Raw genomic sequence first — 67,935 nt, 5'->3', positions numbered from 1 at the left:
TCAAAGGAATTGTCTGCTGCTTTGAAGGTCCCAATGAGCACAGTGGCCTCCATTAACCGTAAGTGAAAGAAGTTCGAAACCACCAGGACCCTTCCTAGAGCTGGCCGGTCATCTAAACTGAACGATCGGGGGAGAAGGGCCTTAGTCAGGGAGGTGACCAAGAACCCGATGGTCACTCTGTCAGAGCTCCAGAGGTCCTCTGTGGACAGAGGAGAACCTTCCAGAAGGACAACCATCTCTGCAGCAATCCACCAATCAGGCCTGTATGGTAGAGTGGCCAGACGGAAGCCACTCTTTAGTAAAAGGCACATGGCAGCCCGCCTGGAATTTGCCAAAAGGCACCTGAAGGACTCTCAGACCATGAGAAAGAAAATTCTCTGGTCTGATGAGACAAAGAGTGAACTCTTTGGTGTGAATGCCAGGCATCACATTTGGAGGAAACCTGGCACCATCCCTACAGTGAAGCATGATGGTGGCAGCATCATGCTCTCGGGATGTTTTTCATCGGCAGGAACTGGGAGACTAGTCAGGATAAAGTGAAAGATGACCGCAGCAATGTACAGAGACATCCTGGATGAAAACCTGCTCCAGAGCGCTCTTGACCTCAGACTGGGGCGACGGTTCATCTTTCAGCAGGACAACAACCCTAAGCACACAGCCAAGATATGAAAGGAGTGGCTTCAGGACAACTCTGTGAATGTCCTTGAGTGGCCCAGCCAGAGCCCAGACTTGAATCTGATTGAACATCTCTGGAGAGATCTTAAAATGGCTTCCCATCCAACCTGATGGAGCTTGAGAGGTGCTGCAAAGAGGAATGGGCGAAATTGGCCAAGGATAGGTGTGCCAAGCTTGTGGCATCATATTCAAAAAGACTTGAAGCTGTAATTGCTGCCAAAGGTGCATCGACAAAGTATTGAGCAAAGGCTGTGAATACTTATGTACATGGGATTTCTCAATTTTTTTATTTTTAACAAATTTGCAAAAACCTCAAGTAAACTTTTTTCACGTTGTCATTATGGGGTGTTGTGTGTAGAATTCTGAGAAAAAAAATGAATTTAATCCATTTTGGAATAAGGCTGTAACATAACAAAAGGTGGAAAAAGTGATGCACTTTGAATACTTTCCGGATGCACTGTACAGTATGTTGTTGTTAATGTCTAGTTATGCATGATGTTTAGGCTTTTTAGGGTTTCTTCTCTATTTCTGGTCCTATAGACCCAAAAAAAACCTTCATTTATAGGCCATTTTTGGATCACATTTTGCACAGGAAATGACGTTTTGCTGATAAAGTGTAAATCAATAGGTGTCTTCAGCAAAAATGATAAGACAGACTTTGAAGTTTTTAATGCCACATCAACCGACCTCAAAGTTATAACTTTTCACACTGTAAAAATGGGGATTGGTAATATAGGCATGTGGAAAATCATTTTATGTTATTTTGAGGTTTCTGATCACAAATGTGATAATGTTTTGATTTTTAACCTGAGATCGTTGTCATGTTTCAGCTAGCGTTTCTCCCTCCCCTGGCTGGGTTTAAAAGTTGTGTGTTTTGTCTAATTTTGTATCATTTATTTGTATTTATGCTCTTTTTGTTCATTATATACATTATTCTTTGTGTTTATTTGATTACATCCCATGTGTTTTGTAGGTGGTTCCCCAAAGGGCGGGGCCACCTGCCAATCACCACCATGAACTGCCGTCCATCCTGTTTATTGGAAGGACTTTCTAGGAAGTGGAGTGTCATTTGTGTTTTGCTGTGCCTTATTGCTTTTAGCAATTTCTGGATTTTTGAACCTGTGCTCTGTTTTTGACTTTGCCTTTGGATTCTGTATTGAGACTTTGTTTGTAGTGATTGCTTTACCTTCTCATGAAATTTTTTGTGCTCTTAGGAGCTTCATGGATATCCACACTTTGTTCAAAATAAATCATTTATGTTATTAAGATTATTCAAAGCCCTTTTTTATTTCTATCCACTTGTCCAAGTCACTCCTAGAAGGCTAAAATTGACAAATTTCACAACCTAAGCATATGGGTATCATTTTAGACTATTTCCAGGTCACTGATTAGAAATATGATGTTATTTTTGATAGTTGATCCTTTACTAGGGATCTGTCATCATGCCAGAAAGACAAGACGTTCCATGTGCCTACCCGGATAGGCTGCCTCAAACTGGGACCTGAGTGCTGCCATGCTGCGCACGACACCTCAGCACCACACCAGTTCTGATCCCCATCAGGCCTGAGCCCATTGGCTCTCCAATGGTTTTGACTCTTCTGGGGATGGGGCTCCTGAGGGCTTTCCCTCATCCCCTTCATAATGCGGGCAACCTTCTTGTGGGCGGCAGCAGCAGAGAGCAGAAAGGAGTCTTGTCTGTTGTTTCGGAGCTATGTGAAGTTTTTTTTATGGTGGCTGGAGTCCCAATCTTGCCACCAATCCCCAAGTTTTCCCTGCAAGTTGGAGGACCTGTTTGCAGGGCAGATGCAATTTAATGTCATACCCAGAGTCAATGGAGCCTCTCAAGAGTGAGGAGTGTCTGGGCTTTCAAGTTTCCTGATAAAAACCAAGATCCAGACCTTTAGTGACCTCTTAGGCACAGCCATCAGCAGTGTGTCTGTCTGCAGGGAGAGTGTTGACCTCGTCAAGAGGTTTACTTACCTCAGCAGTGACATTCATGTCTCTTGTGGCTCTTCCTATGAAGTCAGTAGACGGATTGGATAAGCATGAGAGAGTCATGAGGTCGCTGGAAAGGGGTGTGTGGTGCATAAACTCTGTGAAAGGGAGCTTCTCGGACACAGGCAGGCAGACACGTTCACAGCCATCACCACACGTTTATTTTACAATTACTATTATTTACAAAGTCCTTAGTGCACCTCACCAAACCCTCCCGCAGTCTCCCAAAGTCTTGGCTCCTTCAGCCTTCTCACTCTTCTTCACACAACACACTCGGGCCTCTCCTCGCCCCCTCTGCATCGGCCTTGTCCTCCTCCTACCCGACTCCAGCCTTGATTGCAGGGCGGTGGCTCCTTAAGTAGGTGGCTGATTGCAGGCCGTACCCAGCCACCTGCGACAACTGTATGGACAAAAGTATTGGGATAAACGCCTTAATCAATGAATTCAGGAGTTTCAATCAGATCCATTGCCACAGGTGTATTTAAATCAAGCACCTGGCCATGCAGCCTACATTTACAAGAGTGTTACTGTGATAGGATGCCATGTTTGTAATAACATGGTTTGTGAAATTTCATCTCTGTTGGATATTACACAGTCAACTGTAAGTGATATTATTGGAAAGTGGAAGTATTTAGGAAACACAGCAATGAAGCAATCATGGAGTGGCGTTAATGACTGCTAAAGTGCATGGTGTGTAAAAGCTGATTCCATAGCTGAAGAGTTCCAAACTTCCACTGGCGTTAATGTAAGTACAAAAACTTCATGGAATGGGTTTCCATAGCCGAGCAGCTGCATGCAAGCCTCACATCACCAAGTCCAATGCCAAGAGTCGGATGAAGTGGTGTAAAGCACACCAGCACTGGACTATGGAGCAGTGGAAACGTGTTCTATGGAGTGACAAATCACACTTCTCTGTTTGGTAGTCAGATGGGCGAGTCTGGGTTAGGTGGATGCTGTGAGAACCAACTATGAAGTTTGGTGGAGGAGGGATAATGGAGTGAGGCTGCTTTTCAGTTTGGTTTAGGCCAGGCCCGTTACTTTCAGTGAAGGGCAATCTTAATGCTTAAGCATACAACGACATTTTGGACAACACTATGCTTCCAAATTTGTGGAAACAGTTTGGAGAAGACCCTTTTCTATTCCAGCATGTCTGTACTCCAGTGCACAAGGCAAGGTCCATAAGGTGACGGAGAGTTGATCTGAGATTTATAAAGAAACTTGGACAGGCATGTGCCATGTGTACAGCTTTACAAATGCAATTTGTAGGTGTGTTCCCATACAATGTGTGGAGCACCTACTGCGATAGCCCATGTCTGTCTGTTTGTCTGTCTGTCCACATGAAACAACTCATCTATCAGTGGATTCATTTTGTTGAAATGTGGCACACTTGCTCTTCAAGGAAATTTGTCGAGACGTTTCAAATAGATTATATTCCATGAAGGTTTCAAATTTCAAAATCTTTCACTGAAAAGCATTGGTGAATCTATAATGTACAACAGTTAATGGCATTACTGAAACAAAGATTGACGTGAATTTTCTTGAATAGTGTATTGTGATGGTCCTCCTAATGAGAAGTGCTGCATATAATAAAGGCTGATGACAAAATATTAGGAAAATATTTGATGACAGTGGTTACCGCCTAGAAAACAGACTCTGTATAACATGGATAGAGGTCATTTGCCTTGTATGGTCATTTGTGTTGCCAAAATAAAAGGGCAGGATGGCACAGTAGATGGTGCTGCTGCTTCATGGATCTGTCATTATGGGTTCAAATTCTCATTCTGGGTTTACATTTACAGTACATTTATTTGCTTGGGAGACACTTTTATCCAAAGTGACTTACAAAAGAGGTAAACATGATTGAGTAAGATTAGGCTAGGGCCTGTTTGTTCAGAAAGTGTAGTAGGACAGTGTATTATCGTAGTATCTCCCTCTACTTACCCTTTATCTGTTTTCTTCAAGGGTAAGTGTACTTGTCAAGTTCATTACCGGATTGGACTACTGTGGCACTTAAAGATTAACACACACATACATACAGTAGCTATATGCATACACACAGACCCTAATCACAACAGCACCCCATGAATGACACACACAGCTGGTTAACCTCTGGCACTTTAAACCACATGAGTGTCTTAGGAATAACACAGCCTGTCACTCTCTCAGCACTTCAAGAGACTTACTTATTATCGGCACGAACAACATACAATATTTTAATGATATCATATTACTTTTGGTCTAATAGAATACATTTAAACATACAAAGGCTCAGCACTCTTGACTATTGGCCATTTATCAGCCAAGAATGCCTTACTTTATGTACTGTTCCCTACTATTGGGTGGAGCTCTCACCCTCAGCCCTTAATAAACCTCACAGCACAGAGCGATTGGCAAACCTATAGCTGCACCAGGTGCTCAAGGAAATCTACCTTATTACTTCAATCACTCTAGAACAGTATTTCCCAACTTTGGTCCTGTGCCCCCCCTGTCGCTGAAGGTTTTTGTTCCAATCAGCTTCTGTTTTTAATTGGACTCCTGGGCTAATTAAGTGATGTGTTGTTTCCCAAGTTCTGTGTTTTGGGAACAATATAGAAATTAGAAAACTAAGTTTGGTAAATATATATATATATATAAATATACCAAGCAGTTATTTGGGAATAATGTATTTTTTTCTTTTTAACAATATTTTCATTTTGATTTTCATTCTACTTTTCTAGGTGTTCTAATTGTTTAATTATTTACTAATTTGTGGGTCTGATGCTAAAGTATTTGCAGCCTTTGATTATTCAGTGTTGTTTGCCAGTGTGTCCGCTCTGCATGTTTTTAATTGTCATTAATAAGATACAACGAAAGGGAAAAACTGCACAGAGAAAGGGCAAGATATAATGAAACTAGACAAAGAGCCCGTTTCGACAACGTAAGATGAAACGGACAGGAGTGGAATGGTAATAAGTATAAGCACCACAAACCTGATATAGGTGTATTGAATGAATGCGTAATTAGGCCTTGAGCTGTAGTCGAAATCGCCTTTCAGGCCTCTAGAGCTTTAATCGAAGTCGCCTTTCTCTTTGAATTTTCATGCCCGTAAATCTGCCGCCTGCCGCGATGTCGGTCTCGTAAGGTTTTTCGGGCAGCTGCGCAGAAGGCGACTGCGCATTCGGCTTCGGACGGACGTGAGTGAGTGAGTGAGTGAGTGAGTGAGTGAGGAGACTGGCGAATTATGTATTAAGATTAGCAAAAGAGAGTTAAGCATTTAAATCTACAGCAAAAGCAGAAATATTTCTAAATGTCTTATAAATGTAAAAATCATGCTGCTGTGCTTTTTTCAATGTAGAATAAAAGAAAAATAATACCAGCTAATTAAATGAGATCAGTGTTATCAGGTGTTGTCACTGATTAGGAATCTGCTTGGAACAAAAACCTGCAGCCACAGTGGGCCACAGGACCGAGGTTGGGAAACACTGCTCTAGACATTAAGTCAAAGCATAGAAAGTTTAAAGCAGCATGGTATTTATTGCAGGAATAATAATACACTGCGGTGGGTTGGCACCCTGCCCAGGATTGGTTCCCTGCCTTGTGCCCTGTGTTGGCTGGGATTGGCTCCAGCAGACCCCCGTGACCCTGTGTTCGGATTCAGCGGGTTGGAAAATGGATGGATGGATGGATAATAATACAAGTAGAACAAAGAATAATAGAAAATAGAACTGATAGTAAAGTCTGGATATATATATATAGTCTCTAGAAAAGCTTATGAAAAAGTAAAGATGACAAGGATGAATGTCGCAGGCGGCTTGTGATCGAGCACTCATAGCTGTTCATGATGCTTTTCGCTTGTTCTCTTCTGACGTCTTCGTTTCTCCTTCTTCCTCCCTCCTTCCTCACTTCCTTACAATATTTCTCCTCAGACGAGGCATAGTTTTTCTAAAATTCTACCTTTTTTGCAAGATGTGATTGTTAGATATTCTGATTGGCTGGCTGTCAATATGATGAATGAATTCACTGTCCATTTTCCCAAACAATAAAACTTTTTTATGTTCTCTGAGGTGTCGCTCTGTCTTCCTTTCCCAGGCTGTAAAATAATTAGATGTCCATCCTTTCTCAGGTTATAAAGTAATTGATAGCCTGGGCCACCAGCATGTCTTCCTTTCTTTGTTGGAACAGCTGTTTTAAAAGAGTAGATATAACTGGGAAGAAGATATGCTTTGATTTGTCCTGAATGTAGTTCATCTGTTGTCTTGTCTTAAACAAAATATAATGGAAATATAAACCAAAATGTACAGATTTGTACCCCACAACAGACAGATAACAAAAAGTTGATTGATTTCCATCCTCATCCCTTAAAGACATTCATGTTAGGGCAACTGCTGATGGAGTGGCCACTTGGATGTCCAGGACTGTTTCTTGCCTTGGGTCTGCTCCATCCCATGTATGCTGTAATGTTAAGAAAAACAGTAATATGAAACGCTGAGTAATGTTGATATCACAAAAATCTAGGCTGAAATGATTTATTTTTAAAGTGTGCGACATGTATGGTGCTATGTAAAATAAAATTGAACTTAAAGTCTTTTGTTAAGCATTTAATGGCTATTGTGAAAGGTGCAATAAAAAGAGAATTTTGCACATTTTTGTAATATGTGCTTTGTGCAAAATATGAAAGCAGATTTTAGAATGGCAGAAAATGAATGAAAAAATGAATGGATGAAAAAAATCCACAGCTGAATTTCATCTACTGGAAAAATATAATTTTTGGCACAGTGCAGGAAGGGAACTTGGCATGAGGATTGGCTTCAAGAAGTGAAATCCTTTTTTTCTCTTTCGTCATAACGTACTGACAAATGTCTGTGAGCAGAGCTTTAGAAGCCAAATTGAGTTATGTGGGAGTTGATGATCTGTTTTCTGGGGAGATTTAAGATGTGTGAACCTAACCCACACAACACATGATTGTTGTCACTCTTCTTGGAGACGTGTTTAAAGGTTCAATAAGGTTTCCCTTCACCCAGTAAACAAACACTGGCACAAGCAGACATAACCTGGGTTTTTACTGAAATGACATTCTACTGAGATGGCTTCTCTGGGTAATGATTGACCAGCAATGCCATGGCTGGATTGTTTCCCAATATGCCTTCACATCCATCTGCAATAAAAAGACAGATTGTAGTTGGTTTGTGCTTCAGGAAAGCTACAGAACATAGAATGTATAGCTTTTTCTGTTGTATTGTTATGGAGTATTTGTCATTAAACAGTAGTTAATTTTTCGAAAGGTGTTATATTCACATATGACTGATCAATTCGACTATTTCATTTATTTTCTTCTTGGAAAAGTTTCAAGTTTCTATACTGTGCTACTGGAATGAGTTAAAAATCATCAGTGATGGTACCTCAAGCCCGTCCATCCACCACTGTAGCCCACTAAATGCCATTTAGGTGGATGGAAGCTACCTTGGAAACTGTGGACACAAGACAGGAGCAAATAATGGAGAGTTTGGTAGTCCATCACAGGACCCTCTCACGTACACAATCTGATGTATTCACTTATAGCACCAGAGTCCTGGGATTTCAGCTAATAAGTTGTGAGGATCAACACCATGGAACAGGCATTCCAGCTGGAATTGATTTATAATAATAATAATAGTAATACATTTTATTTATATAGTGCCTTTCCCAGGTTCAAGGCACTTGGGATCCTTACCTGGCTGGGATGCCAATATCATGGAAGGACAGGGCAAGGTAACATATTAAGGTTATTGTCTCCTCTCATACGCTAGGTAGCAGCGTCCTGGAACTATGTTACCCTTGTAGATACCCACGGGGCATCATGGCAATTGTAGTTCTTTGGGTCAGCCCTGTTGGCTCCCATAGGTGCCACAGGGAGGTGCTGAAGGGACTTAGAGCCCAACTTTATGGGACTTCAAATGTACCCGGAAGTGCTTGTGAGTATTGGGACACTGGAACTACTTCAGGGTCTGCAATAAAAGGAGACCATACTTCCTCGTCCAGGCGAGTCAGAGCTGCGAGAGGAGACGGACAACACAGTGCAGAGGAGTAACAGTGCAGTGCGGGGCAGAGAAGAATGGAGAATATTTATAATTGTCTTCAGAAAGTATTGCTTTGTAATAAATATCTTTGTTTTGAACTCAGGACTTGTTTGTATATTCATGTTTTGGGTTTGGGGCTCTGTGGTTCACCCTGTCGATCACAATGTCCAATTAATGTCATACTGTGGATACAGAAAGTATTGAGACCCTTTCACTTTCTGCACACTTTATTGTGCTGAAGATTTCATTTTAAATGGATAAATTTTCTATTTCTACCCCTCAGATACACTTAATAATCCAGAAAAGTTTGCAAATTTATTACAAATCAAAAACTGAAATCTCTCATTCTTGTAAATAGTCAAAAACTTAATTCAGTACTTAGTAGGAGCCCCATTGTCAGCAATTACAGCTTTGTGTCTACATTTGGGCAGTTTATCTCATCCCTCCTAGAAGATCCTCTCAAGCTTTGTTGAATTAGATAGAAAGTATCTGTAAACTGCCATCTTCAGGTCTCTCCACAGATGTTCTATGATGTTTAGGTCTGGGCTTTGGCTGGGCCACTCAAGGACACTCAGAGTCTTGTCCTGAAGCCACTCTAGCGCTGCCTTGGCTGTATGCTTCGGTTCACCATCATGCTGAGAAGTGAACTGTCGCTCAAATCTGAGGTCACTTACACTCCAAAGTAGGTACACTTCATTCATCCGTCCTTCAATTCTGACCAGTCTCCATGTCCCTGCCACTGAGAAGCACCCCCAGACCATGATGCCGCCACCACCATACTTTACTATATGGATGGTATCAGGCAGGTGATGAGCAGTGCCTGTTCTCTGCCAGACAAAGCACTTGAAATTCTCACCATTTCAGTTTTTGTGTCATCCGACCAGAGACTCTTTCACCTCATACACCCAGTGTCCTTTAAACTGCCATATTTGTTTTACTGAAGAGTGGCTTCCATCCAGCCACTCTACCATAAACACCTAATGGATGGAGAGCTGCTGAGATGATTGTCCTTCTAACAGGTCCTTCCATCTCAGCATAGGACGTCTGAAGCTCTGTTACAATTACCATTGGGTTCTTGGACACCTCCCTGACCAAGGTCCATGCCCAGTTGCTCAGCTTAGCTGTATCAGCCAACTCTAGGAAGAGTCCTGATGGCTCCAAACTTCTTCCATTTCACACTGAGGCCACTGTGCTCTTGGGAACACTCAAAAGCTTTAGAAATGGTTTTATCTCCTTGTCCTGGCCTATGCCTCACAACAATATTATCATAAAAGTCTGCAGAGAATTCCTTGGATTTCATGACTTGGTTTTTGTCCTGATATGCAATGTGAATTGTGGGATCCTAAATACACAGGTGTGTGCCTTCCTAAATGACGCCCATTCAATTCGGTTTGTCACAGGTGGACTCCAGTCAAGTTCTAGAAACATCTCAAGGAGAATTAAAGCAAATAGGATACACCTGACCACAATTTAGAGTGCCACAGAAAAGGGTTTGAATACTTTTATGAAAGAGAGATTGCAATTTTATATTTTTAAGAAATTTGGAAACTTTTCTGTAAACATGTTGTCACTTTGTCATTATGGGTTATTGAGTGTAGATTGATGGGCAAAAATGGCAAATGTATCCAATTAAAATGAAATGTACAACACAAAAAAGTGCGCGGAAAGTGAAAGGGTCTTCATCCACAGTATGTTCTGCTCCACAAGCAACAGGACAAGTTATATTAAAATTAAAGATGACAACTATTATTTGTTTAGCATAGCGTCCTCTAGTTTAATCTTCTGTTAGGTGCGATGATGCGGGTTCTTCTCTATGCTCCCATCTTCCTTGTGGGAGCTCTTGAACCCGACACTGTCGGTAATGTCACCGGATGAGCTGGACAGTGAAGACATCACAAGGAAGCAAGGGGAAGGTGCAAAAAGGTGCAAAAGTGCTTTTATTAAAAAACAGCAAAACCAAAAACAGTGTTCAAAATAAATAGTGCAATGCTTCTAAAAGTCATTAAATAAATAATCCAATAAAAAAAAAACAGTGAAAAGGTGGAGGTTAAAATCCAAATTAGATCCTTTAAAATGAGGTTAAAATACTATGGCTGGAAGCAGTCCTTTAAAACAAAGCCCGGTGCCTCCTTCTACTGGCGGCTCCCCTGATTGTCCCATCCAGGCTATGCACCAGGGGAGTCACCCTACCTGCAGCTGGCCTTTTGTTCCTGCTGGTCTGTTTGCCTTTCCGGACGCTGGCTCTAGTGGGCTCCACCAGACCGGGACTTGGGCTCCCCAGTGACCAGGGCTCTCATGCTGGGGCTTTCACCTCCCAAGTCCTAGACTCTCACGACCTTATGCGGCAAGTCAACCACCTTCTGGTCACTCCTGCTCCTCCACTCTTGTGAATTTCCCCTTGGGATTAATAAAGCATCTATCTATCTATCTATCTATCTATCTATCTATCTATCTATCTATCTATCTATCTATCTATCTATCTATCTATCTATCTATCTATCTATCTATCTATCTATCTATCTATCTATCTATCTATCTATCTATCTATCTATCTATCTATCTATCTATCTAAGCGCTCAGCAGGAGCGACCACTTCTAGCTGCCCCTGAGTGTCGGCCTAACACTCCTGAGGGGCTCTCCTTCCAGCTGCCTGATCTCTCTAGTGAGCCTGCCTTCACCCGCCTCAGGGTTGCGCACAATGGCTGTCATCTTCCTGCCGCCTTCTCCTCCCATAACCTCCATTCACTTTCTTTTTTTTTCTCTTCCCTTTCGCGCTCCTACTATACAGTATGTAATGGGGACGTGGATCAGGTGTGGCGATTAGCAACTCCTGGCATCAATTACAGATGCGGACAATTCCTCACCTGTGCACTTAAGGAAACGTCCGCCTCTTGAAGCGCCCGAGAATCGCTCCGGCCACACTACCACACCCCTTCTATAAACCGCGATTATCTGTTTAAAAACTGGCCTTTTACATCTGAGCCATGGACCCGCTATACCACAGCAGGTCACTTTATATTGCCATTTAATTATTTCTGACAACTATTGTAAACAGTTGATTCTGATTTTTCCCTATCTTGTCTCAGTGTGGAGTGTCCTGAGGGGGCCCTGAGCATTAAAGACAACCTTTGGGACTGGACCTCAGTATGGACAAGCCATCTTTCACCAATGACAGCTCTACTGTCAGTCCTTTCTTGTGTTCCACCAAATGTGTTTATTTAGAATAGCACAACAAGTGCTCTCTGGATTTTTATTTTCCTCTTTACAATTGGCATCAGATTTTAGTTAACATATTTTTCCCTTTCATTAAATACATTTAGGATGTTTAAGAACTTAACTAATAAAATATATATAATATATAATAAAATATATAATATATAGAGGAAGCAGAGCTGGAAGACTCCGGGGTGGGGGGGCCCGTCCATAACAGGGGCTGAGGTCGCCAAGGTAGTTAAAAAGCTCCGAGGTGGCAGGGCCCCTGGAGTGGATGAGGTTCACCCTGGGTTTCTCAAGGCTCTGGATGTTGTGGGGCTGTCCTGGATGACACGTCTCTGCAACATCGCATGGACATCAGGGGCAGTGCCTCTGGATTGGCAAACTGGAGTGTTGGTTCCCCTTTTTAAGAAGGGTGACCGGAGGATGTGCTCCAACTATAGGGGGATCACACTCCTCAGCCTCCCCAGTAAGTTCTATTCAGGGGTGCTGGAAAAGAGAGTTCAGTTGATGGTCGAATCTCGGATTCAAGAGGAACAATGCGGATTCCGTCCTGGCCGTGGAACACTGGACCAGCTCTACACCCTGGCCAGGATCCTGGAGGGGGCATTGCCCAACCAGTCCACATGTGTTTTGTGGATTTGGAGAAGGCATTCGACCGTGTCCCTTGAAGCATCCTGTGGGGTGTGCTCCAAGAGTACGGGGTACAAGGCTCGTTGTTACAAGCCATCCAGTCCCTGTACAGGAGGAACAGGAGCTTGGTCCGCATTGCGGTTAATAAGTCGAACTCGTTTCCTGTTGAGGTTGGACTACACCAGGGCTGCCCTTTGTCACCGATTCTGTTCATAAGTTATATGGACAGAATTTCTAGGTGCAACCAAGGATGGGGAGCGGGTCTTGTTTGGTGACCTCAGAATCTCATCTCTGCTATTTGCGGATGACGTGCTTCCTTTGGCTTCATCGGACAGTGACCTCCAGCTCTCACTGGAGCGGTTCGCAGCCGAGTGCGAAGCAGCGGGGATGAGAGTCAGCACCTCTAAATCCGAGGCCATGATTCTCAGCCGGAAAAGGGTGGAATGCTCTCTCCGGGTTGGGAACACATTACTGCCTCAAGTGGAGGATTTCAAGTATCTCGGGGTCTTGCTCACGATTGAGGGAAGAATGGAGCGGGTGGTTGACAGACGGATCGGTGCGGCATCCGCAGTAATGCGAGCTCTGCAACGGTCCGTCGTGGTGAAAAGAGAGCTGAGCCAAAAGGCGAGGCTGTCAATTTACCAGTCGACCTACGTTCCTACCCTCACCTATGGCCACGAACTTTGGGTAGTGACCGAAAGAGCAAGATCGCGGATACAAGCGGCCGAAATGTGTTTTCTCCACAGGGTGGCTGGACTTTCCCTTAGAGATAGGGTAAGGAGTTCAGTTATCTGGGAGAGAGACTCGGAGTAGAGTCGCTGATCCTCCGCATTGAGAGGAGTCAGTTGAGGTGGTTCGGGCATCTGGTTAGGATGCCCCCTGGACACCTCCCTGGGGGGCATGCCCCACTGAGAGAAGGCCACGCGGCAGACCCAGGATACGCTGGAGGGATTATATCTCCCGGCTGGCCCTGGAATGCCTCGGGGTCCTCCCAGAGGAGCTGGAGGAGGTGGCCGGGGAGAGGGAGGTCTGGGCTTCCCTGCTTAGACTGCTGCCCCCGCGACCCGACCTCAGATAAGCGGTGGATAATGGATGGATGGATGGATATATTTGTAAAAATTAAAATGTTTTATATGTGTGTTTTGGTCTAGCTAACTTTTAATTACTATGAACATTTTGTTTTCTACTTATTTTAAATAATTTTTAACCTCCTTGGTGTTTACTTGGAGTGTGACTTAGAATTCTATATAAATACAGTTAACCTGACTCAGACTTGGGGTGACATGCATCGATATGCTTTACAGTGCTAGGCCTTACTAATTCTCGGGACAGTATTCTGCTGTCATCTAGTGGATAAAATAACATCATGCTGCAACAATCATGACTATTTCTATGTGTTTTGCCACTTTACAATAATCATAAAAATTGCTTGTTTTCAGGAAGATATGCAAATTTACTAAAAATCAAAAGCTGGAATCTCTCATTTCTATAAGTATTCAGACCCTTTGCAGTGGTACTCCAAATTGTGATCAGGTGCATCCTGTTGCGCTTTACTTCTGCTTGAAATGTTTCTAGAACTTGATTGAAGTCCACCTGTGACAAATTGAATTGATTGAACATCATTCAGTACGGCACACACCTGTGTATAGAAGGTCCACAATTCACACAGCATGTCAGGACAAAATCCAAACCGTGAAGGACAAGGAACTCTCTGTAGACCTCCTCAATCAAATTATGGTGTGGCATAGACCAGGGCAAGGGGCATAAAACCATGTCTAAAGTATTGAGTGTTCCCAGGCGCTCAGTGGCCTTAATAACTGTGGAATGGAAGAAGTTTGCAACATCCATTACTCGTCCTAGACTTGGACGTCCAGCCAATCTGACCCTGGTCATGCAGGTAACTAAGAACCCAATGGCCACTCTAACAGACCTTCTTCAGAAATTATCTGCTGAGATGGGAGAACCTGTGAGAAGGACAACCATTTTAGCAGCGTTCCATCAATCAGGTGTCTGCAACACGTCACTAAGTAGCTTTCCAAAGGGTTAATGAATCCTACATAAATTTGAAAACTTGAGAAATCATACCACGATCCTTTTAACACAAAATCACGATCCACAATCTGAATTGCAATCTATCTTTTCAATGTGGCATACACTTAAGAGAATATCTGGATTCAAACTCATCAAGACCTAAGTAACACTTTATTTTAAATATCAAACAAAGTTGTATTCAATTGTTCTCTCGTTTGCTAGCTAAGCGGAGTTAAGGAACACGCCCTGAAGCTGGTGAGTGAGTGAGGAAGGCAACTGTTCCTCTTGGCCTGCTGCGTGTTTCTTGGATTCATGCAAATAAATCGGTATCACAAATGAACTATGCTACATAGCGAAATGAGAGAAGTCGCAAAATTAACTGGAATCCATCCATCCTCTTCCGCTTATCCGAGGTCGGGTCGCAGGGGCAGCAGCTTGAGCAGAGATGCCCAGACTTCCCTCTCCCCAGCCACTTCTTCTAGCTCTTCCCGGAGAATCCCGAGGCGTTCCCAGGCCAGCCGGGAGACATAGTCCCTCCAGCGTGTCCTGGGTCTTCCCCGGGGCCTCCTCCCGGTTGGACGTGCCCGGAACACCTCACCAGGGAGGCGTCCAGGAGGCATCCTGATCAGATGCCCGAGCCACCTCATCTGACTCCTCTCGATGCGGAGGAGCAGCGGCTCTACTCTGAGCCCCTCCCGGATGACTGAGCTTCTCACCCTATCTTTAAGGGAGAGCCCAGACACCCTGCGGAGGAAACTTATTTCAGCCGCTTGTATTCGCGATCTCGTTCTTTCGGTCACTACCCATAGCTCATGACCATAGGTGAGGGTAGGAACATAGATCGACTGGTAAATTGAGAGCTTCGCCTTACGGCTCAGCTCCTTTTTCACCATGACAGACCGATGTAGACGCCGCACCGATCCGCCTGTTGATCTCACGCTCCATTCTTCCCTCACTCATGAACAAGACCCTGAGATACTTGAACTCCTTCACTTGGGGCAGGATCTCGCTCCCAACCCTGAAAGGGCACTCCACCTTTTTCCGGCTGAGGACCATGGCCTCGGATTTAGAGGTGCTGATTCTCATCCCAGCTGCTTCACACTCAGCTGCGAACCGATCCAGAGAGAGCTGAAGATCACAGCCTGATGAAGCAAACAGGACAACATCTCTGCAAAAAGCAGTGACCCAATCCTGAGTCCACCAAACTGGACCCCCTCAACACCCTGGCTGCGCCTAGAAATTCTGTCCATAAAAGTTATGAACAGAATTGGTGACAAAGGGCAGCCCTGGCGGAGTCCAACTTTCACTGGAAACGGGTTCGACTTACTGCCGGCAATGCGGACCAAGCTTTGGCACCGATCGTACAGGGACCGAACAGCCCTTATCAGGGGGTCCGGTACCCCGTACTCTCAGAGTACTCCCCACAGGATTCCCAGAGGGACACGGTCAAATTCCTTTTCCAAGTCACAAACCAGGACAAAAAACACACTGTTCCTCCTGAATCCGAGGTTCGACTATCTGATGGACCCTCCTCTCTAGGACCCCCAAATACACGTTTCCAGGGAGGCTGAGGAGTGTGATCCCTCTGTAGTTGGAACACACCCTCCGGTCAACTGGAATGTTCAAGCAAATTATAGAAAAAAGCCCGATCTAAATCCGTGAAGTACTTCTCTTGTGAAAAGCGGACAGACATAGAGACATTGGATATTATATATTAGTAATATTTCAAAATAATGTGCAGTTAAAGTCTCAACAGCATTCTCCACTTTTCTGGAGCTTAGTAGAACCAGATAACTATAAGAATCTTCACCAAGCAGCTCTGAAAATATCTGCTTTGTTTGGGTCTCCATACCTCTGTGAGTCTGACATGAATGTCATGAAGTCAAAGTTCAGAACAAGACTGACAGACGAACATTTAAATGACTCCATAAGAGTGAACCTGAGTGGCTCCACTCCACCATACACCTGCCTCTCTTGTCGACTCCATGCAGTGCCAGTCATCTGACTAACTGAAAAACACATCACACATGCAACTGGACCTGTGAATAAAGTGAAACAGTGACATGTGACAAAATGACAAATGAATAAGTCATATCTGTGTATTTGGAATTGCATTGCTTTGTGTTGACAGCATTCATGTTTTAATTCAATAGTGTGAGGTACGCTAGAAAATGTATCCAGACGTACAAAATGCACCTGCAGGTGAACTAAATATTTTTTGTGATGTTTTAATGCAAAATGTGTGTTGTGGACACTAAGATTTTGTAAATGTTCAGCCAAAACAAGCTTATTCAGTTTGTTTGGGTTGAAATAAGCTATGTAAATTAGAAAAAAGGGGTAGCTATCAGCAGTTTTCATTCTGTAACAGTAGCTCTCAGGGAAAAAAAGGATGGAGACCCCTGCTCTAGATGGATATTGTAAGAGAATAATTTAGAGTTAACAATGGTTAAGTATTTTGGTTTGCAGCACACATTGAAATATATAAACATTTGTTTTAGAAATGTCATGAAAAGAACAACTGAAATGGTTAAGTAAATAAAAGACAAGAATGTACCAGGAGAATGGTTGATGTGATACACAAAATGTACTAGGAGATGATGAAGAGGTCAGCAGATGTCCTGTAAACAACAAGACTGGACAGTTGTCACATACACAGATATTTCAAGGGTAATAACTGAATCTAAGAGGTATGAGAAGAACAAGAGAGTAGTAGAACCAACATTTATTTGGACAAGTTAGTTGCGTGTAAACCAACGAACCAATTAGAGTAATTGTACGCATTAATCACCACTGTTAAGTAAATTCAGTTGTTTATAAAATGGACCTCTGCCCTTGTTTCTTTGACCATTCTGACTATTCTATAACAGACTGATGCGATGAATGCTCCCTCTTCAGCATTTGCTGGAGATTTAATTAAAGATGCAATGGATAAGCTTCCTCCTGCCTGGTTCCTGTTTCAACAAGGTTTGATAGAGGACATAATATATTTCCAATTTTAAATTCTTCCACAAAATCAGCCCTCAGTAAATTTAATTTGACAGTCTAAAGGGAGCATGAGGAGAAAGATTCTCTGGTCTGAAAGGACAGAAATTAGGAAGAACTCCAAGCACAATGTCTTTTGAAGACCAGACACTGCTCATCACCTACCTAATACCATCTTTACAGTGAAGCATGGTGGTGGCAGCATCGTGCTATGAAGATGCCTGTCAGCAGCAGAGACAGACAGACTGGTCAGAATTGATGGTGGTCGGGGGGGTGTATTTAGCCAAATACAGAGAGACTGAGGAAGAAAACCTCCGCCGGAGTGCTTACAACCTCAGATAGGAGCAACAGTTCACCTTTCAGCATAACAATGACCCAAATCATACAGTCAAGACACTATTTGAGTAGTGTCCCAGATGGATGGGTACCCTACCCAGCCGGGACGCCTGGATGGTCCCCGTGATGGACAATACCTCCCCTGGGAGACGAGGCGGCAGCCACCCGGGTCTGCTTATGGGCCACTGGACCTGAGCTGGGACGCTTATCCATTCGTGGCCACCGCCAGGGGGCGCCCAGACAGCTGTGAGGTCCTGGATGGTAGCACTTCCGCCACACCAGGAAGTGCTGCCGGAGGAATTCCCAGGGGCACCCGGAGTACTTCCAAGGGCTCTCTTGACACTTCCGCCACACCAGGAAGTGTCGTCAGGGGGAGCACCTGAAGCTCATCCGGGTCTGTATATAAGGGTCTGCCTCCCTCCAGAAGCTGAGCCAGAGTTGGGAGGCAGGAGACGAAGCTTGTGAGGAGGGCAGTGGAGGTCAAAGGAAAAGAGAAAGAGAAAGAAGAGAGTGTTGGAGGAAGGCATTGTGGTGCGCAAAGAAAATAAAAAGTGTGTTTTGGACAGTCTGGTGTCTGTCTGGCTGTGTCCGGGGAGTATGCTTTCCACAGTGGCTTCATGACATGTCTCTGAGTGTCCTTGAGTGGTCCAACCAAAGACCAGACATAAGCCCCATAAAATCCCTGTGGAGAGACCTGAAGGTGGCAGTTTATAGATGCTTCACGTCCAATCTAATGAAGCTTGAGAGGATCTGCCAGAAAGAATGTGGATAAACTGCCCAAATCTAGGCATGCATATCTTGTAGAGACCTACTCAAGAAATGGCTTCTACAAAGTACTACAATAAAGGGTGTGATTACTTCTATGAATGAGAGATTTCAGTTTTTGATTTCCTGTAAATCTACAAACTTTCACTTTGTCATTATGGGTTACTAGCTGAACCCTGTGGCTTCACCCACATAGTAATAAAACAGGACAAACTTTAAAAATCAATAGACATTGGCACTGTATCTGATCGTGTTCAACTCTGACGGGAAAGTGTTACCCACGTGGAGAGAAAAGCACATGGCTGTGATATCTCTGGCAATCAGCAGCTATCCTGTAAAACACACGTAGCTCTGATCTCTCTGTCAAAAACGTCAAACTTTACTCCTTAACAATCTGTAGATGATAATGTCTGCTGAACAAACGGGTATCGCTACGCTAGCTAAGCAGAGGCAAGGTGCACTCCAACATGTGGCGAGACGTAGACTAACTCAAACAGTGGCTGGCGAGTGAATGAGGAAGGACCCACCCCCCTGCTCTCGGGCCACAGCCACTCTGTTGGATTTGCATAAATACATCGGTACCGCAAGCAAACTACGGTACTCAGCATGATGAGAGAAGTTGCGAAATCAATGGAATGTTCAAACAAATTATTGAAAAGAACCAGATCTAAATCCGTTAAGTAATTCTCTCGTGAAAAGCGGACAGATATAAAGTGGACAGACATACAGAAAGAACGTGCTTGGACCAGAAAATTTTTTAAAACCGTTTCTTTACGAACACCTAAGGGCCAAGGGTAACCTACATTCTAAATGTCAAGTCCCAAGTCCTCATGGTTTGGGAGATTTCATGATGAGTGTGTCAGTGGTATGTGGCTTTTATACTGTATATATAGATAGGTTATTGAGTATAGATTGATGGGAAAAAATAGCAAACTTATTGAGGTAAAATCAAATCTACAAAACAATAAAGTGGTGTGAAAGTGAAGGGGTCTGAACACGTTCTGAATCCACTCTCTTATATATATATATATATATACAGTGCATCCGGAAAGTATTCACAGCGCATCACTTTTTCCACATTTTGTTATGTTGCAGCCTTATTCCAAAATGGATTAAATTCATTTTTTTCCTCAGAATTCTACACACAACACCCCATAATGACAACGTGAAAAAAGTTTACTTGAGGTTTTTGCAAATTTATTAAAAATAAAAAAACTGAGAAATCCCATGTACATAAGTATTCACAGCCTTTGCTCAATACTTTGTCGATGCACCTTTGGCAGCAATTACAGCCTCAAGTCTTGTTGAATATGATGCCACAAGCTTGGCACACCTATCCTTGGCCAGTTTCGCCCATTCCTCTTGGCAGCACCTCTCAAGCTCCATCAGGTTGGATGGGAAGCGTCGGTGCACAGCCATTTTAAGATCTCTCCAGAGATGTTCAATCGGATTCAAGTCTGGGCTCTGGCTGGGCCACTCAAGGACATTCACAGAGTTGTCCTGAAGCCACTCCTTTGATATCTTGGCTGTGTGCTTAGGGTCGTTGTCCTGCTGAAAGATGAACCGTCACCTCAGTCTGAGGTCAAGAGCGATCTAGAGCAGGTTTTCATCCAGGATGTCTCTGTACATTGCTGCAGTCATCTTTCCCTTTATCCTGACTAGTCTCCCAGTTCCTGCCGCTGAAAAACATCCCCACAGCATGATGCTGCCACCACCATGCTTCACTGTAGGGATGGTATTGGCCTGGTGATGAGCGGTGCCTGGTTTCCTCCAAACGTGACGCCTGGCATTCACACCAAAGAATTCAATCTTTGTCTCATCAGACCAGAGAATTTTCTTTCTCATGGTCTGAGAGTCCTTCAGGTGCCTTTTGGCAAACTCCAGGCGGGCTACCATGTGCCTTTTACTAAGGAGTGGCTTCCGTCTGGTCACTCTACCATACAGGCCTGATTGGTCGATTGCTGCAGAGATGGTTGTCCTTCTGGAAGGTTCTCCTCTCTCCACAGAGGACCTCTGGAGCTCTGACAGAGTGACCATCGGGTTCTTGGTCACCTCCCTGACTAAGGCCCTTCTCCCCCGATCGCTCAGTTTAGATGGCTGGTCAGCTCTAGGTAGAGTCCTGGTGGTTTTGAACTTCTCCCACTTACAGATAATGGAGGCCACTGTGTTCATTGGGACCTTTAAAGCAGCAGTAATTTTTCTGTAACCTTCCCCAGATTTGTGCCTCGAGACAATCCTGTCTCAGAGGTCTACAGACAATTCCTTTGACTTCATTCTTGGTTTGTGCTCTGACATGAACTGTCAACTGTGGGACCTTATATAGACAGGTGTGTGCCTTTCCAAATCATGTCCAACCAACTGAATTTACCACCGGTGGACTCCAATTAAGCTGCAGAAACATCTCAAGGATGATCAGGGGAAACAGGATGCACCTGAGCTCAATTTCGAGATTCACGGCAAACGCTGTGAATGCTTATGCACGTGTGATTTCTCAATTTTTTTATTTTTAATAAATTTGCAAAAACCTCAAGTAAACATTTTTCATGTTGTCATTATGGGGTGTTGTGTGTAGAATTCTGAGGTAAAAAATGAATTTAATCCATTTTGGAATAAGGCTGTAACATAACAAAATGTGGAAAAAGTGATGCGCTGTGAATACTTTCTGGATGCACTGTATATACAGTATACAGTATATACTGTATATTGTGGTGGACACCCCTTTGTCACTGGATCCGGGGGAGCAGCCATGGGAGCCACACTATGTCCCTCGGAACCTTTGTTGGCAGCCACACTGGGTTGCATCAAGGCCACTTTTGTGGAACACCGCAGCTCATCCTGATTGGGCTCCGTGGCCTCTGCCAGGGGAGCTGCGTAGAGCTGCACGGCTTAACAAGCCCGTTTGGGCGGGAGCGCAGCCACAGCCTGAAGTGCAGCCGGGAGTATGTCAATGAGCACCTGCAGCACTTCCGGGTGGGCTATAAGAGGAGCCTGCAGCCACTACTCAGGGCGCCAGAGTCGGGAGGAGAGGGACGAAGCTGCCTGAGAGGAGTAGTGGAGGAAGACAATGAGTCTGATTTGGGGTGATTTTTCCTTGTGTGTTTTGGGGACTGTGTAGGGCCTGTGGGACACAGGGAAGACATGCCCCACGGCTGAAGAAAAAATAGTTTGTTTATTTTACCCGTGCCTCTGGTGTCAGTCTGTGTCAGAGCGGTGCCAATAAAGCACCTTTGCCACAATATATATATATATGTTTTATTTACCTGATGCACAACTGTCATAAATACAGTTTAGCACATTAGCTATGTTTTGTCAAACAGGCTGAATTCTTGCTGAGTCAGTGTCCTTTACACCTCCATTCCTGAATAGCCCCTCTTTCATGGTCCTCATCAATTGTGTACTGTAAACAGCTTTGCAGCTTCACAGTCCCACATTGTGCTGCTGCCTCAATAGACAGCTGAGCCCTTTGTGACGGGGCCCGCACTGCACCCATGAAGGCATAATGGCACTCCTTAAGAGCTTCCTTTTGTGGAGCATCAAATTACTCTGTATTCACCGCCTCACAATCCTAAAATGGTTATCTGTCAGAGGCTTTGAAACTTAGTGGAGAGCCATCTGCTCCTCTGGCTTGACTCTTCTTTTTACTTTATGGAAATGGAAGCTTTAGAGAGAGGGAGAGATATTAAGTATCCCAAGAGATGAGAGACGGGTGAAATGAAAAGCTTGATGGGGCTGAGGGCACTTTGACCCCAAGGCTGCTCTCACACTGAAGTAACACAGACTGATGCAGAAGCTGACTCTAATTCTAGGAGGTGATGAATAGGAAGGCCATGCTATTCAGTTATCCACCCGTTTTTGAATTCATTTACTCCTGTTTTATATTCATGAGGACCAGAGCCTATCCTGGTAGCCTAAAGTATGGTCAGGAACCAAGCCCAAAGGCCACACTGATGAACACACCTACACTCAGTCCAAGACAATTCAGAAACTTCAATCACACTACTCACGGAGATGGAAAGAACTTGAGAACTCCACACTCACTTAGTCAAAACTGTATGGCTATAACATTGCATCAGTATGCCGCAGTTTTATCAATCTGTATTTTATAACACAACATGACATTTTGTTTCAGGTTTTAAGGGGCCAGACCCAGGCCTGGTCATTGGAACAACCTCATGACAATTGAAAGTTACACCATTTAGTGAAAACCAAAAAAGACATGAGAAGAACATGCAGACTCCTTACAGATAGTAAAAGAGCTGGTATACAACCCCATAACTCTAGAAAGGTGTGTGGCGATAACACTAAACACTGCTGCATATTATTTATTTAATCACTTTTTACTGTACTAGGAAACATGCAACCCTACAGTCCAGAAGAAAGGTGGTTCATATAGAGCAAGATGAACTTTTCCATTCTGGCCTCAGTAAGCACCATGAACAGATGGGTATGCCAGCTTGATGAGACAAGGACTTCTTTCATGGAAGGAGGTACAGTTCGGTCCATAAATATTTGGACAGAGACAACTTTTTTCTAATTTTGGTTCTGTACATTACCACAATGAATTTTAAATGAAACAACTCCGATGCAGTTGAAGTGCAGACTTTCAGCTTTAATTCAGTGGGGTGAACAAAACGATTGCATAAAAATGTGAGGCAATTAAAGCATTTTTTTAACACACTCTCTTCATTTCAGGGGCTCAAAAGTAATTGGACAAATTAAATAACTGGAAATCAAATGTTCATTTCTAATACTTCGTTGAAAACCCTTTGCTGGCAATGACAGCCTGAAGTCTTGAACTCCTGGACGTCACCAGATGTTGGGTTTCCTCCTTTTTAATGCTCTGCCAGGCCTTTACTGCAGTGGCTTTCAGTTGCTGTTTGTTTGTGGGCCTTTCTGTCTGAAGTTTAGTCTTCAACAAGTGAAATGCATGCTCAGTTGGGTTAAGATCAGGTGACTGACTTGGCCATTCAAGAATTTTCCATTTCTTTGGTTTAATAAACTCCTGGGTTGGTTTGGCTGTATGTTTTGGGTCATTGTCCATCTGTATCATGAAACGCCACCCAATCAATTTGACTGCAATTAGCTGGATTTGAGCAGACAGTATGTCTCTGAACACCTCAGAATTCATTCGGCTGCTTCTGTCCTGTGTCACATCATCAATAAACACTAGTGTCCCAGTGCCACTGGCAGCCATGCACGCCTAAGCCATCACACTGCCTCCACCGTGTTTTACAGATGATGTGGTATGCTTTGGATAATGAGCTGTTCCACGCCTTCTCCATACTTTTTTCTTGCCATCATTCTGGTAGAGGTTGATCTTGGTTTCATCTGTCCAAAAAATGTTTTTCCAGAACTGTGCTGGCTTTTTTAGATGTTCTTTAGCAAAGTCCAATCTAGCCTTTCTATTCTTGAGGCTTATGAGTGGCTTACACCTTGTAGTGCACCCTCTGTATTTACTTTCATGCAGTCTTCTCTTTATAGTAGACTTGGATATCGATACGCCTACCCCCTGGAGAGTGTTATTCACTTGGTTGGCTGTTGTGAAGGGGTTTCTCTTCACCATGGAAATGATTCTGAGATCATCCACCACTGTTGTCTTCCGTGGACATCCATGTCTTTTTGCGTTGCTGAGTTCACCAGTGCTTGCTTTCTTTCTCAGGATGTACCAAACTGTAGATTTTGCCACTCGTAATATTGTAGCAATTTCTCGGATGGGTTTTTTCTGTTTTCGCAGCTTAAAGATGGCTTCTTTCACCTGCATGGAGAGCTCCTTTGACCACATGTTGTCTGTTCACAGCAAAATCTTCCACATGCAAACACCACACCTCAAATCAACTCCAGGCCTTTTATCTGCTTAATTGATAATGACATAACGACGGACCTGCCCACACCTGCCCATGAAATAGCCTTTGAGTCAATTGTCCAATTACTTTTGAGCCCCTGAAATGAAGGGATTGTGTTAAAAAAAACACTTTAGTTGCCTCACATTTTTATGCAATCGTTTTGTTCACCCCACTGAATTAAAGCTGAAAGTCTGCACTTCAACTGCAACTGAGTTGTTTCATTTAAAATTCATTGTGGTAATGTACAGAACCAAAATCAGAAAAAGTTGTCTCTTTCCAAATATTTATGGACCTAACTGTATATAAAGAGAGGACCAGCGAAAGCTGGAAGCCAGGAGCAGTTCCATCCACCATTGGCGTAGTCGGCAGGAATTCCTGGCAGTCTGGTAGGGTCCTGAAAAAATAATGTGACAACAAGGAGGGGTGGACCTCAGACACAATAGTACCCAACACAGTCCTGGGTTCAAATAAAGGATGTTATTTCACAAAAATATGAATCACTAAACATGCAGAAACAACCAACCACAAATACAATCAAGTGTGTCTTCTCTCTCTCTCTCTCTCTCTGCTCCTCTTGTTGAGTATTTCCGGATCTGTCCCAACTCTGACTCCTCCAGGTGAGGTGGCGGGCTGTTTTAAAGATGGACCCAAGAATGCTTCCAGCTTCATAGTGTGCCTTCTTGGAAACACTTCCTGATCATGTGGAAACCAGGGAAGTCCTCCCACTACAGCACCCTCTAATGGCACCCAAGGGCCCTGATAGGGCAGCACTTCTGGACTCCAACTGCCATGCACCCCTGTAGGTGTCAAAACTGGGTCACCTTCGGGAGGACCACTGCCACCTGTCATATGGAACTACACATAGTGGGAACATTGAGGAAGTTGTTGACTGCACTACTGACTACATCAACTTCTGTATGGACATTGTAGTTCCAGTAAGAACTGTACGCTGCTATAATGACAACAAGCCATGGATTACAAGTGACATCAAGGGCCTTTTGAACCAGAAGAAAAGGGCTTTTAAAGGCGGTGATCAGCATGAGCTCAAGCGCGTGCAGAAGGAACTCCGAGTCCAGCTCAGGGCGGCGAAGGAGCAGTACAGGAGAAAGCTGGAGCAGAAGTTGCAGAATAACAGCATGAAGGAAGTGCGGGATGGGATGAAAATCATTACTGGCTGCAGCTCGAAGCGGGGTACCACCATCGAGAGAGACGTGAAGAGAGCAAACCAAATAAACAACTTCTTTAACAGGTTTGACCATCCTAACCCACTCTCACTCTCATCTCGGAGTACTGCACCCTCCACAAATCCTTCTGCTCATACCAGCATAGGAGAGACATCACCACCCATAATTACAACAGCGCAAGTGAGCAGAGAGCTGAGGAGACTTCATGCCAGCAAAGCAGCGGGTCCAGATGGAGTATCGCCACGACTGCTGAAGGTCTGTGCATCGGTGCTGGGGGGTCCTCTACAGCGCATCTTCAACCTGAGCCTGGAACAGGGGAGAGTCCCGAGGCTTTGGAAAACATCTTACATCACCCCAGTCCCAAAGGTATCACATCCTAGTGAGCTGAATGACTACTGGCCTGTCGCTCTGACGTCACATATGATGAAGACCATGGAGAGGCTGCTGCTTCACCACCTGAGACCACAGGTTCAACACGCCCTCGACCCTCTGCAGTTTGCATATCAGGAGAAGGTGGGAGCGGAGGATGCCATCATCTATATGCTACATCGATCCCTCTCCCACTTGAACAGAGGCAGTGGCGCTGTAAGAATTATGTTTCTGGACTTCTCTAGCGCCTTCAACACAATCCAATCTCTGTTCCTTAGGGACAAGCTGACAGAGATGGAAGTAGATTCATACCTGGTGGCATGGATCGTGGACTATCTTAAAGACAGACCTCAGTATGTGCATCTTGGGAACTGCAGGTCTGACATTGTGGTCAGCAACACAGGAGCGCCACAAGGGACTGTACTTTCTCCGATCCTGTTCAGCTTATATACATCGGACTTCCAATACAACTCGGAGTCCTGCCACGTGCAAAAGTTCGCTGATGACACTGCTATCGTGGGCTGCATCAAGAGTGGGCAGGAGGAGGAGTACAGGGACCTAATCAATGACTTTGTTAAATGGTGCGACTCAAACCACCTACACCTGAACACCAGCAAAACCAAGGAGCTGGTGGTGGATTTTAGGAGGCCCAGACCCCTCATGGACCCCGTGATCATCAGAGGTGACTGTGTGCAGAGGGTACAGACCTATAAATACCTGGGAGTGCAGCTGGATGATAAATTAGACTGGACTGCCAATACTGATGCTCTGTGCAAGAAAGGACAGAGCCGACTATACTTCCTTAGAAGGCTGGCGTCCTTTAACATCTGCAATAAGATGCTGCAGATGTTCTGTCAGATGGTTGTGGCGAGCGCCCTCTTCTACGTGGTGGTGTGCTGGGGAGGCAGCATTAAGAAGAAAGACACCTCATGCCTGGACAAACTGGTGAGGAAGGCAGGCTCTATTGTAGGCATGGAGCTGGACAGTTTGACATCTGTGGTAGAGCGACGGGCGCTGAGCAGGCTCCTGTCAATCATGGAGAATCCACTGCATCCACTGAACAGGATCATCTCTAGACAGAGGAGCAACTTCAGCAACAGACTGCTGTCACTGTCCTGCTCCACTGACAGACTGAGAAGATCGTTCCTCCCCCAAACTATGCGACTCTTCAATTCCACCTGGGAGGGTAAACGTTAACATTATACAAAGTTATTGTCTGTTTTTACCTGCATTGCTATCAATCTTTAATTTAATATTGTTTTTTGTATCAGTAAGGTGCTGCTGGAGTATGTGAATTTCCCCTTGGGATTAATAAAGTATCTATCTATCTATCTATCTATCTATCTATCTATCTATCTATCTATCTATCTATCTATCTATCTATCTATCTATCTATCTATCTATCTATCTATCTATCTATCTATCTATCTATCTATCTATCTATCTATCTATCTATCTATTCCTGGCATTCAGCTTCTGCTGGTCCACCCTATATACAGTATACCATATATACTCAAGTATAAGTCCGGTCTTGACACCCAAAAAATCGATCATAAAATTAGACCCCGACTTATACGCCCGTTCAAAAATGTGACACTTAATTTTTTTTTTTATATCTTCTTGCTTCCTCCAATATCATATCAGTTTCTCAGACACATCGAATTTTGTTGCAGCAGCTCAGTTACCAATTTCTTTTGCCACTTCAAAGACTTTTATTTTAAAAGCAGCTTCATATTTTCTTCTGATTGAACGCTCCATCGTAGATAAGGGAAGCTCTTACCATAAAGGTGTATGAAGGTGTGAGATACAAAAAATACACAAAACAGTGCAAACATCGCTTTGGAATAGTTTGGGTATTACCGTGTGGTCACGTAGGCATAACACATAGAAAAAAAAAGCCCATGTGCTCCGTGGTTACTCTCAGGTGGGCGTTAGCATATCATAATCTCTTGGACCAATAGAGTGAGTTTCCGCATTCGACTTATATGACCGACATTCTAAAATACCGGAAATTATACGATAAAATCAAGCCCTGACTTATCTGCGGGAGAACGTAAACACGAGCATATGCATTACCTCTAGCCAGGCAAGAAGCCATTTTCCTGTCTGTCCTTCATGGTACTGACACCACACAATCTTTTGTTTTCAATGTGAATACCACCCCACAGTGAGCACATCTCTGATCTAACATTCTAAAGGTAGTGTTCCTCAGTCAAACATTAATATAAGGATATAAAGGCAAGGGCATGGGCAAACGTTATGAGAATTTGATGGCCTCCTTGATTGTCTTCACTTCCCTGTCATTGTCGTTCTTGCATTCTGTGTGGTGGAGTATGTGTGGCATGTTGATGAGCCATAGTATTAGTTAGCTGCCAAGTGGCTCCATATTCAGGCTTTCCACTCATCGTTCTTTGCCACCGAAGCACCTACTGTGTTTGGCTTGACGCTCAGGAGATGTTGCAGCTGAAGTGCCTTTTCACATCATTACAGTGTGTAGCATTGTATTTTACGATCATAAGGATCACTTTGGTGGGAAGATAGGAGTGCAAGTCAGTTTTTGCTGGCATTTGTCTGTCACTGTTGTGCGTGTGCAGTCTGCTTCCCATACCTGACATACAGCAGATGGCGCTGCTCATCTTCTTCATATGAGTGGCCTCAGCAATGCGCCTCATGCTCAGCAGCTGTTCATTTCCTTGCTGTCATGTCAATAAGGAAGATGCTGTAAATGAAATAAAGAACAAAGGTTTTAGGCACCCTTAGGTAAAACTCGTATATTAAGTAAGAAAATAATAAACACAAATTAACCTGTAGTGTGAGAAATGCCTTCAAAGAGTCTATCAATAGACTGGATAAAGATGGCTTTGGTGCAGGTTATGAAATTGGTGAAGCGAAATGGGTGAGTCCAGGAGTCCTGGAACGGGATGTGCCCACAAGATTTTTTGGTTTCTGGATCTGCAGAGCGAAGGTGAGGAGAAGTGTTACAAGATAGCGCCAACCCTTGGCTCGGGGTGGAATTACAAGTGAACTAGCCCTGAAGTTGCCCCCCAGACGTGTGTGTGACAATGCAGAGGTTGCCTCTACTCAAAGGTTTTGCTTCATCAGAACGTATCCCATCATAAATGTTTGATTAAGACTAAGATCAAGGTTCTAGTTGCAGTGATTCACAAGTAACTGTGTGACAGACAAACACGGCTCTTGGCATCTTATATAGCTAGAATATTTAGATCCAGTAACACCATGCACCATCACAAGGTACTTCACACAGCAAACAAATTACACTTAGGGATTTCACTTCAAAAATCAATTAAGTTTAATTGGGTTAACTGTGAAGTTAGTGCATCATAATACATGGGTGGAAGGAGAAATGTAATAAGATTCAGTCAGGGCTGGCTGTACCATTCAGGCAAACTAGGCAGTCGCACAGAGCAGCAAATTTTGAGAAGAATTTTTTTAAAAATTGCAGTGAACACTTGTATTCAATAAACTGTCTGTTATATCAGGTGTAGTGGGAAAGTGGCCAGAACCATTTGATAGATCATGAGCAGAAAGAGGTCACAGGAGAGAAGAGACATAGACCAAAACTGAAGGGTGAAAGGTGCAAGTTTATTTACAAGAGTGCTGTACACCGCAGTGTCAGGCAGGCATTGTTTCACAGTCCTTCAGCGCTGACTCTCCATCAAAAGAAAACAGAAACAAAAAGGAAAAAAAAAAAAAGACAAAATCTTGTGTATTTACAATTGCACTTATACAGTCCTCTGTATATAAAAACCACACACACACAAATAATGTAAGGCTTTCTTTTTTGAACCTGACTCAGGAAGCTCTTCAAAAGGAAAAAAGGGAAAAATATTTACAACATATACAGTACTGTGCAAAAGTTTTAGGCAGGTGTGAAAAAATACTGTAAACAAAGAATGCTTTCAGAAATATAAATAATGATTGTTTATTGTTATCAATTTACAAAATGCAAAGTGAGCGAACAAAAGAAAAATCTAAATCAAATCAATATTTGGTGTTACTACCTTTTGCCTTCAAACCAGCATCAATTCTTATAGGTACAGTTGCACAAAGTCAGGGATTTTGTAGGATTCTAGTCAGGTGTCTGATCAACCAATTCTACCAAACAGGTGCTAATGATCATCAATGTCACACATAGGTTGAAACACAGTCATTAACTGAAACAGAAACAGCTGTGTAGGAGGCTTAAAACTGGGTGAGGAACAGCCAAACTCTGTTACCAAGGTGAGGTTGTGGAAGACAGTTTCATGTCATGGCAAGATTGAGCACAGCAACAAGACACAAGGTAGTTCTACTGCATCAGCAAGGTCTCTCCCAGACAAAGATTTCAAAGCAGACTGGGGTTTCAAGATGTGCTGTTCAAGCTGTTTTGAAGAAGCACAAAGAAACGGGCAACATTGAGGATCGTAGACGCAGTGGTCGGCCAAGGAAACTTAGTGCAGCAGATGAAAGACACATCAAGCTTATTACCCTTCGAAATCGGAAGATGTCCAGTAGTGCCATCAGCTCAGAACTGGCAGAAACCAGTGGGACCCAGGTAACCCCATCTACTGTCCGGAGAAGTCTGGCCAGAAGTGATCGTCATGGAAGAGTTGCAGCCAAAAAGCCATACCTCCAACGTGGAAACAAGGCCAAGTGTCTCAAGTATGCATGAAAACATAGGAACTGGGGTGCAGAAAAATGGCAGCAGGTGCTCTGGACTGATGAGTCAAAATTTGAAATATTTGGCTGTAGCAGAAGGCAGTTTGTTCATCGAAGGGCTGGAGAGCGGTACAATAATGAGTGTCTGCAGGCAACAGTGAAGCATGGTGGAGGTTCCTTGAACGTTTGGGGCTGCATTTCTACAAATGGAGTTGGAGATTTGGTCAGGATTAATGGTGTCCTCAATGCTGAGAGATACAGGCAGATACTTATCCATCATGCAATACCATCAGGGAGGCGTATGATTGGCCCCAAATTTATTCTGCAGCAGGACAACAACCCCAAACATACAGCAAAAGTCATTAAGAACTATCTTCAGCGTAAAGAAGAACAAGAAGTCCTGGAAGTGATGGTATGGCCCCCACAGAGCCCTGATCTCAACATCATCGAGTGTGTCTGGGATTACATGAAGAGACAGAAGGATGTGAGGAAGCCTACATCCACAGAAGATCTGTGGTTAGTTCTCCAAGATGTTTGGAACAACCTACCAGCCGAGTTCCTTCAAAAACTGTGTGCAAGTGTACCTAGAAGAACTGATGCTGTTTTGAAGGCAAAGGGTGGTCACACCAAATATTGATTTGATTTAGAGTTCTCTTTTGTTCATTCACTGCATTTTGTTGATTGATGAAAATAAATGATTAACACTTCCATTTTTGAAATCATTCTTTGTTTACAGCATTTTTTCACACCTGCCTAAAACTTTTGCACAGTACTGTATATATATATATACAACGTTAGGGGCATCGCCTCTGGAGCTGATGTCCGAGGTTCGATTCCCGAGAGGGAGTGCAGTGGAGTGTGTACGCCTGATGAGCCCAGAATGAGGGCGAAACACGTGTCGCGTACTCTTTGCATTTATTTGACAGTAAACTATTTCAACCATTCTATGATCTGCTCCTCACAAAACTGAGGGCACCGTGGCGGATGTTAGCAGATTGCTGGCCAACCACAAGCGTTACCTGGTAGGTAACCACCCATACAATCAGATTGTGACACAGACTTCGAATGCCGTGAATATACATACATATATATATATATATATATATATATATATATATATATATATATATATATATATATATATATATATATATATATATATGTATATATATATATATATATATGTATATATATATATATATATATATATATATATATATATATATATATATATATATATGTATATATATATATACATAATATATGAATATTTATATATTCAAAAAGAAAAACTATTGCATCAATACGAGAAGAAAAAAAAATCCCAAAACCAAATATGTCTACTCACATCCTCCAAAACTATCGCTCGGAGATACATACTGAATGTACGGAAATATTTACAAAACCTTCAAGAATCAAAGACCACAGCTCCTTCAATAGCTCGGCAGTACTTAACCCTACCTCACCTAAGTCCACTGGCGACCTCTGTTGGCCGACAGCTCCTTAAATACAGTACAACCGGCAAGATTAGTCAGCCAATCCGCCACTCGCGTCTCCTCCACTCACCTGTCCAGGTAGATGGTGGCGCGATCACAAGCCCCGGTTGACTTTTTGTTTCAGGGGTTCTCAAACTCAGTCCAGGTTGCCATCTGTGGCTGCAGGCTTTTGTTCAAACCAGATTCAGAATCAGTGATAATAACTGATGTCATGTAATTATCCAACCAATCCATCTATATCCTAACACAGGCTCACGGGGGTCTGCTGGTGCCAATCCCACCCAGCACAGGGCACAAGGCAGGAACAAATCCCGGGGGAGGGCGCCATCCCACTGCAGGATCTCATGTTAATTAACTGGTCTTTTTTCTCTTTCCTTATTCTACATTCAGAAAAATAGTATGCTTTATACTTTTATACATTTTTAGAAGTATTTCTATATTTTCAATACCTTTAAATCTTATTTGTTTTCTATTATTTTATGTGTAGTTTGTTTCTTTCGTTATTCGTAATAATAACAATTAAGAAGAAGCAGAACATTCTAAATTGGCCCAAGTGTGTGCCTGGTGTGTGGGTGTGTTTGTGTGTGTCCTGCGGTGAGTTGGCACCCTGCCCGGGATTGGTTCCTGCCTTGTGCCCTGTGTTGGCTGGGATTGGCTCCAGCAGATCCCCGTGACCCTGTGTTCGGATTCAGCGGGTTGGACGATGGATGGATGGATGGAAGAAGCAGAGCAGACACCCTGATGAACAACACTGAATGAAAGGCTACTTTAGCATCAAACCTACTAATTAGTAAATAATTGATTAAATAACCAGAAACCTGGAAAAGAACAATGAAAATCAGAATGAAAATATTAAAAGGTAAAAACTACATTTCCCATATAACTGCTTAGTACTTTTTAATAAAAAATGTACCAAACTTACTTTCGTAATTTTTACATTGACTCCAAAACACAGAAAATGGGTAATAACAGATCACTTCATTAGACTAGCAGTATAATTAAAAACAGAAGTTGGTTGGATCGAAAACCTGCAGCCACAGTGGGTCCTAAAAACCGAGATTGAGAACCCCTGCAACGTCCGTGCTGAGCCCACGCACGCAGTTGCCGTCGCTCCAGTAAGTAAACCTTATTTACTTAAAATGCGGGATCCCCTTCTCTTACACAAACTATCTTATAAATGCAAATGCCGGTATTTTCTTCTAGTCTGCGAGAACACCGGCGTGTGCAGCTGAACACCTGCAAGTGGACTCATACTGGCCATTACAGTATACTGGCGCCCCGTGTGATCAGTTGTGCTGCACCTCTCAGCGCGCTCCCGCCTAGACGGCAGCGCGTTCCCGCGGCAGTGCCTTCAATTCGAAACGGGAAGTGCCATTCTTTTATGCTGTCTTACCTTTACCTTTAAAAGCAGGAATATTCCGGTTTAGCGCAACTTTAACTTAAACTGGTAATGATCGAGATGGCGCATTACTACACTGTCCAATTCCCATTAACCCAATTATATTATGAAATTTGGCCTTGATGTCTGACGACCCACACAAGGCTACTACAGGCTGTCTCCCAAACCCCAGGCTCTCTTTACATGGAAAGCCTTCTGAGAAGAGTGGAGGCTGTTGTAACCACAGTTGTGATGGGGGTGGGTGGGCAACTTCATATTAATGCCCATGGTTCTGGAATGAGACATCCAAAAAGCTCACAAAGGTGTGATGGTCAGGTGTCCACAAAGTTTCAGCTGTATATTGTAGCTTAAGCATAACCTCCCTTGATTTCTACACATCATGATATACAGTGGTGTGCAAAAAAATTTCTTCTTCAGTTAAATATCTATAAAAAATGGTTTATTTTGACTTTGGAAATGTATTGTTACAGCATAAGAGTTCACATTAAAAATTCTAAAAGGATGGATAAATATGTGTACAAATCCTTGGTCATGCAGAAAATTATGATAACTTTGAAGGGGACTGAATACATTTTCACGCCACTGTGTGTAGGAAGTAAAAAATGTGAGGTCTGAATACACCATGGGAGGTCTGAAAATCAAAAGTACATCTGGTGAAGGATTTAGGATGTGAAGGATTTAGGAGTCATAGTGGACTCGATGCTATCAGCAGCCAGACAATGTTCAGAAGCCATTAAGGAGGCTAGCAGAATGTCAGGTTATATAGCGCCTTGGTGTGTGGAGTACAAGTCACAGGAGGTTCTGCTCAAGCTTTATAACACACTGGTGAGGCCTCATCTGGAGTACTGGGTGCAGTTTTGGTCTCCAGGCTACAAAAAGGACATAACAGCACTAGAAAATGTCCAGAGAAGAGCAACTAGGCTGATTCAGGGGCTACAGGAGATGAGCTATGAGGAAAGATGAAAAGAGCTGAACCTTTACAGTTCAAGAAAAAGAAGATTAAGAGGAGACTTGACTGAAGTGTTTAAAATTATGAAGGGAGTTAGTCCAGTGGATTGAGACTGTGAATGTAAAATGAGTTCAACAAGAACACGGGGACACAGTTGGATACTTGTTAAGGGTAAATTTCGCTCAAACATTAGAAGTTTTTCTTCACATGTTGAACCACAGACACATAGAATAAGTGACCAAGTAGTGTGGTAGACAGTAGGACTTTAGGGACTTTCAAAACTCTGATGTTATTTTGGAAGAATTAAGCTTGTAAGACTGGCAGGATTTGTTGGCCCAAATGGCCTCTTCTCATCTCATCTCATAAAATTTACAAATCACTCTGTACCTCCTTAGTAGACCCTGTTGCTTTTTCGGGGCTATCAACTTCTTCACATTTATAAACTTCAAACTCAATGCATTTGCTGTTTCGCTGTCTGTATACTTTAGCTTGCTTTGCCTTTCCTGTTCCTAATAATCTTCACCTCCTCCTTAACCTTTCTTTTTCTTATTTACTTTATTTCTAAAATACTGAAAGAATCTCTTTTCATGATGCTTTGCCTTTTCTGCAATCTACATATAAAATGCTGTGGCCTGTCTGTCTGCCACATGTTACCTGCATACTACTGGGGCTAGAACCTTAATCCTGGTGATAATCAGAAACTGATAACTTAATACATTCTGGAAATTTTAAAAAACTGAGGTAGCGGCAACCATGTAAAAGTGGTCTGTGCTCATGTGTCTCTCAAGTAATTGAGAAAGTGACATGGCAGTAAGAAATGGAAGAGCACCAACATCTACTAAGCATCAAGCATATTGCAGAAGATGACTATGTGAAAAAGATCACTGTAATAGGACGAACAAGAATAAGAGCAATGACTTCTGCAGAGCATCATGCATATAACAGAAGGCAATTAAGTGACAAAAGATGAGAATGAATAAGAGGATAAAATGCTGAACCACACAGACAAGCAAGAAGTAATCCTGAATATAGCCTGATGAGTTTGGGAAATTCAAAAAAGTCTAGGTTGCAGCATCCTGGTGACAACCATGTGACAATGGGCATGGTCCCCACAAACACATTTATTTGTAATCCCCTAGGACAGGGATGTCGAACTCCGGTTCTGGAGGGCCGCAGTGGCTGCAGGTTTTCATTCTAACCATCTTCTTAATTAGTGACTAGTTTTTTCTGCTAATTAATGTATTTTGTCTTAGTTTTAATTAACTTGACTCAGGCCCCTTATTTGTTTGTTCTTCCTTAATTAGCAGTAATGAGACAATAATGAGACACAAAACAAGCCGCCACATGACCAGCTCACCTGTGCCCATTACACAATATATGAAAATATAGAAAGGTGAAGGTCTCGGTAAGGTTGATCCCTCAGGTCACCAAAACATTTTGACAATGGTGTTATTAGAAAAAAACATAATATCAGCAGTTTTGGAAATGTCTGCTGTGGCAGAATGAGAGCAGCAACAAGCTATGGAATTAAATAACGGGTTTAATTCACAGCAAGAACTGGCTTCTCATTACGAGACTGGTTGGGGTGAAATTGGTTGGAGTTTGAAGCCCCAATTTAGCTGCTCTTCCGTTGGCTCATTTCATGTCTCATTTCTTTTTGGCTGTCATTTAATGAAGAAAAAAGACTGAATCACTAAAAACAAGGCTATTAAAATGAAGGGAAAAGAAGTTAATTAGCAGTGAAAACTGGTCACTTATTAGGAAAAATGTTAGAATGAAAACCTACAGCCACTTCGGCCCTCCAGGCCCGGAGTCCGACACCCGTGCCCTAGGACAGGGGTAGGCAACGTCGGTCCTGGAGTGCCACAGTATGTGCAGGTTTTTGTTCCAACCCAGTTCCTTAACGAGAACTCAATTATTGCTGATGAAGCACATATTGCTTAAGTGACATTTTAATGCTTCATTTTAGTGGTCTCGCTTGTTAAGGTTCTCCAACCTTAATTGCTTATTTCAATCTTAAACTGCTGCATTCAGTGTTTTAATTGCTCCTTATTAGCAATAAGATGTAAAACAGGGGTAGGCAATGTCGGTCCTGGTGAGCCACAGTGGCTACAGGTTTTCATTCAACCCAATTGCTTAATTAGAAACCAATCATTGCCAATCTCAGACCTTATTTAATTTTATGGCTTGTTAGGCTGTGCAATGTAAGGCTTTTATATCGTAGATTTTTTTTCTTTCCAAGGATATCATCCAAATGATTTGAAGCCTAAAACAGATCATTTTCAGTCTGTCACATTTTTCTGTTAAGTGTTTTATTAAATCAAACCGTGCATGATGAACACACACAGATGTAATTGGAAAAAAGCTAGCTGGAGAACTGCTGGCTGCTTTGTCTTTTACATCTTATTGCTAATAAGGAGCAATTAAAACACTGAATGCAGCAGTTTAAGATTGAAATAAGCAATTAAGGTTGGAGAACCTTAACAAGCGAGACCACTAAAATGAAGCATTAAAATGTCACTTAAGCAATATGTGCTTCATCAGCAATAATTGAGTTCTCGTTAAGGAACTGGGTTGGAACAAAAACCTGCACATACTGTGGCACTCCAGGACCGACGTTGCCTACCCCTGCCCTAGGACATGCTTACTTGCTTGTTCAAAATTCATAATCAAGTGTAAGCATTGTGTTTATCGATCATCAAACATGACAAAGAACTCCGTAAGAGGATGAAAGAAAAAAGAGCAGCAACATCTGCTGAGCGTCAAGCACATCACATAATGTGCTTAAGATAAAGCAACTGAGGAGCAGGCAGACATGAAGGCTCATAGGTATGCCAAAAATAATACAGAATGCAAGAATGAGAACAAGAGAGAAATGCATGCCGGCAAAGGAGCACTACTTAGGAAAGTTAAATAACCAATGTGATCATGGTGAAAATGTATTTATTCATGGTGAAAACAACAGAATGCATTGCCAACATGGATATCTTCAGCTTGCTCTTGACAAACCACCTTTATTTTAGGACTGTTTGTCCATGTGTTTCACTAGTAAAATATAATTGCAGAATTATAGAATCATTTCTCTCCAGAGTTGGCTCATGTGGGCTAGAAAATGAATAGAATGATGAATATTCAATATATTTAAGCAATGATATGTATTGTGGATCATAACATTAACATACCAAAGCATTCTCAAGCTTAATCTGATTCGTGATCATGTGAGCCCTCAGCCAGTCCTAGCACAAGATAGCCACCAGGCACAAGACAGGAACAAACCCTGGACTGGTTGCCATTTGATCTCATGCCTCTCTTATGCACACATCCCCCCTCATGCTCACGTAGGGTCAACTTGGCATTGCCAGTTTGTTTAACATGCAGTTCTTTGGTCAGAACCAAATCTGAAAGGTTGAACAAATGTCTAAAGCAATGAAAGGGAGTTTGTCATTAGGCCAAACGTTCCCACTCTGAACAAACCCATGCAGGATTCCATGATGACGAATGTCATGCATCATAGGAGCCTTGTAAGTTCCTCACCCCACTGGCATCTGCCCTCTTTACATCTTATCTCCCCTGTTCCTGATTCTGTGTAAAACACCTTTGCAGTATCTTTGACTGTTCATGTGCCTTTCATGGTGACTCACATGTCATGCACTCCTATCTCTTCATCAGCAGCTTGAGCTGCCCGCACTGCCACTTATTCAAGCATCTTCTTGAGAAGTCAGAGATTAAAATAAATTGAAAGGTATTGTGTTATTCACTCCATTTTCAGCCCTGAAAAATTTCACGGTCCAGTTATTATTTCAAGAGAAGGGCATCTGCTTTTAGTTTTGTGAAGCTCAAACAGCTGCTAAATGACTAAAAAAGAGACTAAAAGAAAGTGTAAGAAGCACTTTTTAGTTTAAGAGATTTGTGGTGTGCCAATTCTCACCGCACTTACTGAGCGCCTGCCTTACTTTGCTGAGCACCTTAAACTAAAACAAAGTTTGCTAGACTCTTTCTACTTTACCAACCACATCCTGATCTAAGAGAAACCTACGTCATCAGCATATCTGGGGCAATGGTTTTCCTGTTAGCTTAGTGAGACTAATAACGGCGTGAACAAAAATGGTTGCTTATTGCCCCATCTGTGGAAAGCCAGTTTATTTTGGTAAGTTTCTTTATATTATTCTTTACTAATGAGGAGTGGGGAAGATGAAAATGCAATGAACTAAAACTTACGAGAACCTGAGGCCTGACTGTAAAGTGTGTGTAGGATATGCAAGCTTTTGTTACAAAGTCTGTTCAGAAATCACATTTAGACTGAAGGTACAAGTGCAAAAAATCTGATTGGTAGTCTTGGCCTTTGAATTTTAGGCGTAAAATTCTTTTTTAGTAACATAGAGAAGAAACCAAGAACGTCCAGCTGCCTTATCTGACTTGCATTAGAAGATCAGAACAATTACAACATAAGCAGACAATTCAGCACAACATAGCTCATCAACGTCTATTCACCTATCGCTTACATTAGAGCAATCCATCAATCTATTTTATTGTGCTCTTTTGTTTTATCTGATTTATAGTTACATAGATACTCTATCTATCTATCTATCTATCTATCTATCTATCTATCTATCTATCTATCTATCTATCTATCTATCTATCTATCTATCTATCTATCTATCTATCTATCTATCTATCTATCTATCTAATAGGCACTATAAATAGATAGATGAAAGTTATTGTTTAATTTATTCCTATTATAGCTAATGCATATACACATACAGTACATCTGTTGCCTGTAGTGAAGAATCACATCACAAAGGTTTCACATTTTTTTAACTGTAACTTTTCCTGCTGTAGGGTGTTTCTTCATGCCCACTAGAATATAACAACTGCCATACATGTGGGGTATGTGCATATGGGACTTGTGGTCTGTCCAGGCTCGTTTCCTGATATTGTTGGAATCATGCTTTTTCTATTTATCTGTTCTGTACTTATATAAGCATTTATAGTGCCTTTATCTATCTATCTATCTATCTATCTATCTATCTATCTATCTATCTATCTATCTATCTATCTATCTATCTATCTATCTATCTATCTATCTATCTATCTATCTATCATTATTAATATCATCATTTCTTCAATATTGCTGGAGAGATTTTGGTGCACTGATTCCCTAATTGCTTTACTAAAAAGATTCTGCTTGATTTTTGTTTTTTTGGGATGTCCTGCACTAGGTGAGTAAGAGGTGGGTAACACCTTCCCATAGATGAAAGGGGTCATGGATGTCTTCTGCAGAGTAGAGACTGCCTTAAGACTGCTAGCTTTACTCAAGTTGTTTAATGGTCCAAATCCACTATCCATTGCCCTGGAGGCCCTTGGCTTGTGCGTTTTATTGTTTATTGGGGGGCTGTGTGTGGGGTTTAAACATTCATCAGCATCTTTTCCTTATTCATTTCAGCAATTTAATTTTATTAGTTTTACAAGTTTTTTTAATCATAATATCATTTTAATAAGGCAGATGAACTAAAGTAGGTGCAAATGTGCCCTTTTCCTTTTTGCTTTGTAGAAGACCCTTTTATTTGGAATATTATCTTAAAGTGGTCACTTTTAGAATCTGCTAGTTTTATTCATTAATTAATAATAATTTTTAAAAAATGACAAAAGTTGGTGATCAAAACAAAAATGGTAAGCTGCACTTGAATTAGAATCTGAAATGAGTGTGAGGTCAGCACACCTAAGAGGAGCTCTGCTGAGTCAAATACAAATGGTGCTCAGAAATGTAGAGGCAGTGCTGGTCATATCTGGGGACTTCCCCACGTTAGATTAGAATTCAGAATTTGAAGTTCTTGTGAAGCCCAACTTTGTGGACTTTTGCAGTTTTTTGGGGAAATTAAATATTGATGATGAGGGAATTTTATCTAACTGTCTGGGTAAGAAATCTCTGTACACATTGTGCGTTAAGGACTCACATTTTCACACCGTATAACTCACCTGACACTCAGGAGGGATTGTTTGAATCGAAATATCACAGCTGCACCTGCTTGGAGGGCACTATACAAACTCGCAATATGTCTGGGGATCTGCACTGCAGGGTGTTACAATGAGCCATCGCTACTACAGCAGATCATTATTATCTGATAATGGGGTCCATTGAGATCAGCTCTTGTCCTTTCACCTGTTCACAGAAGGTAACTGCATTTCATGTTTTCATGCGCTGCTGTAGGTAAACACGTCTGTTCGAATTCCTGGACTATCTTTTTAAAAAGTTTGAGATGGAGTTTTTACAGAATATGTTTGTTTTTGCAGTGATGACATCTCAGAAAAGCAAGAATAAAGATAAGAATGCATTACCTACTGTGGTTGTACTAATGTTTGAAGTTTTAGTTAAAAGCAATTCACAAAAAAATCCTATCTATCTATCTATCTATCTATCTATCTATCTATCTATCTATCTATCTATCTATCTATCTATCTATCTATCTATCTATCTATCTATCTATCTATCTATCTATCTATCTATCTATCTATCTATCTATCTATCTATCTATCTATCTATCTATCTATCTATCTATCTATCTATCTATCATATAATGAAACACTAACGTCTGTGTGTCCAGTCCCTCAGATGATTCTGATTGGTCAGTTGTGGAAGTGCAAGTATGAGACGCATGAAGAGGAGGTTGGAGGCATGCTGAGAGAGTTACCTTTACAGGCTTTACACAAACATTCACACAATCAAATACAGAGGAACAGCGCAGGGGTGCACTTAAGGCAAGCAACTGCAAAGATTTTTAAATTACTGTATTACCTATCTTTGAGAACATTAGAACAATCTAGACGAGAACAGGCTATTCAGCACAACAAAGCCCACCAGTCCTATCCACTTAATTCTTCCAAAATAATATCAAGTCGAGTTTTGAAAGTCCTACTGTCTACCACACTACTTGGTCACTTACTCCATATGTCTGAGGTGCTCTGTGTGAAGAAAAACTTCCTAATGTTTGTGCAAAATTTACCTTTGACAAGTGTTCAACTGTGTCCCTGTTTTCTTGATGAACTCATTTTAAAGTCACCGTCTCAATCCACTGGACTAATTCCCTTCATAATTTTAAACACTTCAGTCATGTCACCTTTTAATCTCCTGAGAAGTCTCAGCCCTTTAAATCTTTCCTCATAATTCATCCCCTGCAGTCCTAGAATCAGCCTAGTCGCTCTTCTCTGGACTTTTTCCAGCACTGCCAGGGCCATCTTAACACAGTGGCACTCTGGGCAGCCGCCTGGGGGACCCATGAGCATAGGGGCCCCATGCTAATGTATGTATGTTGTGACTTGTCGAGTGGTTGTGTAGGTAGGGGACCCAGTGCACTGCTTTGCCCGGGGCCTATAATGCTGTTAAGATGGCCGTGAGCACTGCTTTGTCCTTTTTGTAGCCTGGAGACTAAAACTGCACCCACTACTCCAGATGAGGCATCACCAGTGTGTTATAAAGCTTGAGCAGAACCTCCTGTGACTTGTACTCCACACAGCAAGGCGCTATATAACCTGACATTCTGTTAGCCTTCTTAATGGCTTCTGAACGCTGTCTGGCAGTTGATAGTGTTAAGTTCAGTATGAACTTCTAATTCCCTCCCATAAGGTGTACTATCAAGTTTCAGACCTCCCATTGTGTGTTCAGACCTAACATTCTTACTTCCTACACATAATACTTTACATTTATTGACAGTAAATTTCATCTGCTCAAGTCCCTCTAATGATTCAATGTATTTTTGATTATCTGCCAGTCCACCTAATTTGGTATCACAGACCATATACAGTCACTGGCCACTTTATTAGGTACATCTGTTCAACTGCTTGTTAACTCAAATATCTACTCAGCCGATCACAATGCAGCATCTCGATGCATTTAGGTATGTAGACATTGTCAAGACGTCCTGCTGAAGTTCAAGCTGAGCATCAGAATGGGGAAGAAAGGTGACTGAAGTAACTTTGAACATGGCCTGGTTGTTGGTGCCAGACGAGCTGGTCTGTGTGTTTCAGAAATTGCTGATCTACTAGGATTTTCATACACAATCAGGGTTTACAAAGAATGGTCTGAAAAAGGGAAAATATCCAGTGAGTGGCAGTTCTCTGGGTTTAAATGTCAGAGGTCAGAGGAGAATGGCCAGACTGATTTGAGCTGATAGAAAGGCAACAGTAACTCAAATAACCACTCATTACAACTGAGGTTTGCAGAAGAGCATCTCTGAATGCACAACACGTCAAACCTTAAAGCAGATGGGCTTAAGCAGCAGGTGACCATACCGGGTGCCATTCCTGTCAGCTAAGAACAGGCAACTGAGGCTACAATTCTTACAGGCTTACCAAAATTGGACAACAGAAGATTGGAAAAATGTTATCTAGTCTGATGAGTCTCGATTTCTGCTGTGGCATTCGGATGGTAGGGTCAGAATTTGGCATCAACAATATGAAAACATGGATCCAGTAACTTTGAACATGGCCTGGTTGTTGGTGCCAGACAAGCTGGTCTATCTAGCTATCTGTCACATTAAATACTTGTATTAAAGAACAATATAAATGCTTAAATTGTATAAAAGAACAATATAAATGCTTAAATTCTATCTGGATCGAATAGGTACTATATGATAGATGGATACAGTTGAGGTGAAACGTTTTCATCCACCTCAGCTAAAGACTTTCAAACTCCATTTTACACATGCGTCCTGTTGCTGTACATTCCCTGTGTTAAGTCAATGAGGGTATCAACCTTATTTCCTTAAGAATGTCAACATAATAGCTGAGAGACTTCAATCCTGTCACTTCTTTATTGCCATTTGCTTACACTAAAAAGGTTCAACTGCTTCAGTCTCTCCTTATAGCTCATACCTCTTAGCCCTGGAGTCAGCCTAGTTGCTCTTCTCTGGACTTTTGTCTAGTGCTGCTATGTCCTTTTTGTAATATGGACACCAAAACTACACACAGAACTCCAGGCGAGGCTTCACTACTATATTAAATACTTTAACCATAACTTCCCTTGACATGTAACACACACTTCGTCACATCCTTTACCCTTCTTAATGGCTTCTGCACACTCTCTGGATGTAGATAGTGATAAGTCCACTGTGACTCCTAAGACCTTCTCATAGTGTGTGCCTTCAAGGTTTAGTCCTTCCATTGTGTATTTAAACCTAACATTTTTATTTCCTATGTGTAAAACTTTACATTTACTGAGATAAAATTTCATCTGCCACAAATCTGCCCAAGCCTGTATGCTATTCAAATCCTTCTGTAATGATTCAACAGATTCAAGATTATCTGCCAATCCACCTGTCTTGGTATCATCAGCAAACTTTACCAGCTTGTTGTTTATTTTCCTATCCTGAATCCTGATCTCTTAACTTTTAACATCCCCTACTTCTAAAAAAAGAGCCCCTCATCTAAACCCTTTGTTCTCCGTGCTTGAGACAGTTTTGAACCCATCTATAGACTGCACCCTAAATTCCCACTTCTTGTGGTTTGACCGCTAACCTTTTATGTAGTATCCTATTAAACATTGTCTGGAAAGCGAAAAAAATAAGATCATACACACCTCTCTGATCATATCCTTTTGTTGCTTCCTCATAGAATTTCAGAATTTTAATGAAACATTTTTCTTGTCTGAACTCATGTTAAATACTTGCTAAAACTCCTGCTCTTGTAATGTGCTGCTCAATCATATCCTTAAAAATTCTTTCCATTAATTTATCTGTGATGCACATTATGTTTACTGGTCTATAGTGACTTGAATCAGCTGATCACCGTTTTTATACAACAGAATAATATTTCCCAGTTTCCCCAAGTCTGCAGAGGCTTTCAAAAAACTGCCAAAGGTTCATATATGTACTCGCTATCTTCTTCAAGCACTCAAGCATACATGTTATCTGGTCCTGCTGATTTGTTAGATTTCAGCCCATTTAATCTAAGCAGCACTTGTCCCTCTATAATTAGTATATATAAGTTACTAAGTACCTTCACAGTACCTTTGGGATGTTACTGACTTTCTGGTTAAGGGCCTGCTAACTGGCATCATGATGGAGTAGGACTATCTATCTGAAAATTTCTCAAGACATCAGCCATAGAAATTAAAACTCAGTTGCAAATTTGTATTCCAGCAGGACAATAATGTTAAGCATACCTCCAAATATGCAACAAAATGGCTTAAACACAATAAGGTGAAAGTATTGCAGCAGCCATCACCTGAGCCTGAAAACTGGAAAAATACGTTTGAGCAGGGAAGCCCACAAACCTAACTGACGTACAGCAGTTCTGTCAGGAGGAATGGGCACAATATCCACCCACGTATTGCTTGTGGATTGCAACCTAAAGTATTTCATTCAAGTTGAGGTTTTAATAAGCAATGCATCAAATATTAACCAAGTGTGTGGAAACTTTTAAACAAATGAATATCTGATATCTACTCTCTATATTTAAAATCCTAAGCCTAAAAGTACAACGATTTTATGTGACTTTTTTTGTCACGTTTATTGTCACACTTTAAATCGGGCTTATTTTAAAACCTGCATATATATGTTTGGTATCATTTTTTTCAGAATTGATCAAACTTCAATGTGATGTTGCTAGATTTTCAGATTCTTATTCCATTTTTAAATTATAAAGTAAAATATCAAGAAAGTTGTGGTTTTTAATATCAAGAAAGTCGTGGTTTTTAATTTCAATTAATCATTTTTATTTCAATAATTTATTTTAATTTAATTCAATCAATTACATTATTTTTGATCAAGTAAACTTTCTTGCACAGGAACAAACTATTAAAAAAATGACCAATTCAGAACACCAATGTTTGTATCTAGTTGATTTAGTTAGCTGAAGGTCGAGTTACGATGACCTATTGCATAGCACTTTAGTTTTCACGTGATTTTTTTACGTTTTTAAATGAGTCATTTTTTTAAAAAGTTTTTTTTATCTATAAGGATGTCCGTTAAAATGAATGGATCGTTTATTTATTCTCTTATAAATACTCATCGAGCATAGTGGACTTCAGTTTAACAGGAATACTGTACTTCAATCGGTAAGAGAGTAAATATTTTATTCTCATTTTAATTTTTTACTCTGTTAAATAATAATTAATTTTTCTTTTACGTATTTATAGAATTTTGTGATTTTTGCCGCAAGTGGGGAGGCCTACCAGGCCACAACTGGGGGTTGGGAGCCAAAGGCTCCAGGGGGACTTGGCCTCCTTAGTAATAAATAAAGACTGAAATAAATCTGTCTTTTAGCTATTATTTTGATATTACTACTTATAAATTTGATATCCTAATTGTAAGGTGGTGAGACGTGATCAGAGTTGTGAAACATTGAGTTTGAAAGTTTTTAGCCAAGTTGTATGGAAACTTTTTGCCCTTAACTGATAGACAGGTAGGAAAGACACTATATGATAGATAAATAGGAAAGGTGCTGTAGATGTAAAAGGCACTATATAATATATACAGTGTAGATAGATAGGAAAGACACTATATGATAGATAGATAGATAGATAGATAGATAGATAGATAGATAGATAGATAGATAGATAGATAGATAGATAGATAGATAGATAGATAGATAGATAGATAGATAGATAGATAGGAAAGGTGCTGTATAATAGATAGATAGATACTGTAGATGTAAAAGGCACTATATAATATATACAGTGTAGATAGATAGATAGATAGATAGATAGATAGATAGATAGGAAAGGTGCTGTATAATAGACAGATACTGTAGATGTAAAAGGCACTATATAATATATACAGTGTAGATAGATAGGAAAGATACTATATGATAGATAGATAGATAGATAGATAGATAGATAGATAGATAGATAGATAGATAGATAGATAGATAGATAGATAGATAGATAGATAGGAAAGGTGCTGTATAATAGACAGATACTGTAGATGTAAAAGGCACTATATAATATATACAGTGTAGATAGATAGGAAAGATACTATATGATAGATAGATAGATAGATAGATAGATAGATAGATAGATAGATAGATAGATAGATAGATAGATAGATAGATAGATAGATAGATAGATAGATAGATAGATAGATAGATTAAAGAGTCTAATGACTGTACCTCTTCTTATAACTAATCCAGGATGGCACCGAGTTGCAGTGGTAGCACTGGTGTCTTGCAGTAAGGAGGCCAGGAGTTCACATCCCACATCCTCCCTACATTGAATGTTCTCCCCATGTCTGTATGGGTTTCCTCACACAGTCCAAAGACAAGCAGGTTAGGTGGCTTGGTGATGCTGCAGTGGTCCTATTATATGTGTGTGTGTGTTAACCCTATGATGGACTGGCACTCTTTCCAGATATTATTCTTGCCTTACGTCCCGTGTTTGCTGGGATATGCACCAGCCTCCTGCGATACTGCCCAGGATTAAGCAGGTTTTAAAAATGGTAAGGTATGCTATAACTAATACACGCACAAACACATAACACCTGTTGTCTGGAGTGACGAATCATACCACAAAGGTTTCAGATGTTCTATCTCTAATTGTAGCTGCTGTAGAGTGGTTCCCAATATCCATTAGAATGTAACAACTATATCATTATATGTTAGGCAAGTGATTCATTTCCTGCCTTGCTCCCAATGCTAGTGGATCAGGTTCCATCATTCCACAACCCTCATTTGAATCAAGTGGGTTTCAAAGTATTATGTTAGGTTACTTGATGGATTTGGCGCTAGCATGACAGAAAGAACTCGGAGCTTCTCAAATAGAAACTGAAAAAGAGTTCTACTCTATGACCTCCATTTTAGCGTAAAATAGCATACTGTAATACAAACTAGATGAAGGCTGTAATATTGTACCAATCCATCCCCCATTTTCCTAGTCTTTTTGAAGTATTATGAAAAACCAATGCAAGCTAAGACACAAGGTAGGAACCAATCCCGAATAGTTCATTACAGGGTACAGTCACTTACTGTATTTCCAGTAGTCATACCACCTGGAAACTAAACTTGTTTGGGCCCAGCCAGTACCTAGATGGAACACTATGTAGGAAAAGCTTGGATTGCTACTGGAAGAGCAATCTGTGTTCTGTGTGTGTATCCCAATGTTCCAGTGCAACGATGGACGCACTGTGCTGTAAAAAATGAATGAGACCTTAAATCAAGATTCTGGCTCTCTGTTGTCATAAAAGATCCTTGGGCATCATTTGGAAACTGTATGGTGTTCCCCGATGTCCCGGCTAATTTCTCCACCATGATCTTGTCTATTCTGCCCCCTAATCAACCCCATCCCTTATTGTGTAAGTAGCTCTCTAATCCTTTCACCACCCAATAAGCTAATATGTGCCGAGTGTGCTGGCACAAGAATGGCTGCCATTGCATCAACTTGGTGAATGCTGCACAATGATGGTAGTTGAAGAGGCATCCCCTACTGTCTAGGCAAATAGCTTTGAGTGTCTAGAAAAGCGCTATATAAATGTAAGTTTTTAATTATCTATCTGTCTAAACCAGAATATCTGCACAAAGGAAAATGCAGCCATGGTAAGAATATGCAACCACCACACAGACAACCATGATTCAAACCCACATCCTTAAAGGCTTGAATTAGCAATGTTGACTACTGCACCATCCTCAATGCTGCATGAGTGGTGTAAAATATAACTAATACTTATATTACATTTAATATTCTATTAGCTGATATCGTAGGGGCAGGTCTGGCTCATGATCACAGGTGCATATTTCTGTGTGAAATGAATTCATTTTCAGCACTTCTAAAAGAGGCCAAAAAAGAAGCAGACGTGTGGTTTTGTCTAGCACCGAAATCCCCTGACTTACAAATTCAATACGGAAGTAGAAACAAATGAGCCTGATGTTAGATAATTTGCTATGCTTCCTTTTTTTCAACACTATGACTTTGTTTCAAGTGACTCAGCTGTTAGTATTGTACGGGTTGGGTTAAACTTCTGTTTATGAGAAGCAACGGTTCAGTCCTCCGGTTTGTAAACTTCATAATCCAGTCCAGGATTGTAATGCGCAAGCTCTGCCACCACCCTGTGAAGTCTGCATGTTCTCACTGTGTTGGTGTGGGTTTTCCTCAGAGTTCTGCCTAAAGCCACGCATGATGTATTAGCAAATAACAGTAAATTGACCCTGTGTGATGTAGTATGAGTGTGCCATCGTTGCAGGCCTCCCTTATGCCAAGTGCTGCCAGAGCTGGCTCATGGTCATAAGACCTTTGTTTTATCGTGGACTCTTACACACACACACACACACACACACACACACACACACACACACCCCACAAGCCTTTTCAGTTTGCATATTTACACTGTGGTTACATTGTGGCCAGCACTGTCAGGATTACAACAGCTCTTAGAAGTGATTTCTTACTGGCCTGAGTTATAGGAGACTCCTCCACCTTGGGCCAGACACATAGGAGTGCTTCCAGATGACGTCAGCTGAGCTCTCCCACTCACTCAGACCCCACCTAACTGCACAGCACTTCCACCTTCATAACTTGAACTGGATTAAACACATTTGGTAATGCATGGATGAATTGTCACCTTATTTTACTTGACACTGCGGAATGAATAATGAACTGGTAGGTTTCAGAGGAGAATTGCCTTTGACCACCAGGTTGGCACAGGGCAGCAAACAAGTGGGGAAATAGGCAAGCCACAGTCTGATTTTGATAGTTAGTGTCAGGGTCCAGAGATTCAGTGGGAACATCGGCCTTTAGAGAGCACTGTTTTATATGTGAACTCTGACCTCAAAAGGAATTCTGGACTCTAAAGACTTGGACCTTTGTCCTTTTGCAGAGATATTGGGAGCGCCACACACCCCTTTCCAGCAACCTCATAACCCCCATGCTCTCCCAATCTGTCTACTGACTTCATAGGAAGAGTGACATGAATGTCACTGCCGAGATCAGTAAACCTCTCAAAAAGGTCTCTCCGCAGACAGACACAATGCTGATGGCCGTGCCTAAGAGGTCACTAAGGGCCTGGATCTTGGTTTTCATTCAGGACACTCGCAAGCCCAGACACTCAGACTCCTCTCTCAGTCTTTCAAGAGTCCCAATCAGAGCCTCCATTGACTTCGCAAAGATCACAGCATCGTCAGTAAAGTCAAGATCCGTGAATCTTTCTTCGCCAACAGATGCCCCACAGCCGCTGGACCCCATGACTTTGCCCAACAGTCAGTCCATGTAAGCTTTGAACAGAGTAGGAGCAGAACACACCACTTATCTCTGTCACTTACCATAAAATCCTGTCTGAATGGACTGATAATCATTTTAATACAAACATAACGGGTTTCTTCACAGCTGGCCTTTTACATCCCTGTGTTTAACAGACTAAACACATCATGCGGTGCGTGAGATCTCTGTTGGGTTTCTTCACATTTTGCCTTTTATGTTGTGACGTGCAGACAGTCACTTGCTGCCTTTTGTGTGAGAGAATGAGAGGACTGGTAGGAGAAATTTCTAATTGTAAGAAGCGGACACTCCTCCATGAGTGACAGGGGTAGAAGTGTGAGGTGAGGGTGATTAGAAGTGAGGAAACTAAAGGATGGCAGCGAGAAGAGAACTTGACAGATAAGCTGTAGTAGCTGACATATGCAAGTTAATAGGACTTTGATACGTCAATTTTGTGTGTTGAATGTGTACTCCATAACCCAAATTGCGTAGCTAATGATAGTACTCCATTTGTATGGAATTTAAATAAACTCAGAGAAGCCCTGACAGCTATGACTCCTCCGGTTCTTATTTACTCTGGTCACTACATTACCTTTGTGTTTAACGGGTTAATACATCAGGGGGCTTCTGAGGGCTCGGTTGGGTTTCTTCATAGATGGACATTTACATCCTCATATTAAACAATGCAACGCATCAAATTGTGCAGGGGGGCAGTCTTAAGTTTCTTCTTCTTGCCTAGAATAGTAAATTTAAAATTTTGATCCATGAATGGGTTTTGCACTCTCCCAATTCATCTGACGGTTAAGAAAATGGGATGAGATGAAATGGTCTTATTGCATGTCCTACTGATTTCTTTCTTGGACAAGCCTGTTTCCGTTTGAAGCACATGATTTGTATATGTACAGTTTGAAACATCTTTAATAGCTGATGTCTAAGTGAATATCTCCAAAACAATTCAATTATTAAGTAATGATTTTATAAATTAACTTTTTATCAGCAACTCCCTCTCCTTAAGTCATCTTCCCGTGCCAAGATTGTTGTGCTCAATCCTGAGTTTTGTTTCCTGTTATCTATTAAAGTTATACATTCTTGTAAAACACCGAACTATATTGTGTTTAAATTTATTTTGTTATACAGCTATTTGGATTAAGGTACCTGTAGTAATAACCGTCTCTTTTACACAATATAACTACATAATGCCATCTAGTGGATCCATCATACTATAGCATTCTGTTACAACACATTGCTTTACCCGAATGCTCCAGTGTTCAGTTTTAATGTGAATTGAATGAATACAGTTTGGGAGTAACAGAGTACTAGAAGACGAACCCTGACACTTTCCACCCAGGATATACCTTTGGTGTTTTTTGTGCAGCACAGTCATCCTCATTACGTACTTTTCTTTCTTCACAGGAGAAAAGAAGCGCTCCCTTGGAAGAGATTATCATCCGCTATGCCTGAAATGCTACCAGTGCAAGAGGCAGCTCAGCTCTGGACAGCATGCAGAGGTATGAATCTTGTCAGTGTTAAATATTTCATGTCTAAATGATCATGTCTAGCTCTCTTCGTGGTGTTGATGAATTTTAGTCATCTTTCTTGGTGTCGGTTGCATGAAAAATGATGATCAGCACATCACAGTTAGGGTTCTAGGAACCAAGGATTCTGATTTTCATGTTAGTTTTTGCATGTAATACTGTATAACATTTTTATTGTTTTGTTATGATGCCACCTTTATTTTTACATACAGTATGTGCCACCCAGTTGTATCCTTAATAACTTAACTCAAAATTCCTTGGGTGGTGTGATATTTCTGACATAATTGAGGCAACACTATAAAGGTGAACCTGTGTATTTCCAATTGTTTTGTCTTGGTAGAGTAACATATTACTCTACTTTCCCCTTTTGTATTATTAATGCGTTGTCTTTGTCAGAATGCCTCAAATCTCCCAGACTTACCACTGTTTATAAGGTATTGTACCATATAACTTCTCCCCACCTTCCCTTCTACATTTATAACCTCAGGAAATTAGGTGTAATAAAAGACAAGCAAGAGTTAAGTTACAACTTTAAATAATGTATTATTGATAATATTCATAAATGATAACAATAAGCAAAGTACAAGTGAATACTGGCAACCATACAACCTGATAAATGGTGATGTGTAGTTTCAGGCGGCACACAGACTTGTTAGTTACTTAAAATGTCTCTAGTTAAGGCATCATTTTGTGGTCAGCTTTCTTCAGAACAGGCCACATGCCTGTCTCAATATGGCTGCCAAGCTGTGCTCTTCATTGTGTTGTCCTTTTCAGTTCATGGTGTGTGATGGTTTTTCATCAGTTTGGTGAGAGAGAGGGTGAGGTAAAGCAAGCAAATCTATAGGTTTTCTGTCTAACCCCTACAGCCAATAGGGCGTCATGGTACTTAAAGGCTTTTGATACAAGACAGTTCCAAACAGCCATACTTCAGAACAATGGGGGGACAGAAAACCTTCACACCTGCCTTCCAAAACATGTGTTAAGGTAAATCTTGGCAGTTAGGCAGCCTGGCTTTTCTGTGTGGGTTGACTGAGAGACTTTAGCAGAGAAATATTAGCCAAACTTGTCTGAGGCACTTCACCCAACCCTGTCGTAAAGTTACAAAGAGACTCAGTCCTAAAAGGGGTGGAAGGGGTTCTTAAACCATCAAACCATTGCTGTTCTTATCAATAATGTAACACTAATATTACATTGCTTTATCTAAGTTACAAATAAAGATATACAACTATTTATCAACTTGTATGCAAAATTTCACACCACAACAGCAGCCACGGCAATGGTTTGCCTGTTTAGTTAGTTCAGGACAAGCAGCTGGAGTTTCACATCCTTTGTTCACCTTCTATTGTGTGTACTTCCGGTGTTGTGAATTCAGAAATTTGTTAACTTCTTATCAGCATAGCACTGTTCAGTCATGCCTAAACTCAGGATTTTAAAATATTTTATTATTTTTAAAAACAGTAATATTCAAAATAAATGATTTGTTTTGTAATAACTGTGATGGTTTGAAGTGTTTGTTATGAGCATTTTGTATATGGTAGGTATGAACACAATTTTCAAGTTGCTAGATAACATCACCTGAAAGTCACATTAAATGACACCATTGACAAGATGATACATAATTCAGCAGCGCGAGGCAATCAATCCACCTAGTACTGGGATATTTTGTGTACTGTTGTATTTTTGATTAAGGTCCTTTGGGTTTTGTATCCAGCACGGGGCGCTTGCACCCTGGGATTGTGTTCTTTATTGATGCAGAGAAGACTTGAGGCATACACATTCCTTTAGTAACCATGGCGGAAATAATCAGATGAGAGCAATATGGTTACAAAAAGAGATAAATGTCTTTAAATGGCTACAAAATGTAGCTTCCACCCCCAAAATACAATGCATAATTATTTATACATACATATCCAGGCCGGAGAAAAGCCAATGGAATGTACAGTCGTCATTCAGCTTCTTCAGTGGGGAATGCTGACAGCTATACAAGCCCAGTCAGGCAGGGGGTTCAGCGGCATGGAGACGGCTTCTGGCATCGTGATGGATCTACGTCATTATAAACACTCACATACAGTATTTACACATTCATAGAATTTGTTATGAACCCCGCCAGGTATGGGAACTACCATCTTAGATAGATAGATAGATAGATAGATAGATAGATAGATAGATAGATAGATAGATAGATAGATAGATAGATAGATAGATAGATAGATAGATAGATAGATAGATAGATAGATAGATAGATACTTTATTAATCCCAAGGGGAAATTCACTTACTCCAGCAGCACCTTACTGATACAAAAAACAATATTAAAGATTGATAATAATGCAGGTAAAAACAGACAATAACTTTATATAATGTTAACGTTTACCCCCCCGGGTGGAATTGAAAAGTCACATAGTGTGGGGGAGGAACGATCTCCTCAATCTGTCTGTGGAGCAGGACATTGACAGCAGTCTGTCGCTGAAGCTGCTCTTCTGTCTGGAGATGACACTGTTTAGTGGATGCAGTGGATTTTCCATAATTGATAGGAGCCTGCTGAGCGCCCGTCGCTCTGCCACAGACACACATCTTAGCTGTCTATGTTATTTATGGACTATGCCCAAACAACACCTTCCCCTGTCCTAATCACTCATGGCTTCTGTAGACAGTGCCCTTTGGTCAGTCTGACTATATATTGGTTTAACAAATGTCCACATTTTAAAATAGCCTGCCAGGGTTATCTTTTCACATGTTTCTGTCCATCTTCCTTGCCAGTTTCACCCTGTCAACTTATTATCCATCCATCCATTATCCAACCCGCTATATCCTAACTACAGGGTCACGGGGGTCTGCTGGAGCCAATCCCAGCCAACACAGGGCGCAAGGCAGGAAACAAACCCCGGGCAGGGCGCCAGCCCACCGCAGGGCGCACACACACACACACACACACACACACACACACACACACACACACACACGGCACAATTTAGAATCGCCAATGCACCTAACTTGCATGTCTTTGGATTGTGGGAGGAAACCCACACAGACACGGAGAGAACCTGTGAAGCAAACCCGGGTCTCCTAACTGCGAGGCAGCAGTGCTACCCACTGCGCCACCGTGCCGCCCGTCAACTTATTAATGGCTTTGAAATAAACTTCACGGATCACAGTGGCACACTTCAAACCTATTACTACAGGATTCAAACTAGCTACAGTGATAGTGACGATGAGTTTTGGTTAATGCTTAAAGTACTGAAAAATACTTAGGACTAATTTAAAGGAATTTGACTTTGGGAAGGCTTCCTTAAGTTTCATCTTCTGACCCATATCTTTAATCTCCCATGTGGCTGACCTTATCCCCACCCTTTGGCAGAATACTTGGGGCCTTATATATAAAACCTTGATTAGATTCCATACTAAATTTTTTGCTAACACTCAAAAAGATCAGTCAAGTCAATTTAAAATGCTTTTAGCCTCTCCACATCACCTCCCACTGGTAACCACGTATGGCATAATAAAAACGCCTGTTTTGAATATTGATGATCTAATGACCATATAGATTTGGCCATCTTCCTGAATGATGTCTTTAGTACAAACACAGAAAACAAAACTTCACTGAACTTGAACTTAAAGTATCAGTGATCAAAATAGAGACCATAAAATCATTATTTTTGCTAGCCTCTCTATAGACTCACAAACAAACAAGAGTGAGAGGAAGTGACAGCAGCTGAGTAGAGAAAGCAAAAAAGAAAAAAACATTTTAAATCATTTTTCCAGGTAACTGTCCATGTTGCAGTATATACAAGTCTTGTTACACTTCTCCTATAACGTCCAAAAGTCTTTGAACTGCCATTACGTTGACGTCCTGAGGAACAGGGTCTGGCCCGTCCATTCTCTCATCTTGGCCTATCTCAGGTGTGTGTTGTGTGGTACTGCACAAGCCATTACAATGTGGCCAACCTTTGCGAGGCTCAGCAGCTGTCGGGTTTGAGTTTTCAGGCATTGCAATGACTTTTCGGCTCATGAAGATGACTTGCTTAGACTTTCTGGGGCCATCCTCTTGGAGTTGTGTGCTCAATTGGAGCCTACATTGCAGGGACCATCATGCAGAAATTACAGGTTTTAACAACCATAGGGTACTTGGTGAAAAATGCTTTTCAGAGGCAATTGGCAGACCAGTCAGGAATCCCACAGCCATGCCTGAGCTGTGTCATGCCATCAGATCCTTATGGTATGGTATAGTAAGCACTTGAAGTGGAACTAAATCACTGCCGGTGCTCCCCTTTTGTGTTTGCTTACTCTTAGGGCAACTTCAGATACTACTGCATCTCCTGCAAAAGCAGCATCCCACTTCAAGCCCTGGGAAACATTAAAATACCACCCAGATACATTCAATTTCCATATGGTCAGGGTGACCAGTGTGGAATAGGGCGACCTGGACACGGGCAGGCAGACACGTCTAAGTCCATCACCACATGTTTATTATACATACTATTATTTACAAAGTCAATAAGTGCACCAACACTACTCCCCACAGTCCTGGCTCTCATTAGCCATCTCTCTTCTTCCCAAACTCTTCTCACACACAGGGCATCTCTTCGCCCCCTTCTCTCACCGACCTCGTCCAGCTCCTAACCTGACTCCAGTCTTGATTGTCGGGAGGCGGACCTTTAAATAGGCAGCTAATTGCCGACCACACCCAGCCACCTGTGACATGACTCCCCCGCAAGCTGAGACCTCCAGGGGCCAGCGGACCGATCCGCGAGGACTGGCCTTCCTCGGCGGCAAGCCGACACACTGTAGCCTAGGGCCCGATCCTATAAACAAAATAGAAAAACAAGGGGCGGAGACGTTGCCCTGACGCAGCTCCTCGGCTCGTCTTCTCTGTTGGGCCAACGCTCTCTGCTCCGATCGGCACCCTGATGCTCCCTTTTCTGGCTTCCCTGCTCGAGCAGTCCGTGATCCCCGCCACTGGACCACCAGCTGGAGCACACTCGCTTGGCTCCTCTCAGAATGCGGGTTATTCCTCTGCCCCAACAGAGGACGGCCCTTCGAGGGACGTGCGCACCCAGCTGCACGTCCTCCCATATCGGAGGAACTGGCTTTCTCTAGCCGCTTCCTCCTTTCACTTTGGGACGCCGTGACGGTTCGGATCTGCCCATTGCCAAAGGGCAGACCCAGCCCCGTGGGCGTCCGGAGCTTCACGGGGTCGGTCTTGCTTACCTTCCCCGCTGTGCCTCTCCAGTCAGAAGTTCCTGCAGCGCGCCGATCCTCCTTCTCCAGCGGCTCTCGATCGCACGCCACTGCCGTCCCTCCTGAATCCTGCGTCTCCGCCCGGAGGGCACATCGCTCGGCCAGCAGCGATCGCACCAGTTGTAGGCCTTCCTGCAGCTCCTGCAGAATTGCTGCCAAGAAGAGAGAAACAGCCGGCGGTGAGCTTACCTTTTGAGCAGCGCCACTCGCCGACTGCTCTCCATGGGCCCTTCCCTCCGGCCCACTCGGGTTTCTTCCAGACACGAGACGGACATTCCCTGCTCTTGCCTCCGACCAATCGTTGGCAGGAAGACAGGACACGCTGTCCAATCCTGTGCCTGTCACGAGGAGGGACTTCCTGTCGGCGGCCATCTCGTCCTCATCTCTCACAGGGGAACAAGCTTTTGGGCAGCTCCGCTGCTGCTGCAACTTTCCCACCTGCAGCCTCTCCTTCCCGGCAGTTCCTTGCGTTGCCACCGAGTCGGTGAGCCGCGCCTGAAACACATAGTCCTCCCACGGACCGCTAACGGCCCGGGTTACCATATGCCCCTGCGGGGTTAGGTGCACACCGCCCTTGCAGCACGTGTGTGAGGTCTCCTGCCATACCGGGTCATCCACAGACAATTTCTTACTCGCAGGCCCCCACCTTGACCCAGGTGGAGCATCCTGCCGACTACGCCACTGTGGAATAGGGCGACCCGGACACAGGCAGGCAGACACGTCTAAGTCCATCACCATACGTTTATTATACATACTATTATTTACAAAGTCAATAAGTGCACCAACACTACTCCCCACAGTCCCACAGTCCTGGCTCTCATTAGCCATCTCTCTTCTTCCCAAACTCTTCTCACACACAGGGCCTCTCTTTGTCCCCTTCTCTCACCGACCTCGTTCAGCTCCTAACCCGACTCCAGCCTTGATTGTCGGGAGGCGGACCTTTAAATAGGCAGCTGATTGCCGACCACACCCAGCCACCTGTGACACCAGGCAGAGACCGAAAGACAATTCACAGCAATTGCTGAATTACATAATGTAAACAGCAATAAGAAGTCAAGCAAAGTGGCACCTTTTACTGAACAGATTACAATATGCAACCTTATGGGGCAGCTAAGACCCCTTCTTCAAGCAAAATGTATCCAGATGTGACATTACATTTTGCCTGCAGAAGGGGCCTTAGCGGCCCCATAAGGTTGCATATTGTAATCTGTTAAGTTAGCCAATAAATGGTGTCAATTTGCTTGACTTCTCATTGTATCCATAACGGCTAACACAGTACAACACCCTACTACTACTGTACATGATGTAATCAGCGAAACTGACTGCACACATGTTGTAATAAAGGCATCATCACAGAATTAATTTGCCTCCAATATGTGATGTCTAACTAACGTTGTAGCAAGGTGGCCCGGCTTAACCTGGGATTCCTTTGTTTTATCAAACAGTAGAGTGGGAAACAGACATCAGGGCCATGTTGTGTTTGTGATAGTTGGCTTCTTGGTAACTCTGCCAGTTATGTTGTACAAAACACAGCACAGCCCTTTTATTTTAGACAGAATGGATAGGCGTATGCATTTGGTGTTATTATCATCTCTGAAGACAACTCTATTGAGAGGACATGTCAGTTAACTGGGATAGAATTAGCTCAAGAACATCACAACGTGGGTGACACTTCTTTAAAATCTGCAGTGAAATGAGATTTTTCTTGTCCATTTCATTGTCCTGCTGCCTGGAGTCGCTAAAATGTCAGCACCGAAAAAGTCTGAGTAGGACTTATGGATGGTCGAAATTTGCCTTAAAGTTAAGCTAATTTTCGTGTTTGATCACTTCTAATGTTTCTGAAACAAGTTTTTTACGTGAGACCCCTGGTGTTTTTTTTTCCTGCTCTTAGTATTTTTTCAATTAGTCTGTTTTTTCTGGCGTTCTTGACCTCCTTGGCATTATTTTTAATTTATGGATTGTCCGCACATATTATTGTTAATTTGTTGCTTTTTAAAATACAAAAAGATTAGACTTTCAAAATTCCTTAGGCATGTGCTCTTTATGGACAGTATTAAATTTCCAGTGATTCTGCTTTTGCAAGCCTTGTTAGTTGTTAATTTGAGATTTTATGATGGACGCTACTCTGATGCAGTATCAGCGACTCAAAGGAGAATGAAAACACTTCAGAGGAACATAAAAACATAAATACACTTTCACTTTGCTATGACACAGACCCAGATAGTTTCTGGCTGTTTGGACCCAAAACACTCCATCTTGATGCTGTTTGGAAACCTGCTATGCTAGACAAAAGAATATGTGAGCATTCTATAAAACTCAAATATTGAACGTAAAATATTGTTTTGTTATTTTTCAGCATGATGACAAGCCCTACTGCACCCACTGCTACATGAAGCAATTTGGGCCCAGAGGTAAGATGCTGGTTTTTCAAAAAGAGTGCAATATCTCTCTATCATATATCATATCATATCATATCATATCATATCATATCATATCATATCATATCATATCATATCATATCATGCCTTTCATACCTTGGTGTCTGTCTGTCTTTTATATAGCACCTGTCCTATTTATTATTGCCTAGGCCTCTATCTATCTATCTATCTATCTATCTATCTATCTATCTATCTATCTATCTATCTATCTATCTATCTATCTATCTATCTATCTATCTATCTATCTATCTATCTATCTATCTATCTATCTATCTATCTATCTATCTATCTATCTATCTATCTATCTATCTATCTATCTATCTATCCTATATTGCCAAAAGTACTGCCTTTACACACACAAACTTTAATGACATCCCATTCTGAATACATAGATTTTAATATGGAGTTGGCCCGCCCTATAACAGCTTCAACTCTTCTGGAAAGGCTCTCCACAAGGTGTTAGAGTGTGTTTATGGGAATTTTTGACCATTCTTCCAGGAGAGCATTCGTGAGGTCAGGCACTGATGTTGGACGAGAAGGCTTGCTTCGCTTGCAGTTTCCGCTCTAATTCATCCCAAAGGTGTTCTATTGGGTTCAGACCAGGAATCTGTGCAGGAGAGTCAAGTTTTTCCACACCAAACTCGCTCATCCATTTCTTTATGGACCTTGCTTTGTACACTGGTTTGTCTTGTTGGAAGAGGAAGAGACCATCTCCAAATTGTTCACACAAAGTTGGCAGCATGAAATTGTCCAAAATGGCTTTGTATGCTGAATCATTAAGAGTTCCTTTCACTGGAACTAAGGGGCCAAGCCCAACACCTGAAAAAAAAAAACCCACACCATAATCCCCCCTGCACCAAACTTTACACTTGACACAATGCAGTCAGGCGAGTACCGTTTCCTTGGCAACCACCAAACCCAGACTCGTCCACCAGATTACGTGATTTGTCACTCCAGAGGACACATCTGCACTGCTCTACAGTCCAGTGGCAGTGTTCTTTATACCACTGCATCCGACATTTTGCATTGCACTTGATGATGTAAGGTTTGGTTTCAGCTGATTTTACATAGCCTACCACTTCATGACTGAGTTGCTGTTGTTCCCAATTCCTTCCACTTTGTTATAATACCACTAACAGTTGACCGTGGAATGGACTTATTGCACAGGTGGCATCATATCACGGTGCCACACTTGAATTCACTGAGCTCCTGAGAGCGACTCATTCTGTCACAAATGTTTGTACAAGCTGTCTGCATGCCAAGGTGCTCGAGTTTATACACCTGTGGCCATGGAAGTGATTGGAACACCTGAATTCAATGATATCTATCTATCTATCTATCTATCTATCTATCTATCTATCTATCTATCTATCTATCTATCTATCTATCTATCTATCTATCTATCTATCTATCTATCTATCTATCTATCTATCTATCTATCTATCTATCTATCTATCTATCTATCTATCTATCTATCTCATTTAGCTAACTGATGCCACAGCAAGGGATTGTAGCAGTTAGGTGCTATCCCTAACTAAATTATAGTGGGGAAAAAGCACCAGGAACAATCACTCAACAATACAAAAGGTGAACACAGAACAAAGAAGTTAGAAAATGTGCACAAGCTTTAATATTCAGGTGCATACAAGCCTTCGATGGACTGAGATCAGTATTTTGTTGGAACAGCACACAAGCAGCAAAAAGGTGAAGCCTTCAAAATAGGCCTACAAAGTAGATCTCACCAAAGGGAAGCCTGACCCAGGAAAATGTGAGGCTTAAAGCCCAACTAGGCATCAAACAGGAAGCCTTAAAATTAATACAAAAGTAAAAAGCAAATCTCTTTAAAATGTATCATCAGAAGGAGAAACTGTAAAAACTCTGGCTGGGTTTGGGGGTAGAAACAAGTTCACAAGAATGTTTATAAAATTGAAGATTGTTTTAAAAAAAAAAAGGTAAATAAAGTACAGAAGCTCAAAATAGCAAAAAGAGGCAAAGCAGGAGTTGTCTAAAACACAGTCTTCTACAAACAACGTTCCAAAAGTTCACTAATCAGAATTCTTAAACAGAGCAAAAAACAAAACAGAAAAATCCAATGAATATAACAATTCACAATATTCACAAGAAAGACCAAACTGCCTTTGCCAGCATACATACAATGTGCCAAGGGGGAACTGCAATTCCCATGATCCTTTTTAGGGCTGGAAGCTGTCCCTCAGTGGAGAGGTGGCTCCACCTCCTGGAGAACCACCTACAAAATACAAGGAACATTTAAACAAACTACATAAAAATTGTTAAACATGACAAAACGATAAAGCATTATGCATATTGCCTAAATGAACAAATGATCAGAACAATGTTAACAGAAATAATTATAATAAATAATTTAAGTTGGAAAAAGAATGAAAAAGACAAAAATAATAAGCCAGATAAAGAACCCTGGCCAAAACATCAGAATCAGAATCACTTTGTTGCTAGCATGTGAAACATATCAAAATTGACTTTGATTAGGTGCAAAACATGGGATCCAAGACATTAACAACTCAAGACAACACAATACCAACCCACCAAAATATCTACAAACTTCAATAGTTAACTGAAATAGATGGGCAATCTATACAAAACAATATACAGTATACATGAAATAGTACAAGTTGAGCAAGTATGAAGTATTTACAAATAGATAAACAGCACAGTTACCAGTTATATGTTGCAAAAAAACATGAGTAAGTTTCTGTAAGTTTGTTTAGGATCTGAATACTTTGTGGAAAGAAGCTTCAGAGATTTCATGTAGGTCGGGTCATGACAAACCTGCTGCTGGGGTGGGCCAAGTCAGTTGTAATCTTTCCTGCTTCCGTTTTCACTCTAATGATGAACAGATCTTTCATTTTGGGAGACAACAGTCAGTGATTTTCTCAGCTGAACAAATCACTTGCTGTAACTGAATCTTAGAAAGAGAGGAGGCAGAAGGAAACCAAACAGTGATGAAGGAGGTTACAGTACTCTCAATGATATTTGAGTAAAATATACGCCTTGATATGCCAAGCTTCTTAAGGTGGTGAAGGAAGAACAATCTCTGCCTGGCTTTCCCGATGAAGGAGGTAATGTGCATGTCCCATTTTAATGTATTAGTGAAAGAAGTCCCCAGGAATTTGAATGACTGTGGTAAACATAACATTTAGTAGGTAGGTTCTAGAACCTTCTCAATCAATTTCAGGGTTGCGGGCCCACAGACTGTCTTACTAGGAAATTGGGCAAAAGGCAGGCCTGGACGGAACTCAAGTCCTTCACAGAGGCCACTCTCTCTCTCTCTCTCTGTCACACACACACAAACATAAACACCCCCCCCCCCCCCCCCCATATTCACACACACTGACAATTTTTATTTGCCAATGAATATAACCTAAAACCTCTAAAGCATGTTTGACTGTTGTCATTTTCATGAAATGAGACTTGCAAAGCTTTTCAGTTATGACAAACGTTAGGGAAAAACAGAAATGAAAGGCAAACTTAATTGCAGCACCTGACCATAATGGATATTAATATGGGTGGTGAATTATAAGGTGACCAGATTTTCAGGGTCCCAAACTGAGACACTCATGTAGCATAGATAGATAGATAGATAGATAGATAGATAGATAGATAGATAGATAGATAGATAGATAGATAGATAGATAGATAGATAGATAGATAGATAGATAGATAGATAGATGCCCACATATAAAGTCCAGCCTCAGTTGTTTAATGGCTGCTTTAAAAAACACTTTCACAAATGAACACATAGGATTTCACACAGTGGAAATGCTCTCTATTTTTTGACTATTTTTTGGGCATTGTCATAATGCTGTTCAAATTTAACACAAGTTCTTAATCAAGCTTTCCCTGTCGGAGGTTTGACGGGGATATTATGAACAGATTTAAACACACTTGTAGTTCTTCCCCACTGCTTTACTGCTCTTTTCTAAGGGATTTCAGAACCTTCAGAGTTTTCCGATGGTCAAAATCTAGGGTTCCATCTTAAAGTTAAAACAGGTATAGCAGAAAAATACATGGGATAACCTGAGTGCAATGAAATGTCCCATTTCTTGACATAGATGCAGAAGATGTGTTCACTTGATGGAGTGTCCTGGCACTGCTTTGCTATGAGAGGCTTAAATCCAAACCCACTTACAGCAGCTGCTTACCAAGACTGGTGAAAAGGTCTTTTTATGGACAGTGTGGCCGGATACGAGAATGACATTCTCCAGACAGCAAAAGAAACTTTGGGGTGCCAACTGGGTCATCCCTTTTATTGTCCACACACAAAAAGAAAAGAAATAATGCTCTTTGGCATGTGTCTCGTATGTAGGAATTCAATAAAGAAAAGGAGTTGATTTCAGTCTTTTCTAGTGGCGCTCCATATGGCATGTAAATGATGTCTCCTTCCAGGATGCTCAGGGTTTTATGGCAGCAGGACGGGAAGGGCCAGGGTCAAATGTCTTCATTCGGCAGCTTCTTGGTGCTGTAGGGAAAGAAGAAGACAAGGTTGGCAGCAGCGCCCCCTCTTTCCTTGGCAGGGTACTACATACCTTGACTAAGCCTGTGAAGAGTTCCTCCGATGTGCATGTATGACAATAATATGCAGCTGTACAGTTAAAAAAACTCCCAAATATGTCTTCTCATTATACTTCTTTTTTAAAGAAACAAAGACATGTGAAGAGCATGCAGCTGGAACTAACCTTTGCTTCCATTTTCTCATCTCCAGGACCAAGACGGTGAGCATCTCCCAAGTTCCAGGGGTGGCAGCTTTATACAGACATTCATCTTACAGCCAGAAGACACCTCAGAAGAGTGACAACACCTTTAATTTGTCACCAGAAAATGCTTTGAAGGCTTCAGCAGATAGCAAAGAGAACTGGATGTGTTGAAGTCAGGGTGCAGGCTTTGGGGTGGGGGGTGGAGTTCAGTAGCAAAGAAATTATATAAATATTACATGGGATTGTTTCTGTTTTTGTGTATATATACAAACTCATATGTCATTTGTAAATGTTTTAAAGATGTTACCAACATTATGTTTACAGGTATAGTAATATGAGCCACTGGCAGCATATAAAATAAAAAATATAAAAGATCCGGCTTAGCTTATGCTGGCACTGCCAACCCTTGAATTGAGGCCAGTGTTCAGCTTTTTTATGGGCACCTTCAGGATGAGTTGCCCCACCTATGTTATCTGATGTGGTTTGTCTACATGCTTGGGTGATATGTGGGTCCTCATGTGAGACCTGGCATTGGATGAGTAATAGATGGTCAACTGCAGCTTCAACATGTTAGCTCTTCAAAGTTATACTTTCATTATTAAATGGTATGAATATGCAGGAAGGACATCAGCCTCAATGTTCATTCGTTCTCCCCTATGAAATGCTTTCCTTTATTTTTTGCACCCGCCAGTATACCTTCCCCTAGTCTTCCAATCCTCTACAACCAAACAGCCGCCCAACGCACTGCCTGGCCATGAACAGTTCTGTGGCCACACTCTTTTAGTGGTCTGTTTCCGGTAGGCCATACCAAATTAGTAATAGTGCTACCTGAGCTACCCATCTAAGAGGGGTTGAAATCTAAGTAATCAACACAGACCTCTGTGTGAACGTTTGCAGTGCACCATACAAAGCATATGCCTCTGTTATATGCCATTTGGTATGGGACTCCTAAAACCAGTGTTAATGTTTGTGATGCACCATCTGTTGGAATGACAAATACAGTGCATTTTACTACTAAAAATGTTTGTGACATGCCATCTTTTGGAATGACAGCAACACACCACAGACAGACACTGTGGGTAACATAATTGACATACTGGCGCCCCAACCTCTTTGGAAGGTGATTCCTTGCCTGGCCAGGATGGCATAATAAAAGAAAATGGTTGGACGGCCATTTCAGCCAGGTCGATTGTTGATACCTTTCTCAGTCCACAGCAGATGGACAGAGTCTGCTTTCCGGGGTTATATATTTCCCTGATACATTGGGTGGCATAGTTCCCCTGGCAGAGCTCCCATTGGTACAGGGCATGCTGGAAGTTGTAGTCCAAATGGTCAGCCCTATTGTAGTACTGGGTGCCACCAGCAGGAACTGCAGGGTAGCATTGTCCCTATCTTGTGTAGGTTTCCTCTTGACCCAGAAGTGCTTACAACATGTAGCATTGTGGCGACGGAATTATTCCCAGGTCCAGCATAAAACAAGCCGCCTCGTCTTCATCAGGGAGTCGCAGTTTGGAGAGGAGATGAGGAGACAGAAGAGAAAGGCTTTGCTTTCCTGTGAACAAAGAAGCCTGTTAAAGGTTCTTTGTAAAATAAAAGTACATGGTTTGAACCCTGGACTGTGTCTGTGAGGTTGCGTTCAGGGTTTGGGGAGTGCTGTTACGCCCCCTACTGGTCACAACACACAGACACTTATCCTTTTATTAAGGTGGATTGTCACGTGCACAGAGTAGAGTGAAAGTCTTAGTAGAACATTCAAGCATGCCACCTGTCAATACTCTTTAGTCTCTGATAAAGTAGTAGTTGGGATATAAAAATATTTTATTCAGTCACATTTCGTCTTTAGCAATTTGAACTGAATGTAGTGGGAGAGTTCTGTCTGCTTTCCTAAACACTTGCTTTTTTAACAGGTCTGACAGATTGGACTGTTAATACCTTAGTACTTTGTTGCTCCTTTTAACAAGTTGACTAATTCGATTTTTGTAGTTAAAATTATGACTCTCAAACAACAGCAATAGAACATAAATTAACTAACAAACAGGGCTGGGTGAACTGACCCTAAACCAGTAATGCGATAATTTAACATGTTTAAATTGATAACAATAAAATAACTATAACATTTTAAACAATACTGGTTCAAAAATGTCACTTTTTATTTATGGCTCCCAGACATCTAACCATGGCCTACTATAAGATTATGTTTTAAATATGCAAAACTATTAAAACTGCACACAACTCATGTCAATGGTCTATAAATAATTTAAGGACATAACTCATGGAAATACAAACAAAATGATAGTTATTTAACATTTATTCAACATTTTAACATACTGCACAATTCACGTTTATGAAGTGCAAACTACAGCTACATATCTCACATTGTAAAAATGTTCAAAATAATATGCTACAAAAAATATATATTTTGTGAAAAAAAAACGTTAATAAAATTAATTGATGAGAGCAGCAGGGACAGGAAGACAGGTCAGAATTGAGGGAAGGATAAACGCAGCAAAAATCTGAGTGGTCCTTGGAGAACATCTGCATCCAGAGTGCATGCGGCCTCAGACTGGGATGATGCTTCATCTTTCAGCACGATGATGACATTAAGTGTACAGCTAAGACAACATTGGAGATGGCTTCAGGATAAGTCTCTGTCTGTCCTTGAGTAGTTCGGCCAAAGCCCAGACCTAAACCCCATAAAACATGTGTGGAGAGAGCTGAAGATGGCAGTTTCCAGACACATCCCATCCAATCTAACAGCGCTTCAGAGGGTCTGCCAGGAAGAATGAGGTAAACTGCCCAAATCCAGGTGTGCCAAGCTTGTAGAGTCTTATCACAGAAGACTCAAAGCTGTAATTGCTGCCAAAGTGGCTTCTACAAAGTACTGAATTAAGGGTCTGAATAATTCTATGAATGAGAGAGTTCAGCTTTTGATTTTTAATAAATTTGCAAACCTTTCTGAAAACATCCCTTGCTGTGGCATCAGTTAGCTAAATGAGATAGATAGATAGATAGATAGATAGATAGATAGATAGATAGATAGATAGATAGATAGATAGATAGATAGATAGATAGATAGATAGATAGATAGATAGATAGATAGATAGATAGATAGATAGATAGAGTGAAAGGCACTATATAATAGATAGATGTTTCCTGACTGATGGATCAGTCGAAGGGGTCCCCTCAAATGGGCTCGGTACTCCCCTGACATTACACCTTGTGACTTTTTTTTGTGGGGCTATATCAAAAGCAATGTGTATGTCACTAAGCCCCGTAACCTGTCACAGCTTGAGGAAAGAATCCGCATGGCCTGCAGCGAGGTCGGGGAAGAGATGCTGCAAAACGTCGGAGAGGCGCTCATGTGGAGGTATACAACTAGTCTTCAAGGCGTTGGAACGTGATGGCAAGTCTAGCAAGTAAAAATGCAACGACTCCTTTGTTGATGCTAGAAATATTAATAAACTCAGTTTTTTGCGTACTTTTTAGGAATTTATTAAAAGTGTATAGTAACTCTTGGACACCCAGTATTTATGGGCATAACTGGAGTGAGACGTCAAGCAAAATGACACCTTTTATTGGCTAACTAAAAAGATTACAATATGCAAGCTTTCAAGACAACTCAGGCCCCTTCCTTCAGGCGAGATGTATAGCTTGCATATTGTAATCTTTTTAGTTAGCCAATAAAAGGTGTCATTTTGCTTGACTTTTCACTACGTTCATAACGGCTAACACGGTACAACACCCTAGTACTATGGTAATAAATGGTAAATTTATCCATTTCAATTAAATCTACAACACAATAAAGTGTGCAGAAAGTAAAGTGGTGTGGATATTTTTTTAATCCACTGTAGGATGACAGTTAATGCCAGGACTCGGTGACACACTTACCTCAGTAAATTTAGGGCGGATAGGGTTAAAACAGACTATTAAATATGCTGAGCAGATCTGAGTGTATAAACTGCTGCTAATCTGAAATTAGAACATTAGAACACTTTAGATGAGAACAGGTCATTCAGCCCAACAAAGCTCACCAGTTTTATCCACATACTGTAATTCTTGTAAAATGCATCACATTGAGTTTGGAAATCCCTTAAAGTCCTACCATCTACAATGCTAAAAAGTAGTTTATTCCAAGTGTCTGTGGTTCTCTGTGTAAAGAAAATCTTCCTAATGTTTGTGTGAAATTTACCCTTCACAAGTTTCCAACTGGGTCCCCGTGTTCTTGATGAACTCATTTTAAAATAACAGTCTTGA

At 41.7% G+C, this 67,935-nt stretch overlaps 1 protein-coding gene across 1 annotated transcript; it reads left to right on the top strand.

Moving 5' to 3' along the window:
• Window positions 1-38,588: 38,588 nt before the first annotated feature.
• Window positions 38,589-64,057, top strand: zgc:195282 (uncharacterized protein LOC100192223 homolog). Its single transcript, XM_028805788.2, has 4 exons — window positions 38,589-38,711; window positions 51,153-51,247; window positions 58,867-58,921; window positions 63,690-64,057. Exons 1-4 carry the CDS (start codon window positions 38,669-38,671, stop codon window positions 63,701-63,703), a joined length of 207 nt encoding a protein of 68 aa, XP_028661621.1. The 5' UTR covers window positions 38,589-38,668; the 3' UTR covers window positions 63,704-64,057.
• The last annotated feature ends 3,878 nt before the right edge of the window (window positions 64,058-67,935 follow it).

The sequence above is a fragment of the Erpetoichthys calabaricus genome, chromosome 7 (genome assembly GCF_900747795.2).
Source record: "Erpetoichthys calabaricus chromosome 7, fErpCal1.3, whole genome shotgun sequence".
NCBI lineage: Eukaryota > Metazoa > Chordata > Cladistia > Polypteriformes > Polypteridae > Erpetoichthys > Erpetoichthys calabaricus.
Note: the sequence above shows the minus strand (reverse complement) of the source record. Positions and strands in the feature narration are given on the sequence as shown.

Excerpts from the sequence above, each read along its gene's own strand:
- zgc:195282 (XM_028805788.2), top strand. The coding sequence starts at position 38,669 with ATGGTTGCTTATTGCCCCATCTGTGGAAAGCCAGTTTATTTTG. Across the intron at positions 38,712-51,152 it reads TGGAAAGCCAGTTTATTTTG|GAGAAAAGAAGCGCTCCCTT; the intron begins GTAAGTTTCTTT and ends CTTTCTTCACAG. Across the intron at positions 51,248-58,866 it reads GCTCTGGACAGCATGCAGAG|CATGATGACAAGCCCTACTG; the intron begins GTATGAATCTTG and ends GTTATTTTTCAG.